This window comes from Engystomops pustulosus, chromosome 2 (genome assembly GCF_040894005.1).
Source record: "Engystomops pustulosus chromosome 2, aEngPut4.maternal, whole genome shotgun sequence".
Lineage (NCBI taxonomy): Eukaryota > Metazoa > Chordata > Amphibia > Anura > Leptodactylidae > Engystomops > Engystomops pustulosus.
The window spans coordinates 207,795,734-207,867,822 of NC_092412.1; the positions used below are offsets into that span (position 1 = coordinate 207,795,734).

Here is a 72,089-nt window from a genome sequence, read left to right on the forward strand (position 1 = left end):
TGACAGAATGAAGCTAGATAGCATGTAAAACATCCAATAATTGACCCTGACACTATAGGGGACGGCATGCAGAGGCAGCGGCAGCAGCGGCAGGCTAGAGAGTGGCATGGCGACATACCCTAAATGGACTCAGGCTTCAAACCAATGGGTGGCAGAGAGGAACCAAAGGAGGTGAGCAAGAAGCGCTCAAATAATATCGGTACATGATAAAAGTTTGCCAGTATATTTTGTGGATTACACAGCAGGGTGGCGACAAAGTTAACATGGAAGCCATGAAAACAACCCAAAATTCTGCCTGACACAGCTCGTTTGATAAGGGGACCATGTATGGAGGCAGTGAACTAGTAGTAGATTAAAGGTGCTGCAGTTAAAACTATGTTAGTTGGATCTTGGCATGGAGCTGGCGCTCTGCTGCCAGGCGAGCTTTCGCCAATCCAAGCCCGTGTCTCTAGGCTACTCCCCAAACAGCACTTCTAAGAACCTTTTGTATAAGATCAAGTGTAGTAGCGTTCTTATAAGTTTGGGATATGGCGGGTGAGGGGAATGTAAACAGATGCGCAAGAAGCGCTGAAATAATATCGGTAAATGATAAAAGTTTGCCAGTATATTTTGTGGATTACACAGCAGGGTGGTGACAAAGTTAACAAGTTTGATGTGGAATGCCCTGTAATAGCTCTTGGGCGGTGTGCCTTTTATCGCCTAGACTCAGCAGTTTGAGCACCGCCTGCTGTCGCTTAGCGACGGCACTGCTGCTGTGCCTAGAGCTACCGACTGATGGCGCCATGCCCACGGATGGTAATTCGGAGGAGGAGGAGGTGGAGGAGGGGTGGGAGGAGGAGGAGGTATTCTAGGCCTTTGAGACCTGGACCGAGGTAGGCCCCGCAATTCTCTGCGTCGGCAGTATATGACCAGCCCCAGGGTCAGACTCGGTCCCAGCCTGCCCCAAGTTAAGTGTAGTAGAATTCTTATAAGTTTGGGATATGGCGGGTGAGGGGAATGTAAACAGATGCGCAAGAAGCGCATGATGCGCATGGAGCTGGCGCTCCGCTGCCAGGCGAGCTTTCGCCAATCCAAGCCCCTGTCTCTAGGCTACTCCCCAAACAGCACTTCTAAGAACCTTTTGTATAAGATCAAGTGTAGTAGCGTTCTTATAAGTTTGGGATATGGCGGGTGAGGGGAATGTAAACAGATGCGCAAGAAGCGCTGAAATAATATCGGTAAATGATAAAAGTTTGCCGGTATATTTTGTGGATTACACAGCAGGGTGGCGACAAAGTTAACAAGTTTGATGTGGAATGCCCTGTAATAGCTCTTGGGCGGTGTGCCTTTGATCGCCTAGGCTCAGCAGTTTGAGCACCGCCTGCTGTCGCTTAGCGACGGCACTGCTGCTGTGCCTAGAGCTACCGACTGATGGCGCCATGGCCACGGATGGTAATTCGGAGGAGGTGGAGGAGGGGTGGGAGGAGGAGGAGGTATACTAGGCCTTTGAGACCTGGACCGAGGTAGGCCCCGCAATTCTCTGCGTCGGCAGTATATGACCAGCCCCAGGGTCAGACTCGGTCCCAGCCTGCACCAAGTTAAGTGTAGTAGCGTTCTTATAAGTTTGGGATATGGCGGGTGAGGGGAATGTAAACAGATGCGCAAGAAGCGCATGATGCGCATGGAGCTGGCGCTCCGCTGCCAGGCGAGCTTTCGCCAATCCAAGCCCCTGTCTCTAGGCTACTCCCCAAACAGCACTTCTAAGAACCTTTTGTATAAGATCAAGTGTAGTAGCGTTCTTATAAGTTTAGGATATGGCGGGTGAGGGGAATGTAAACAGATGCGCAAGAAGCGCTAAAATAATATTGGTAAATGATAAAAGTTTGCCAGTATATTTTGTGGATAACACAGCAGGGTGGCGACAAAGTTAACAACTGTGGAATCCATGAAAACAACCCAAATTTCTGCCTGACACACCTCGTTTGATAAGGGGACGATGTATGGAGGCAGCTATATGGACGACTTTTGGAGGTAGCAATGGAGACAATGTGTGGAGGCTGCTATGGAGACAATTTAATTTGGATAGTGCCTGTATGTGGCAGTCCAAAAAAGTTTTCAAACCAGAGGAGCAGGTAGGTGGCCCTCCAGAAAAATGAAATAGATTGAGTGCCTGTATGTGGCAGTCCAAAAAAGTTTTCAAACCAGAGGAGCAGGTAGGTGGCCCTCCAGAAAAATTGAATAGATTGAGTGCCTGTATGTGGCAGTCCAAAAAAGTTTTCAAACCAGAGGAGCAGGTAGGTGGCCCTCCAGAAAAATGGAATAGATTGAGTGCCTGTATGTGGCAGTCCAAAAAAGTTTTCAAACCAGAGGAGCAGGTAGGTGGCCCTCCAGAAAAATTTAATAGATTGAGTGCCTGTATGTGGCACTCCCAAAAATTGTTTAAAACAGAGGACCGGGTCGGTGGCCCTCCAGAAAAATTAAATGCATAAAGTACTATAGCTAGAGCCAGTGGGTCCTGTCAAAAAATAGCCAGTTTCCTCTGCGTTACTGTACAAAGAGGAGGAGAAGGAGGAAAATGAGGAGGAGGAGGAGTGGATAAATTATTCAGGTTGAGCTTCCTTCACCTGGTGGAGATTGGAAATTATGAGAAATCCAAGCTTTATTCATCTTAATAAGCGTCAGCCTGTCAGCGCTGTCAGTCGACAGGCGTGTACGCTTATCGGTGATGATGCCACCAGCTGCACTGAAAACCCGCTCGGACAAGACGCTAGCGGCAGGGCAGGCAAGAACCTCCAAGGCGTACAGCGCCAGTTCGTGCCACATGTCCAGCTTTGAAACTCAGTAGTTGTAGGGAGCTGTGTGATCATTTAGGATGATGGTATGGTCAGCTACGTACTCCCTCACCATCTTTCTGTAAAGATCAGTCCTACTCTGCCGAGACTGGGGACAGGTGACAGTGTCTTGCTGGGGTGACATAAAGCTGGCAAAAGCCTTGTAAAGCGTACCCTTGCCAGTGCTGGACAAGCTGCCTGCTCGCCTACTCTCCCTCGCTACTTGTCCCGCAGAACTACGCACTCTGCCGCTAGCGCTGTCAGAAGGGAAATACTGTTTCAGCTTGTGCACCAGGGCCTGCTGGTATTCATGCATTCTCACACTCCTTTCCTCTCCAGGGATGAGAGTGGAAAGATTTTGCTTGTACCGTGGGTCCAGGAGAGTGAACACCCAGTAATCGGTGCTGGAATAAATTCTTTGAACGCGAGGGTCACGGGATAGGCAGCCTAGCATGAAATCTGCCATATGCGCCAGAGTACCAACGCGTAAGAATTCACTCCCCTCACTGGCCTGACTGTCCATTTCCTCCTCCTCCAACTCCTCCAACTCCTCTTCTTCTGCCCATACACGCTGAACAGTGAAGGACTCAACAATGGTCCCCTCTTGTGTCTCGCCAACATTCTCCTCCTCTTCCTCCTCATCCTCCTCCACCTCCACCTCCTCCGATATGCGCTGAGAAACAGACCTAAGGGTGCTTTGGCTATCAACAAGGGAATCTTCTTCCCCCGTCTCTTGTGACGAGCGCAAAGCTTCCGACTTCATGCTGATCAGAGAGTTTTTCAACAGGCCAAGCAGCGGGATGGTGAGGCTGATGATGGCGGCATCGCCACTGACCATCTGTGTTGACTCCTCAAAGTTACTCAGCACCTGACAGATATCAGACATCCACGTCCACTCCTCATTGTAGACTTGAGGAAGCTGACTGACCTGACTACCAGTTCTGGTGGAAGTTGACATCTGGCAGTCTACAATCGCTCGGCGCTGCTGGTAAACTCTGGATAACATGGTCAGTGTTGAATTCCACCTCGTGGGCACGTCGCACAACAGTCGGTGAGCGGGCAGTTGGAGGCGGCGCTGCGCTGCCCTGAGAGTGGCAGCATCTGTGCTGGACTTCCTGAAATGCGCACAGATGCGGCGCACCTTCGTGAGCAAATCAGACAGATTGGGGTATGTCTTGAGGAAACGCTGAACTATCAGATTTAACACATGGGCCAGGCATGGCACATGTGTCAGTCTGCCGAGTTGCAGACCAGGTTACGGGCGTTGTCACACACAACCATGCCTGGCTTCAGGTTCAGCGGTGCCAGCCACAGATCAGTCTGCGCCGTGATGCCCTGTAATAGTTCTTGGGCGGTGTGCCTTTTATCGCCTAGGCTCAGCAGTTTGAGCACCGCCTGCTGTCGCTTAGCGACGGCACTGCTGCTGTGCCTAGAGCTACCGACTGATGGCGCCATGCCCATGGATGGTAGTTCGGAGGAGGAGGTGGAGGAGGGGTGGGAGGAGGAGGAGGCATAGTAGGCCTGAAACACCTGGACCGAGGTAGGCCCCGCAATCCTCGGTGTCGGCAGTATATGACCAGCCGCAGGGTCAGACTCGGTCCCAGCCTCCACCAAGTTAACCCAATGTGCCGTCAGCGATATATAGTGGCCCTGCCCGGCAGCACTTGTCCACGTGTCCGTGGTCAGGTGGACCTTGTCAGAAACGGCGTTGGTCAGGGCACGGATGATGTTGTCTGACACGTGCTGGTGCAGGGCTGGGACGGCACATCGGGAAAAGTAGTGGCGGCTGGGGACCGAATACCGAGGCCGAGGCCTCGGTCTCTACTAGCCTATAGGGCAGCATCTCCAGACTAAGCAATCTGGAGATGTGGACATTAAGGGCTTGGGCGTGCGGGTGGGTTGCATTATATTTGCGTTTCCGCTCCAGCGTCTGGGGTATGGAGAGCTGAACGCTGGTGGATGCTGTGGAGGATCGTGGAGGCGACGATGGGGTTTTTGTGGCAGGGTCCTGGGCAGGGGGCTGACTATTAGCTGACACAGGGGAAGGAGCAGTGGTGTGCACGGCCGGAGGTGAACGGGCTTGTTGCCACTGAGTGGGGTGTTTAGCATTCATATGCCTGCGCATACTGGTGGTAGTTAAGCTATTAGTGGTGGAACCCCTGCTGATCCTGGTTTGGCAAATGTTGCACACCACAGTCCGTCGGTCATCCGGTGTTTCCTTAAAGAACCTCCAGACTTCTGAAAATCTAGCCCTCGCCGCAGGAGCCCTCGCCATGGGAGCTTCACTAGTTGACACATTTGGCGCTGATGCACCAGGTCTGGCCTTGCCTCTCCGTCTGGCCCCACCACTGCCTCTTCCAACCTGTTCTGGTCGAGGACTCTCCTCCGTCTCAGAAGCACTGTGTTCACCCGGCCTATCAACCCAGCTTGGGTCTGTCACCTCATCATCCTCCGATCCCTCAGTCTGCTCCCCCCTCGGACTTCCTGCCCTGACAACAACTTCCCCACTGTCTGACAACCGTGTCTCCTCATCGTCGGACACCTCTTTACACACTTCTTCCACTACGTCAAGAAGGTCATCATCACCCACAGACTGCGACTGGTGGAAAACCTGGGCATCGGAAAATTGCTCAGCAGCAACCAGACAAGTGGTTTGTGACTGTGGGAAGGGTCCAGAAAACAGTTCCTCAGAGTATGCTGTTTCAAATGCCAAATTTTCCTGGGAGGGGGCAGACTGGGGGGGAGGAGGCTGAGGTGCAGGAGCTGGAGGAGTGCCGATTTCGGTGACATGGGTGGACTGCGTGGAAGACTGACTGGTGGAAATTGCTCGAAGCATTGTCGGCAATCCACGACATCACCTGTTCGCACTGTTCTGGCCTCAACAGTGCTCTACCACGAGTCCCAGTAACTTCAGACATGAACCTAGGGAGTGTAGCTCTGCGGCGTTCCCCTGCTCCCTCATAAGCAGGTGGTGTCTCACCCCGCCCAGGACCACGGCCTCTGACCCCTGCAGTAGTTGGACGCCCACGTCCCCGCCCTCGTCCTCTACCCCTAGCCCTCGGGTTAAACATTTTGAAAATAAAAGTTATAACTTTAATTTTTTTTTAACTTTTTTTTGTGTTTTTTTGTGTTTTTTAGTTTTTTTTTATGTTTTTTAGTTTTTAAAACCAAACGATGCTATCCTATTGCTATGGCTATTTTCTAGCCAAGTATGAAAGCACACTGCTATGCCAGATGAGATGACGCTGAGTTATTAAAAAAATAAACGTAAAATAAAAAAGGAAATGGCAGACTGTGCCTAATTGAAATCCAACCCCTAATAAATTTTCCCACTTCGGTCTTTGCGATGGATATGTGCGTCACTAAGCGCAAAACACAGCGGTCGCAAGTCTCACTACAAATTGCTCACAATTTGCTAGTAGATGCACTGCAGCAAGGACAGCCACCAGCAGATCAACCAGAAATCAAATATATATAACGCTACTGTAGGCGTAAGTAGGCCGTTTGGATTCTCCTATGGCTATTTTCTAGCCAAGTATGAAAGCACACTGCTATGCCAGATGAGATGACGCTGAGTTATTAAAAAAATAAACGTAAAATAAAAAAGGAAATGGCAGACTGTGCCTAATTGAAATCCAACCCCTAATAAATTTTCCCACTTCGGTCTTTGCGATGGATATGTGCGTCACTAAGCGCAAAACACAGCGGTCGCAAGTCTCACTACAAATTGCTCACAATTTGCTAGTAGATGCACTGCAGCAAGGACAGCCACCAGCAGATCAACCAGAAATCAAATATATATAACGCTACTGTAGGCGTAAGTAGGCCGTTTGGATTCTCCTATGGCTATTTTCTAGCCAAGTATGAAAGCACACTGCTATGCCAGATGAGATGACGCTGAGTTATTAAAACAATAAACGTAAAATAAAAAAGGAAATGGCAGACTGTGCCTAATTGAAATCCAACCCCTAATAAATTTTCCCACTTCGGTCTTTGCGATGGATATGTGCGTCACTAAGCGCAAAACACAGCGGTCGCAAGTCTCACTACAAATTGCTCACAATTTGCTAGTAGATGCACTGCAGCAAGGACAGCCACCAGCAGATCAACCAGAAATCAAATATATATAACGCTACTGTAGGCGTAAGTAAGCCGTTTGGATTCTCCTATGGCTATTTTCTAGCCAAGTATGAAAGCACACTGATGAGATGACGCTGAGTTATGAAAAAATAAACGTAAAATAAAAAGAAACTGCCAGACTGTGCCTAATTGAAATCAAACCCCTAATAAATTTTCCCACTTTGGTGTTTGAGGTGGATATGTGTGTCACTAAGAGCTAAACACAACGGTAGCAAGTCCCCCTGCAAATTCCTCACAATATGGTACTAGCTGCCAGCAAGCCCAGCCACAAGCAAACAAAAAAAAAAAAAGTATAACGTTATTGTAGCCCTAAGAAGGGCTGTTGGGTTCTTGTAGAATCACTCCTGCCTAACACTATTCTAATAGAACACCCTAACGCTTTCCCTGACCAGCAGCAGCTCTCTCCCTAGCGGCATCCAGACACAGAATGATCCGAGCAGCGCGGGCAGCGGCTAGTCTATCCCAGGGTCACCTGATCTGGCCAGCCAACCACTGCTATCGACGTGTAAGGGTACCACGTCATGCTGGGTGGAGTGCAGAGTCTCCTGGCTTGTGATTGGCTCTGTTTCTGGCCGCCAAAAAGCAAAACGGCGGGAGCTGCCATTTTCTCGAGCGGGCGAAGTATTCGTCCGAGCAACGAGCAGTTTCGAGTACGCTAATGCTCGAACGAGCATCAAGCTCGGACGAGTATGTTCGCTCATCTCTAGTACCCTCTTTATCCCCACCAGAGCCAGGGCTTCATCCTTTCTCACCTACTTAATGGTATATTTCAAAGACCTTGGTCCATAAAGTTTTGGACACCCCCAGAATACATGAGATAATGAATCTTCCTCACCACAATCTCTCCAACATCTCCCCGAAATACCCGGGAATATTTTTGCCAATCTGGTGTCTGAATACTTTCCATACCTAAAGTATATGTTCCACAAAAACTTGTTTGATGTATCTACCTGTACTCTGTGCCAAATACTAAATAGATACATATAAAGATAGATTACAGGTAGTATTTGGTTTATAAAACTTATAAAACTGATTTATTTTTTTTTAATTTCAATTCAATTTTGACATAAGTATTTCTATGTTAAGTTCTTTTACATTGTGTGAAGAGGACATATGGCAGAGCAATATTAACAATCATGCTTTGTTCAGTGAGAGGTCTGTCCTTCACATTTATAGCATTATAGGAATAACATATAGTTTTCTATTATATAGTATAGATATGACACCTTTATCACTAAGTCTCACAGGCTGCTGTAAAGCTTTAATACACTATTTAATTTGTTTTACAGTTTGACCTCATTGTACATATTAACAAAATAATACCTTGCTGCTAAAATAATTTGTAATAGTGACTATGACCTTTACCGCATCGGAATTATAGCACACGTAAATAAAACATAAGAAATGCACTTTTGCTAAACATTTTGCAGACCATTTAGAAAGGATATTAAAGACAACTTTATTGCACAGTGTTTTTTCAAGACAGCAACCTAGGAGCCTCAATGTAGCCAGCTTACTTCTAAAGGTCGTTAAACTCAAGAGATTCTCATTACAAAATAATATGGTAAAGTGAATTTCAGTGATTTGTTTTATAAAACATAGTTATATATTAAAATGAATGAAGCTTGAGTGTTTGTGTTCTATTATCTTGTTGAACTTATCTATTATCTATTGAACTTGTTATCAGATGGTCACTGGCTTTAAAAAAAAAAAATAAAAACACATTCTCACATGGATGATTGTTGTGTGCTTTGTATGTTTGGCCCCCAATTAGTAATTTTTGTCATGTACTTACAACACCCCTGCCAACTTATAGGCAAGGTGGTAGTTGCCAACAGTGCCCTCTTCCTGTTAGGATCCATCTGGTGAGCCTGCAATATTATCAGGAGAACTATCAATAATGCCAGGAGAACTTAGGTAACTTGCAGCTCTGCCTGGAAAGGCAATAGTTAAATGGGATTAAGATGTTATCCAATTATTTGGCTGTATTGTAAATTGGAGTGTGATTGGAGAGGTGCTACCCCCTGACCAGGGGGAGGATAAAACCCCTGTGCAGTGGGAGCACATGGTCCAGTCTGCAGAGTCAGAGTGAACAGTAAACACCTTCAGTGCTGTCACAGATATCAAACCCAGGAAGTGAGTTAGGAAACTCTAAACCCAGAGCTGCAGGTTCCACAATTTGGACACAGCTCCATCTCAACTATCCCAGCCTGCATCTACTATCAGGCCGATGCACCATTCATGCGGACTACTCTCCATGACCGCTCCAGTAACCAGAATCAGAATATGCTGTTTGACTGTTTTTGCCCGTTGCTTGCTATATGCTGTTCAATAAAGAACTTTAAGTTGATTTGCAACACTTTGCCTCCGTCTGATCCCTGGATATGGCTGTCTACCACCACGGGCTTCTCCATCCATTGCCCAGGGACTCATCCTGTAGACACTCAGGGGTTGCACCAGAGAGAAAAAAGTACATCAGCCTTTCCCTCCTTATTTCTTGCACACACCGCCTGCTGGAGACCTGCCAGGCTGTAGGTCAGCCCTCCAGTCCCATTACTGAGCACCGTGACCACAACTTGCCCTAGGCCGCAATAGTAAGCCACTCCAGTATTCTTGGCCCCGGCAGCCTCCAGGCCCACAAGAAAAGGCTAGGCCCCGGTGGGGGATATTGTATACTCATGTGTGTTAAATAAATATTTATATGTGTAAATGAGGGGAAAAACTGTATTTCCATACACTATGGGGTCACATTTATTAAGAGTAGTGCAAACTTCACTAAATGCAGTTAGCCTGTATATAGTGCAGGGTGCGCTAAATTCAAGAACAATTGGCACCAGAAATCATGAATCTGTCACTTCCCTGCACTACCCCAACAGAGTGTACCCACTTTTTTGGGTGCACCTTTAACATAGGGCATGCCACAGACTTTGCATGATAAATCTGGTTATATAAGCCTATTTTGTCGACCCGAAGAGGGGACGGGCCGAGGATATAAAACACATAATTCTGATATAGTAAAATAGTACTTTATTAAATTCAACATACAAAAAACATGAAAGAATTTTAATTGATATAAGTTAAAAGTGTACAGCCACAGATGGTGGTACGCAGACAAGGGAGTAACACCAATTAGACACAAAGGGAAAAACCATGCGTGATATGTTATCTAAGACTCGGGAAAATTTGAGAGATGTGCCAATATAGACATATTGGGGCACATTTACTTAACCGGTCCAGTCGCGATCCAGCAGCGGGTTCTCCGACGCTGATTTGGGTTCTGCCGGGATTCACTAAGGTCCGTGCGCCGATATTCACCAGGTCTGTCGTAGTTCACCTGCTTTTTTCTGGTGTATGTGAGTGATTGATCTTGTGACACAAATGGCTTTTTAAATTCCGCGGTTTTTCCGAATCCTTCGGGTTGTTTGGTGGCCACGGCCCCGATTTCTGTTGCGTGAAAGTCGGCGCGATTGCGCCAAAAATCGATCACGTGTGCCACAATCCTGTGAAATACAGCGCAAAGCGGAAATATTCAGGAAAAGCCAGACGGATTCGCGGCTGCGGACCCTTAGTAAATGTGCCCCATTGTAGTGTTAATGCATATATAAAGTCATATTGTACTTGTGCCGAGAATTTTAAAATAGACGGGTTTTCTTACCCATAATCAGATAGCAGGTTCCCAGGTCCAGGGTGACGCCCCGACGCGCGTTTCGGCTCAAATGAGCCTTCGTCTGAGCCTATAAACAGATGGTGGGCCAATCAATTTGCAGCGCTATGGCACGTGGTGCCTGTACGTAATGGTTACATGGGGAATTACAAGTATGCGCAGTGGAGAGAGTAAAACAAAACCTCCACGCGCAGGCGCATCCCGCCGCCGTATCACATGATTGCTAAGGTATTTGGGAGCATGCGTAATGGAAAGAAAAGAATGTAGTTCCCATACGCAGGCGCATCCCAGCGGCTATGTCAATTACAGGCGCATCCCAGCGGCTATGTCAATTGCCGATGCCAAGTCCGTCTAAGGAGGGAAGCGGCTTAAGAAGGTACCAGGTGAATACAATATGGGTTATAGCAATACTGGAAGTATAATTGGGGGGAAGGAGAAAGAAAAATAAATAAACTGCCGGGAGAAATTACTTGCATGATTGTATATATATATAGCCTATTCATATTAACCTCAATACAGGATAAAGAGAAAGGAAAAAGAACATTATGTACATTATATACATTATAATAACATTATATAAAAAGATGTTAAGTGGCATGATAGAGTATAATATTAAAAACATTCATTTAAGTGCAAGATGCGAGGGTTATACAACATATTTATATTCGTGAGTAACCATGATGCTACATAATGCATATGCATCAATAATCTTATAATAACTGCTTATCCATATTAGCATCTGAAGAAAGAACAATTAAATAGTAATAAGTGGCACAGCATTATATAAAAGGTATTATTTTTGGTGCAAAGTACAAAAGTTGCATAATATAATAAACACTATAATAGTGAATGTGGTGGGAAGTGAAGGAGAAGGGGGGGGGGTGTGGGGTGCAAGGTGAAGGAAGTGAGGACTTGTGAGGATGGGGAGCAGTGAATGATGAGATTTCATGAAGAACCATATAATAAGTGCCTGGAAAAGAAAAACAGTGGTTAATATGCTGTTTTATAGTTGTTTACATGCCTGGGTGGCTCCGTTATATATACCAACAAATATGGAGGTTAGGTGAAATGCATAAATCCCTATGGAAGGACACTTACTAGTACATATCCAATATGAACAGATCTAAAGGTCATAACCTCAATCGTAAAACTGCATTACATGAAATGTGCAGGTATGGAATCAAAATAGTGGGCTGTACTATTAAAGAACATAGGGAATCAAGAGGTAAGTAATTATGAACGTTATAGTCATCATATTTATCGTAGAGGCTATGAAGTGGAATGAAGATCAGATGGTCCTTGTGGAGCTATCGATTTTGTCCGGATAAGTGCTATTCCTTCACACTAATGCTGAGGTGGCCGACCAGGGAGAAAGTCAGGTACCTATGACTCAAACACATAAAAACATGTTAAATTAAAAACTTATTTTTTTTAAAAAACGCGTTGTTATCATACATGATGACGCAGGTGGATGGATGTAACATGGACTTCAGAAAGAACCCTCCCCACAAACTAGAGCGATAATTATGGAGCCGGGAAAGGAATCAAAGGAAGGGCGCATACCGTGTTTCCCCGAAAGACAGTGTCTTACATTCTTTTTACCCTCAAAAGTCCCACTATGTCTTACTTTCGGGGTATGTCTTATATTGGAAAAAAATTTCGATATCCCACACATCTCCCTTAGGGTTACAGCCCCATACAGTATCCCACACATCTCCCATAGGGTTACAGCCCCATACAGTATCCCACACATCTCCCTTAGGGTTACAGCCCCATACAGTATCCCACACAGTCTCCCATAGGGTTACAGCCCCAAACAGTATCCCACACAGTCTCCCATAGGGTTACAGCCCCATACAGTATCCCACACACTGTCTCCCATAGGGTTACAGTACCTGGTACCGTAATGGCGATGGGATCAATTCCTCTGTAGTGCTGGGTAGAGGTGTAGCTTCATCTTCCTCGTGAAGGAGCCGCTGGTCCAATCAGAGGCTGCACATGAGGGCACGGAGGCTGCGTGTTTCTGTATGCCCCGGTCCCGCGATCTCCAGCTTCCGCCGGCATCAAGCTCCCGCCCACCCTTTGGCCGGCTCCAACCTGACCCCCACATACAGTACCTCCGCTTTCCACCCCTCCGCTCCCGGAAGCTGCATCGTACTCCCGCCCCTGCCGGCCGACTTCTGACTGCCGCCAGCAGCTACCAATCCCCCCTCCGCTCCCGGCTCCCCCTGCTGTCCATGGTCCTGAAGCAGGTACCATATAATTTGCCTCCGGTACGTCTAACTTTCGGGGTACGTCTTACATTAGACGTCCCCCCTTACACCCCCACTACGTCCTACTTTCGGGGGTGTCTTACAATCGGGGAAGTGATTCATTAAGTCCATTTGGGAAGCTGAGTGATTCATTAAGTCCATTTGGGTAGATGGTGTTAAGCGTCCAAATCCATCTTGATTCCTGTTGTGCTAGCCTTTTCTGTATAGGGCCGCCTCTAATACCTAGGGAAATCTTATCAATACCTCGAACTTTCAAGACACTGGGGCTCGAGTGATGTCTCTCTCTGAAGTGTTGTGCAATTGGTTTGCTCTCTGTATTGAAATTAGCATCTCTTACAGGGGCATGTCGCATAGTAGATCACTGCTTGGGTACTGCATGTAATGCTTTCAGTGATTTTAAAGATTTTTGTGCCAGCAGAGTTACAGAAGGTATCACATGTTTCTACATTCGGGCAAGCTATGCACTTGGCACATGGCTTACATCCCCAACATGGCAGGTTGGCGCCAAAGATCGTTTTGGGATTGTCGGGAGTATAATGACTCCTTACCAGGTGATCACTGAGATTCTTTGCTCGACGTGCGGTTGTGGTGGGATAAGGGGCAATGTATTTCCCTATGATGGGGTCAGAATGCAATATCGGCCAGTATCTCCTAAGGACATTGCGCATTTCATTCCACTGTGAATGATAATTCGTGATGTATCTCACCTGGGGGGAGGCTTTTTCTTTGATCTGTGGTATCAATAGTTGCTGTCGAGGTGTACATTTTGCCCGCCAGTAGGCTTTCTTGATGGCCCTGTTGCCCTTGCTTGAGATTCGAATGCTTGATCAGTAGAGCAAATTCTTTTGATACGAAGGAATTGACCAATGGGTACCGCATCAATTGTCTGTGGGGGATGTGAAGATGTAGCATGAAGTAATGCATTGACCACAGTTTCCTTTCTGTACACATTGGTCTGTAAAAAGCCATTTGTATCTTTAAATAAGAGTATATCCAGGAAAGAAACCATCTGTTTGTCAGCATTATATGTGAGTTTTATATTGAGATGATTGTGGTTCAATCTCTCGACAAATTGTTGTAGTTTACAAAGATCTCCCCTCCAGACTATCAGGATGTCATCTATGTACCGGGCCCAAAATGTGACCCGGTCCATAGTGACATCACGATCGTCTCCCAACAGGTCCCTCTCCCACAGCCCCAGGAACAAATTCACATATGAGGGCGCACAGGACGCCCCCATTGCTGTACCCTGGAGCTGCAGGTAGAAGGACCCGTTGAAGACGAAAAAGTTATGGAATAACACAAATTCCAACAATTGAAGTAGAAAGGAAGTAAATGCATGGTCGAAGTTTTCCATAGACAGGAAGAATTTTACTGCGCTGAGCCCATCCTGGTGTCGAATACTGGTATACAGTGATTCAACATCACAAGTTACCAGGAGCATGTCATCTGTAATATGTAGGCCATCAATTTTGCGTAGTAAGTCGGATGTATCCCGTGTGTAAGAGGGTAGAGTTTCAACTATTTTCTTGAGATAGTGGTCGATGAATCTACTCACATTTTCGGTGAGGCTGAACTTTATTCGTACATGGGTACAGCGATTACAAAGAAGAATAAAATCTGACGCGTTTCTGACCTTCTCGGTCCTTAGTCATAGATAAAAGTGAATGTGGTGTGAGAGACACTTATACTCTAGATACCGGAAATGGTAAGGTGATTAACCAGGTGTGTGTGTCTCAATCGCACCTCCAACACTCTGTGTTTGTACATATATTTACAATAAAAACATCATAATGTATAACAAGACATCGTAATACATAAAATAACGCAAAATAACCTAACCAGAGGTATGGGATTTAATAATTTACCAATAGGTCATTTCTCACGTTGAATCCTTTAGGATATATGCAATCCTTAGTAAGGATCCAAAATCCCTCCCGATTTAGAAGTTTTCTTCTCAGGTCACCACCCCTTTTATTTTGTTTAACCCTTTCCAAGCCACAGAAAGTAAAGCCTGATAGATCTCTATCATGATAGTTGATAAAATGTCTTGCGGCGTTGGACGGATTGTTATAAACAAAATTGGTGACACCATTAAGGTGTTCTCTTATACGTTCTTTTAATGCTCTGCTCGTACAACCTATATAATCTTTGTTGCAAAAAATACATGTAATGCAGTATACAACGTTTTTGGTATTACAATTTATAAAATCTCGTATAGTTATTTCAGTGTTTTTATTTTTGTCTAACGTTGTTTTGCAATTACGTGCATATTTACAACTTTTAAAAATTTTAGCCCCACATTTATAAAATCCTTTCGTGTTCAGCCAAGACCTTGTGTGAATGTTTCTATTGGTGTCACTCGGAGACAATATACTACCTATAGTGGGGGCTTTTCTGGTGGAGAAAGAAAAGCCTCCTTGTAGAAGTTGCCGCAATACATCATCCGGCAAGAGAAGAAAGGCGTTCCTGCAGGTTCACGCACCGGGAGTAGAGCAGGTCTGTTTAAATGTGTGATCATAGATCACCACCACTTGGACTCTCTCTTTATTGGACAAATTGACTGACCTGTTGTTGCATCCGTGAGAATTCCTGGGTTACCTCTTTGACAAACTGGTCCACCGCTGGGCAGATCGACAAATTTTGTGGATTTTTTCTTTATACATTGAGGAATTTGATTGTCCACGGCATGTTCCTCTTGAAGTTCCTCCAAGATCCTCACTGCCTCAATTTCTGCTGTTGTGTCAAATATTTGCTCTGGTTCGATAGTGTGGAACCATTTTTTAAAAACCAAGGACCTGCCAAACATGTGAAGGTCCTTCACTGCTGTGAAGACATCAAATTTAGTACTTGGGGAGAATGTTAAACCTTTCTCCAACACATTAACTTCATCCCTAGTGAGTGATCTATTAGAGAGATTAATTACCTTTAGTCTGCTCCTACCAGGCGTTTCCACTTAAATGTATGTTTAGAAGCAAAATCATTGAGGTCCCGTTGAAATTTCTTTGCTTTTGCATCACAGATCTCTTTCTCCCACTTGCCAAAATCTGCTTCTAGGGACTCTTCAAATACTTTCATGGATTCCTCTGTTGATGCAGATTTCAATGTTGTGCGTATCTGTTCAATTTCTACAGCCATGGTTTCCAAGATTTTTTTATTGTTTTCAATCCGCATTTCCATAAATTTGATGGAACAAGTAGAGCAAATGTCTTCCCATTGGGAAATAAATGTCTCATCCTCTATAGGAAATGCTGGGAATACCTGAATTCGAAGTCCCCGCGGTATTAATTTGTGTTCGACAAATTTTTTTAAAAACGCTCCATTCCACCAGATCTTCATTTGTTTGTGGAGAAGGTTCTTTAAAGTTCTCTGAGCCATGCCTACATCCCTACCACCTTCTGCGCCACCACCTGTCGCCGCATCATTAAAAACAAGGTTTAATTGTGTCCGCCAGGTATGTTCCCTGGACAGATAGTTCATGGTGTCAGTAGTGCCAATATCTGTGAAACAAACCACAGCAAAGTTAAAGTCTATACCTATAGTTGACCACTGGATAGAGGTGGAGCCGGTTGCAAAATGTATACCTTAGTTAGTACAACATAATAACCTCTAAAGTCATGTCCACCATCAAAGCCTAGGGCTAAGAATAATACATATAAGCCTATTTTGTCGACCCAAAGAGGGGACCGGCCCAGGAGATAAACCATGCATTATATATTATCTAAGACTCGGGTAAATTTGAGAGATGTGCCGATATAGACATATTGTAGTGTTAATGCATATATAAAGTCATATTGCACTTGTGCCGAGAATTTTAAAATAAACGGGTTTTCTTACCCATAATCAGATATGGGACAAAATCGATAGCTCCGCGAGGACCATCTGATCTTCATTATTAGTGTTTATTATATTATGCAACTTTTGTACTTTGCACCAAAAATAATACCTTTTATATAATGCTGTGCCACTTATTACTATTTAATTGTTCTTTCTTCAGATGCTAATATGGATAAACAGTTATTATAAGATTATTGATGCATATGCATTATGTAGCATCATGGTTACTCACGAATATAAATATGTTGTATAACCCTCGCATCTTGCACTTAAATGAATGTTTTTAATATTATACTCTATCATGCCACTTAACATCTTTTTATATAATGTTATTATAATGTATATAATGTACATAATGTTCTTTTTCCTTTCTCTTTATCCTGTATTGAGGTTAATATGAATAGGCTATATATATATACAATCATGCAAGTAATTTCTCCCTGCGGTTTATTTATTTTTCTTTCTCCTTCCCCCCAATTATACTTCCAGTATTGCTATAACCCATATTGTATTCACCTGGTACCTTCTTAAGCCGCTTCCCTCCTTAGACGGACTTGGCATCGGCAATTGACATAGCCGCTGGGATGCGCCTGTAATTGACATAGCCGCTGGGATGCGCCTGCGTATGGGAACTACTTTATTTTCCTTCCATTACGCATGCTCCCAAATACCTTAGCAATCATGTGATACGGCGGCGGGGATGCGCCTGTGCGTGGAGGTTTTGTTTTACTCTCTCCACTGCGCATACTCGCAATTCCCCATGTAACCATTACATACAGGCACCACGTGCCATAGCGCTACAAATTGATTGGCCCACCTTCTGTTTATAGGGTTGCCTTGACATGGATGACGCCACCTCCAGACGAAGGCTCATTTGAGCCGAAACGCGCGTGGGGGCTGGAGTCGCCCTGGACCTGGGAACCTGCTATCTGATTATGGGTAAGAAAACTTGTTTATTTTAAAATTCTCGGCACAAGTGCAATATGACTTTATATATGCATTAACACTACAATATGTCTATATCGGCACATCTCTCAAATTTACTCGAGTCTTAGATAATATATAATGCATGGTTTTTCCCTTTGTGTCTAAGTGGTGTTACTCCTTTGTCTGCGTACCACCATCTGTGGCTGTACACTTTTAACTTATATCAATTAAAATTCTTTCATGTTTTTTGTATGTTGAATTTAATAAAGTACGATTTTACTATATCAGAATTATGTGTTTTATATCCTGGGCCCGTCCCCTCTTCGGGTCGACAAAATAGGCTTACATGTATTATTCTTAGCCCTAGGCTTTGGTGGTGTACATGACTTTAGAGGTTATTATGTTGTACTAACTAAGGTATACATTTTGCAACCGGCTCCACCTCTATCCAGTGGTCAACTATAGGTATAGATGATAAATCTGGTGCACGTCCGACTGAGCTCTGGAACACACCTAATTTTTGTTGAGTGATGCCTAGTGCAGCCAATTGTGTGTCACAATTGTGGCACGGACACTTCTTCAATACCTGTGCAAGCAGTTTGCACTAGAAATGACGTGCAAAGTCCAACTTAAAACTGGTGCACAGCCCTTAGTAAATGTGCCCCTATGTGATTTGTACAATTTTTTGATTAAAATAAAATATAAAGGCCTCACGGAGACAACCGTATATGGTGAAAGTGAACTGGTCAGATAAACTGCAGCCAGTTAGTGGTTGTCATTGACTGTGTCATTATGCAGAGTCACAGTACAGTGAGCACATGAGCCTCACTGCACCGTGACCGAGAAGGGTACCTGCACTGCAAATTATAGAGCAGTTCCTATACCTGCCCCAACATACGGTACAACCGCCAGGCCCCTATAGAGATGGGAAGTATGAAGAGTTGAGATGAGCGTAACTTTCTAAAAGTTTTAAGTAAAAACAAGTGTTGGAAAAGTCCTTTTATTCCATTCCTCTTCAAGCCATTGGAAAATTCAACTCAAATGTCTACGTCACAAGAAAAATTTTAAAAGGTAATTTCTTGGCAGTTCATGATGGAAAAAAATGCTTTTTCCTGAAAAGTCAAACAAGCCTGCAGCCTCAATGGGGCTCATTTACTAAGGGCTCAGTGTTTCCTGAATTTTTCAGTTTTTCAACGAATTCTGCCAGGATTTTGGCGCACACGATCGGATTTTGGCTCAATCGCGCCGGCTTTCACATGTCAGAAATTTGGGGGGCATGGCCGTCTGACAACCCGACGGATTCAGAAAAACCACAGATTTTAAAAAACGTAATGTGTCGCAAGATCAAGCACTCACATGCACCTGGAAGAACCAAGTGAACTCCGGCGGACCTAGGCGCAGCAGCGACACCTGGTGGATATCGGGCGTACAACCTTAGTGAATCCCGGCAGAACCCGAATCCTCATCAGACAACGCGCTGCAGGATCGCAACTGGACTGGGTAAGTGTAAGGGTAAATGAGCCCCAATGTGTTAAATATTCTGGCTTATTATTAAGCATTAAAGGGGTTTTCCCACAAAGGCAAGTGAAATCCTATCCACAGGATAGGGCCTAACTTGCTGATCAGTGGTGGGTTTCAGTCCTGAGACCCCCGCAGATCCCGAGACCGAGGGGTCTGACAGACCCTTTGCCGCTCCTCAGACTTCAAATCAATCGAGAATCCATATATTTATGTGAAATAGATGCGTAAAACCAACATGCATGCATACACACGTATGTGATAAGGAGAAGCTAAAATGAAAGTACCACGTCTGTATATCTGCTGGGTTTAACAGTATGATGAAAGGAAACCTACCTATTAAGGCAGATCTGATGGTAGGTCTCTAGAAACGTTCTTAACCCTAATCTATTTTTACCTTCAAAGCCAACAGGAGCGCTGCTATGCACATCCATTCTGAAGCTGGAGCCACGGCTATAGAAGCCGGAGCCAGACCACTACAGAAGTGTGAGGGGGGGCACTTATGATGTGCAGGTAGGTGTGATTGCAGAAGCTACTGGGGCATGGAGTAGGCTTTGCTCCCACTGCGCAGAAAGTCTACTCTACTATATAGAAGCCTCTGCCAAAAATAGTCATATTAGCAATAAAGTGTTGTTTAGTTTAGAAAGTATTCTATGATTAAGTAAAAATAGATTAGGGTTTAGCATGTTACTAGCTACCCACCATCAGACCTAGCTAAATAGGTAGATATCTAATCGATGGTTTCCTTTATGGATAAAATGATCCGAGTTTAGCAGGACTTTTTGTCTCAGTTAAGATGACTTCAGGCTGATACACATACAAGTTAGCAATTTTTTTTGTTTTGTTTTTCAGCCTTTGTAAGCTATGTTTATCACCTAAATTTATGCACGCCATGTAATGACATGTCGCTAGTGGAAAAGTGTTAAAACTCTTGATAAACCTTTGTTATTTCCCCATATTCTTTCAGTTGATCTCCATTCCTCTACTTATTACCATAATAATGAAACTAAAAAGTTGGCATATCGGCAAATTTTTACACACTGACCTAGACATATCACTGTGTCTGTGCCAATTTTTTATCTTAGTGTCAGCACCTGCCCAGCAACTGCCTAACCACCACCACTAGATAAACGGTTAAGACTGAACTAGATATCACAGGGGACTAAAGATCCAGAGATCACAGGAGACAAAAAAATAAACCAGCAAGGAGACCAGGCTACACTGGGAACTAGGCACTGTTTCAGGTGGAAGGAGCAAGCAATTACAGGTCCAGAGTATTAACTCTTGCAAGACAGAATCTGATGGGTGTGGCAGACATAAACACAAACATTAAGGCACAGTTCACACAGATATTAACGCCACCTACGGATGGTGCAGCGTTTTGGCACGGACGTAACACTTAGTTTGCACCAAAAATAGGGTGCTATGAACTTGCACTATTTATGAAGTGTTTGTACCACTTTTGTTTCGTTGTTGCACTATGACAGACATGATAGAAAACTCTGCACCTAACGGGGTATGGTAGTGCTTAGATACGGCACATTTATTACTTTGCTTCGCCACAATTGCGTCACAAAGCATGAAGCAAAGTGCACCAAGAAAAGGGTGCAACTGTGTGCACATCCTGAAAACAGATCAGATTTACTAAGAGTGTGCAACAAACTGCACATTAGTGAAGCAAACTGCACGAAGGCAGATTGATCCAGTTTTCATATATTTGAGCCAATGTATTCTTTTAGCATGCACAGTGAGATTGACTCATTTGACAGCTATAAACAGATTGAAATGTCATTCGGCTTCCAAGAAGTTACAAGATCATACTTCTGTAACCAGCTGATTTGGGGAAGTAAATGAAGTTTAATTTGTCAGGTTGCATTTATTATGTCCTGGTGTAATTACAATTTTTAAGTAATGCAAAGATACAGAGCTGGAAAAGGTATTTCAAACTCTAGTTTGAAAGTCGATGATAATATAATACTATATATATTTAATGAATGAACAAACCAACTTTTTTTATAAATAATAAAATGAACTAAATTATTTTCATCGACTCAAATAAAGGTGGTCTATTTTTTTAGATAATCTACTGTGGTGATCCCCCTCAACTCTCAACTGTAAGCTTCAGCAGAGATGCTACAAGGGTTAGGACAGGTTTATCAATCTACAAAACTGTCTAAAATGCCTTTATCAATCTACAAAACTGTCTAAAATACCTTGGACTAACATTTATGGGGTATAAACAGTTTTAGACACTTTTATGACTACTATGCTGTAATAATAGGGCATGCGATTAAAAGTCTTAACCTCCCTCCTCCGAAGCACCGCACACCTGATGTAGAAACAGGATCTGTCCTCTAAGTATATCCGGAGGCTTGCACCACCACCAGAATGCATTCTTAGCGAGATCAAACCTGGTAGAGATTTCAACTATAGTCTCTCCCAGTTTTCCAGCAGAGACTATTGTAAATATGGCAGGCCGGGCAATTCTTACCCCTTACCGCCTATGCCTGTCCATCTCCCCACTCCGGGATGGCTATTTATATCCCTAGTGAAGCCACATTAAATCCTCCCATTAATTCTGACAACCTGCAGCTACATGTAGATGTGGCTATATCATTTAACTATGTATCAGTGATGGTCGTATCTAACTAGGTGGTAACATTCTGACTAACTGTCAGAAATTGTCTTATAGAAATATTATTAACTAAGAAAAGATATTGGGCCTCATTTATCAAAACCAATTAGCTTTCATTTTATAAACAGCAGTGGAAAAAAGAAAGCTGAGCTCTGAATGGTTGCCATTGGCAGCTAGAAACATTTGTCATAAATCTCCACCAAAATCCTTCAAGATCCCCTCAGATCACACTAGGTCCCTTAATAAGAGTGCCTCCCTTCCTATAGTTCTCCCATACAGGGGAATTTCCCATTGTACCCTTAACACAGTATATTGCCACATTAGTGGCCACTCTCCACAGTACTCCTACATGATAAAATTTTCATTTTTGACCCCACATGTGTAATGCCCAAGTATCCCCTTGTTGCCACATTGGATCCCTGCAAAGTATATCATCCAATAGTTAAATTTTGTCCATGATAGAATATCTTGCTTACACAGTATAAGCCCATTCAGGCCCTTATGCACTTTATTTAGTAGAATGACCTATGGCCCTTACATCCCCAATGCAATATACTACCCACACCCCCTATACAGTATAATGCCTCCCATCCTCTTAAAGTTTTAAACCCTCCATGTCCCACTACAATAGAAAAGCTCCCCTGCTCCATATGCAGTATAGTGCCCCCATTACACGTATGCATTGTAATCCCCCCTTTGTACAATATAATGTTACTGGGCCCAGTATAGCAACTCAACTCCAGATTCCCCCTATTGAGTAGTACAAGGTCACTTTCCTAAACATAGAGAATATAAAATAATACTCAATTTTCCAGTTTCTTTAGACTAGACAAAGGTCAAAATAGTTTAACAGCTTTGACTTTAAATCTTATGTATTGTAATAATTAGGCAATTTTTACATTTGTAGTTCAAAGACTCATATTAGCTAGAAAGTGCATTACTTACCAATCCATAGTCAATGATGTACAGAACACTCTTAAGTACATTTTGTACAGCATTGTTTATAAACAACAATCATCTCATTGTAGTGTAAGGTTTAGATAAGATACATTTTGTTTTAAATATTTTGAAGGACATTGAGTCAAAAATATTAGAATCATATATTCTGTATAAGACAATTTGTATAGACCAACACTCATGCTGTTAGATTGAATACACTAATATGACAATAGCACCGATGTGACTTTTATCACTGTCGATCAGGCAGACGCACTGTCAGTGATTTCATTTATTGTAAGTCCCCATGGTTCCATCAATACAGAACACCTTGGGGCTGACCTTTTCTTTCATTCACTAACTAAGAACTAAGCTGCTATGTTTATACTTTCATTAAATTCACATAACACATTAGAAAGAAACAAAATGATCTAATTGGAAATCCAATAAAAGGGTCATACATTGGGGTAAGTTTGTGCCTTAAAATTTGATCTGCTAGAGAAAAAATAATGCCGAAAAATTGTTGATTTGGACATTTGGGCGCTATTTTCCGTTATGTTGTTCACGGACGGGAATAATTTTGTTCATATTTTGATAGAATGGGCATTTTGGGAAGTGGGGATACCGAACATGTTTGTGATTTTTATTTTTTATTTTTATATATGTTCTATGGAAAGAGGGGTGAATTAAATTTTTACTTTTTTAACCCTGTAGGCTCTGATCAATGATACAATGTACTGCAATATACAGATATATACTGTACATACACATGTGAGACTTCATTTAAAAAAAAGGTAATTTCATATCCTACTTGAAATTACAAGCAGTTTATTGGAGGTAGTCAGTTTATTAGTCATGGCTGAGGAGATGATTCTCTGAAACGCGTAGGCTGCTACCCGTCCCCTCACTACCCGATGCCAGTGTTTACCATACCTATAGGCTGTTTGCCTTAATTATATTTTTTGCTTTTACACTTTTTGAATAAAGACAACAGTGTTTTAACCGCACGTGGACACCGTTTGTAGCTGGAATTTTTTCTCTTCAATCCCTATGCTATGTCTGCAGTCCTAACAGACATCGCAATTGCACTCCTGGTGTGCTGGATTCACACGGCTGATTTTACTTCATTTGCCTGGTTTTATTAAGACCTGCGAAAGGGTGAGCTGCACGTAACTTTTTCTTGTATTATCGCTACGTTTGCAAATGGACTTAGTGCGAGCTCCCCAGCTATGAAAATTTGTTTGGTCTAGGGCACGAATCGGAGGATCTAAGACTTCTCCTGTTGTCTTGACTTTAGTTAATTGACTGCAAGGCTCAACATGGAGCCAGGTGGAAGCCACGAAGTGTGAATCACCAATTCAGTACTGGATGAACGAAACCGCAAGCTAGCGGAAGTCTTTAGTGTCAATTCAGACACCCTGGCCAAAGATGTGGATTTAAAAAATAAATTTCATTTATTAGAAGGACTGTTGCTGCAAGCATTGAAGACCTGGTGGGATCAAAACTCATTGTATTCCTACCTTGCAAAACAAATGATACCTAGGGGTCTTCGTATCAACAAAAGACCCACCACAGTCTATAATGAGGATTTCCTGTCCAAATGGGACAAAATATTATCAGAGTGCTCATTTGCACTGATGAAACTTATCATTCAGGAGGAAGCGTCCAGACCGATTATTTCCGGAATCGGATCTGTTAATGAGAGACTTTGTGAATAGGTAGATAATTTGCTACAACCTTTGTTTATGACACTTCCGGGTTATCTGGGAGACAGCAAGGAGGTACTAAGAACATTAGAAAAATTCATTTGGAAAGATAACTATATTTGGGTATCATGCGATGTCAATGCCTTGTACAGCTCAATACCACATGATCTGGCTATCATTGCGTTTGCACATTATCTGTACAAATATAGCTCGTACTCTGTTGAGCTGTGTGAATTCATTATTGATGCCACAAAGTTTTTGCTTTCCCACAATTATTTTACCTTTGATGGAACCTTTTTCTTCCAAACGAGGGGGTCGCCAACGGGGACACGTTTTTCACCCTCATTGGCAAATCTCTTCATGTCATGGTGGGAAGAGTAATTTATCTACTCAGACCGGAACATTTTTGGGTGCAGCATCGTCTGGTATGGTTGTTACATCGATGACCTACTAATTGTGTGGTCAGGTGATGTGCCGTCGATACCAGACTTTGTTGCATACCTCAATCTTTTGTTGAAAGGTTGCCCGTCACAAGGCAAGGTATTGTCTAGTTTGATAAAGTAGAAAAGCATGTGCAGCTCACCCCTTCCAAGGTCTTGGATGTTTCACAAGTTTGATGGAGACATGAAGCAAAGAATTCTGCGAATCCAGCGCGGTGGGAGTGCAGTCGCGTTGCCTGCCAGACTTGCAGGTGTGGTATGTGGGAATCGAAGAGAACTTGTAACGCAGCACATCCGTAAAAACTTGAAGCTTTATTAGGGATACATTAAAACATAGCAGTATGGGACGGATTACCGCCTACGCGTTTCGAGCAGTCTCCTGCTCTTAGTCATGGCATGGTAATAATGAAATCAAGTAAAACTTTAAAGGAAACATCCACCAATGTGCTCTTAATAGGGCGTGTACCTGCATCGACTGGTGTGAGCGTGTTGCCTTGGGGAGGCGTCCTCGGACCGGAAATGTCAAAAAAAGCCGGTTACAAAATAAAGAAATGAAAAAATAGTAATGAAAAAAAATTATATACAGAACGAAAGGACACCTCTAGAGGGGCACGCGAACACCTGGAAAATGCATGTAACACTAGATTTAATACAAATCAAAAATCCCCTTGTTTCGAAACATACTTCTTAGTTAACAAAAATACATAACGGGGCTGTAAACCAATATTGTAAACATGGAGCTGAGATTTAAAACCACTCTGCTTGTGGGAAGCGCATGTTATAACAATTATCGTGGAGTAGTAAAAACATGATAAACATTAGAAAACATGATTTACGACAAGAGTTAGCAAACATAATCTGCGATGCAATGGTAAGTGCATGTTGAGGAAAACAGCTGGGTCTAATCTTGATAGAGATGAATGACCATGCACAAAAAGAAAGATTGACATATGTATAAGAAAAAGAGAATAATAACAGAAGAAAAAACAGCATCGATTAACGAGAAAAATATTTTTCTTAATTTTAGTAAAAATAGGAAAGATCTGTTTTAGCATTTAGACCAATCGGTATCCGTGTGCCCAAACGAAAAATCCACAGGGCTTCTCTTTGTAAGAGGATTTTTCTTATATCGCCCCCCCTTTTGGGTGGAAAAATTTTCTCTATGCCGTAGAATTTAAAAGAAGACAGGTCCCCTGAGTGTACACTAGAAAAATGTCTAGATGCACCTGACATGTTGTGTAGGGGATCTTTTGTACTATCTCTTAAATGTTCGGCAATCCTAGTTTTCAATTTTCTAGTTGTGCATCCTACATATAGAACATTGCAGCTAATGCATTCTATGACATAAACTATGAATACGGAATCACAGTTGATGAAAGATTTGATGCTAAATTTTCTGGAGGCATCTGCTGTGTGTACAGAATCTGTGTGTTTAGTATATACACATACATTGCATCGGGACGAACCACAACAATGAAAGCCTTTTGTACTTAGCCAAGTTTTATTATTGTAGTTGTTAACTTTTCCTCTCCTAAAAAGGCTGGGTGAAAGTATGGAGCCCAGGGATTTGCCTTTCTTAGATATAAAATTGCATCCCTTTTTTAGGATAGCATAGAGTTTTTCGTCCTGATAAAGTATAGGCAAATTTTTCTTTAGAATTTTTACAACCTGATCATAATCTGTACTGTAACGTGTCGAGAAGGTAACCTTATTTTCCCTTGGGGATCTACTATTGGAACTACTTGAAGATATTTTGTTAGACGAAAGAAGGTCACGTCGATCCTTCTTTTCGTTAATTTTCAAAGCTCTGGTTAACATCCAATTGGGATAATTACGGACAGAAAGTCTAGAATTCAAAGTTTTGGTTTGTTGTAAATAAGTATCCTCTTTGGAGCACGCTCTCTTAAGTCGGGTGTGTTCACCCACAGGGATTGATTTGATTGTGTGTAGGGGATGACTACTTCGGGCATCCAAAATGGTGTTCCCTGCTGTGGGCTTCCTATATAAATCCGTGAAAACCCTTTTGTCAGTAGGGCAGGCTTCTAGTGTTATATCAAGAAATGAAATTTTAATTTTTTCCACACTGTAAGTAAAGCCTAAATTAAGGTTATTATCATTAAGGTAGGTGACAAAGTCTGGCACGGACGGCACATCTCCCGACCACACAATCAGTATGTCGTCGATGTACCGCCCGTACCAGACGATGCCATCCCCAAAACGATTCCGATCTGAATAAATGTATTCTTCCTCCCACCAAGACATAAAAAGGTTCGCCAATGAGGGCGAGAAACGGGCCCCCATTGGCGAACCCCTTGTCTGTAAGAAAAACATGTCATCAAACGAGAAATAATTGTGTGAGAGTAAAAATTTAACTGTATCAATGATAAACTCACACAATTCTTCTGTATAATTGCTGGATTTGTACAGGTGATGTGCTAGGGCTACTATGGCCAAATCATGGGGGATGGAACTATAGAGGGCATTGACATCACACGTGATCCACGTGTAGTGACTGTGCCAAACAAATGATTCGAAAAATCGGAGTACTTCCTTACTGTCCTTAAGATAACCTGGTATGGTTGTAACTAAAGGTTGAAGTAAGCCATCAACCCATTCGCATAATTTTTCATTTAACGATCCTATACCCGATATAATGGGTCTCAATGGGGGAGGAAAGCTATCCTTATGGATTTTGGGTAATCCATGAAATATGGGTATGATGGGATTGGAGGGACATAAGTAATCCCGATGTTTTTCCAATATAATGCCCAAATCAATGCCTTCCTGTATTATGGACCTGATTTGTTTTTCAAAAATCGTGGTAGGGTCAGATTTTAACATTCTGTAAGTGTTATTGTCAGATAGGATGTTCATGGCCATGGTCCTATAAAGATCTCTGTCAAGAGCAACAACCTTGCCCCCTTTGTCCGCCATCCTTATGATAATATTGTCATTGTTTTTCAGGCTATATAAAGCGGATCGAAGATTGGGGGGGAGGTTGTTGCCCCGACAGGATGACTGTAAGTCAAAGAGTTTAATCAGGTCACGCTCCACCGAGGACTGGAACTGGTCCATGGCCGGTACTCTAGAATTAAATGGATAGAAACCTTTGTTAGAGGTGTGCACTGGGACCGTATGTATGTATTTCTCTATATCTGACCTGTCCCTCATGCTTTTTAGATTGAGCAAAACGCACTGGTCCCTGAAGTTTAAATCTTTAAATTCATTTTCATCATGTAAATCAAATTTATAAACATTTTCTGTATCATTGCTGCATTCAAAGAAATGACGTTTCAGAGTTAGAGACCTAATAAAACGATTAACGTCGAGTATAGTATTAAATAAATCAAAACGTTCAGTGGGTACAAAATTAAGTCCTTTTTCCAAGACTTCGATTTGATCAGAAGAGAACACACATGCAGACAGATTTAGAAAACTACTGTCTTCATTATCATTAGAGATTTCATTCAGTGGGGATGTTTCTTCTTGCTGCGAGTTGTATAATTCTTGTCTGCTGAAGCGGTACCGCCTGTGTCTCCTGCCCCCCCTCCGTCTTCGTTTTTTGAGGGTTCAGATACATTGTCAATTTTCTTATTGGAATTATAGTTTCGATTTTTGTTTTTGATGTTGTTGGGACCTGTTGTACTAGGTGTTTTCCCAGAATTGGATGAATCAGAGTCCGTCACGATCAGATCAGAGTCTGGTTCAGATGAACTGAAAGACACTTTTCTTACATATGATTTGTTTCTATATCTTCTCTTATTTCTTTTTCTCAAAATAGAGCGAGGGGTTTCTGATTCTATCGGTCTTTTAGTATAGATATGACCTGTGGAATAGTCTTCTGAATCCCTTAGGAATTTTTTCTTTTTTACCTCCATTATAGATTCCTCAGTTTTGGAGACACCAGTGTGAATAGCGTCCAACTGTGTTTGACGTTCTGCTGTAATGGTGAATTCTCCCAAGGACTGCTCCACATTGTCAATTTCTTGTCTGAGGGTAACCAGCTTCTTGGCTTCCTCCTCCACAATTAATTTCATTAAAGCTAGTGAGCAATCAGAGAGGGTTTTGTCCCATTTTTGTAGGAAATCATCATTGTAGACTGTAGTGGGTCTTTTTCTAATGCGGAGTCCTCTAGGGATCATGTTTTTTGTTATATATGAGCTCAGGGAATTATGGTCCCACCACGTTTTCAGTTCCTGCAAGAGGAGTTTATCCAATTTGTGAAAAATGTCTTTTAGCTCTACATCCTTAGACATAGTAACCATATTGACGCTGAATATTTCTGCAAGTTTGCGGTTTCTTTCATCAAGCACCTGGTGTGTAACACGGGTGGTGTAATTCACAGCTGATTCCATGGTTAACAATAGGTTTGACACCGGTACGCCAGATTCAATGGTATTTTTGTCTCGTTTTACTTGTTATCCTGTGACCCCGTGGGAAGATGATGTATATAAGACATAAATATTCTTGGGGAGCACGCACACAAAAAGTTCTGGTACAGTAACAGTTTGATAAAGTAGAAAAGCATGTGCAGCTCACCCCTTCCAAGGTCTTGGATGTTTCACAAGTTTGATGGAGACATGAAGCAAAGAATTCTGCGAATCCAGCGCGGTGGGAGTGCAGTCGCGTTGCCTGCCAGACTTGCAGGTGTGGTATGTGGGAATCGAAGAGAACTTGTAACGCAGCACATCCGTAAAAACTTGAAGCTTTATTAGGGATACATTAAAACATAGCAGTATGGGACGGATTACCGCCTACGCGTTTCGAGCAGTCTCCTGCTCTTAGTCATGGCATGGTAATAATGAAATCAAGTAAAACTTTAAAGGAAACATCCACCAATGTGCTCTTAATAGGGCGTGTACCTGCATCGACTGGTGTGAGCGTGTTGCCTTGGGGAGGCGTCCTCGGACCGGAAATGTCAAAAAAAGCCGGTTACTTTCCTTTAAAGTTTTACTTGATTTCATTATTACCATGCCATGACTAAGAGCAGGAGACTGCTCGAAACGCGTAGGCGGTAATCCGTCCCATACTGCTATGTTTTAATGTATCCCTAATAAAGCTTCAAGGTATTGTCTACTCTCTATTGGAAAACATCAGCAGGGAACACTATCCATAATGCGTTTATTAACCATCCGGCACATACAGTCAAAACCATCCCTTTAGGGGCGTTCACCAGACTGTTCAGATCAGAAGGACTTCTTGCACCAAGCAAATTCATTAAAGGAAACCTACCACTTGTACAACTTTATAGCCGGCGCAGGCAGGTACGCGCTCGGCGCTTAGCGTGCACGCGGCTACATAGGAAGTGAATGAGAGCCGCGTGCACGATAAGCGCCGAGCGCGTACCTGCCTGCGCCGGCTATAACGTTTAAAAAGTGTTTTAAACCGCGATACCGCGGTTTAAAACACTAACTAAAATAAGCTCCGGCACCAGCTCACCCTGAGCTAGTGCCCGGTATTTCCATCGGAAACCTGCCACTACAAGTGGTAGGTTTCCTTTAAGTAATAGATTATTTACCCGGAATTATTCTAGATGAAAGGTGAAAAGAGGCTTTGAGATAGGGAACCGTAAAAATCGCTCTGCCCTGCTGCCCTGCTGATAAAAAAAAAAACTAAAACTAAACCAAATAGTCTTAACAATTTTATGGTAACTTTTGCGACCCAATACAGTATTGATTTTGATCAAGAGGTAAATATACTCAAGAAAAATCTTCCGATACTCTATCAAGATGACAAACTCAATGTCATCTTGAAAGGTGGTTGCAACTTTGTGTCAAGGAGGGGACAAACTTTGGGATCCATACTTTCCCCGAGTTTGTTCACTAGTGAGAATTTAGGTGGACAGACTTGGTTGGATACTAAGGGATTTTTTCGCTGTGGCACGTCACGATGCAATGTTTGCACTTATTCTAAACGTTCAGATCATTTCTATACAACTGATGGCACAAACAGATATCCAATAAAAACTTTTATTAATTGCGATACAACCTTTGTGGTGTACATTATAGAGTGCACCAAATGTAAAGTTTTCTATGTGGGTTCCACTACTCGCAAACTGAAAACCAGAATAGCTGAGCACCTGAGAGACAGCACGAAAAATCTATTGTGTAATATGTCAGGTGCATCCATACACTTTGCTAGTGCACCCCTTGGGAAAACGTCCACTTTTAGTTTTTTTGGGATCGAAAAAATTCTCCCCCCCAAAAGGAGGAGGTAACAAAAGGAAGATCTTATTACAAAGAGAAGTTTTTTGGATCTTTAGGCAAGACACACGATATCCCTCTGGTTTAAATTTTAGAACCAACTTGTCATATTTTTATTAACTGGTTCATATCCAAGCTGACAGAATTTTGTTTCAACTAGATTGTACTTTAATAGTTGATAGTAATATCTTACCTGAGTTTTGTGCTTTGCCATTAGTAGAGAGATAACATGTTGCTTCCACGAATTCTCTGTAATTGAAGTCTCTTTTCTACTATTGTATCAATATACCTGGAATTTTTTATACTCAGTTTTATTCCTATATGAATTTTGTATGATATTTATATTCACAACGATTGGAGCACATTTACTTACCCGATTAATCAAGTTCACTGAAAGTGCATTGTTCATCTATAATGCAGCGTGCGGCTTTTCACTAAGATCGTGCGGCAGAAATCATGAATGTGTTTCTTCAAAGGTCCGACAGAGTTCACCAAACTTTTTTTGTGGTGCATCTTAGGGCTAGTGCTTGCGACACAATTTAAAAGTTAAATACAGCTCTCAGTTCGAATCAGTCAGACCATCCGACAGTACGCCCCCTAATTTGTGTTGCAGGGTAGCCAGCACAGCTGCACAACAAAAGGATCATGTGCAACACAATCCCAGCACAGACACATCTAAAATACATGTGCAAGCCGTTTTAGCCGTAAAGAATGTGCACAGTCCGACAAAAGTGCACAGTGCGACCATTAATAAATGAGCCCCATTATTATTATACAAACACCACCAAGGTACAATAACACTAATAATAACTATGTACAAGGCCCAAATACACTAAACCATGACCTTTACCATTTCATAATAACTTAATGTTAACCTATACACACAGACCAGTATTTACCATCATATAGGGACCATAAAGTAGTAGATACCAGTCCTGCACAGAGGCTTCAGTGCAATCTAATCACTTACAGGTGATGTCCCTGATGTTGTCTCTCCCTTTTGGTCTGATATTTATGGTGACTTCTTCCAGCCACCACGCATTTCTGAGGGTTTATAAAACAAACAAGGTAATATACTCCTCACTCCTGACTTCTACATATATCCTACCCCTCACACCACAACTAACCACTTGATGACATTGCATGTATCATATGTACCACTCACACCACAACTGACCACACTGTATCCTCATTTATCATATTTACCCCTCACACTGTAACTGATCACATGGTGCCCCATTTATATCATATATACTCTTCACCCCCCAACTGACTCCACTGTGCACCAATTTATTTCATATATAAACCACATACCAATAACTTACCACACTATATATATATAAGTAACTATACACATATGTTACTATATACGGTGATGTTACAGCACAGGCCGTTAAAACACACAGTGATGTCACAGTACAGGAGGTTTATACACAGTGATGTCACAGAACAGGGGTCGATTACAGACTGATGTCAGGTCACAGAGGCCCAGTGATTGGCTATGTTTTGGTTGGAAGCCAGCTCAGTCAATCAGTGCTAGGTATTCAGGTCAGTCTGCATGCAGCAGAATGCTGACCTGTAAAGTATGGGAACAAGCTCGTAGATTGGGGGCCCTGCGTGCCTAATGTAATCATCGGCACCATTGAGGGCCCCTCACAAAATAATCCAGATTGCAGGGCCTGGCAGTGGTGCTCCAATAGCGCCTATGATAATCTGGCCTTGGGTCCAGTAAGTAGGTGCCCATCATTGCCACTAAATGATGTGCTACACACATCTCCATAAGAAAACTCATCTGAGCATTCTGTTTTAATACATGTATTTTGGGAAAGCATACTGTAAAATCAGTGTTAAAGTCATACTCGATTCATAACTTGTGGCTGAGGAGGTGTTGATTTTATCTCTTTGTCTTGCTAGTTTCCTGTAGTGTGACAAGTGTTTGCTTGTTGTGCTGCTTTGATAGATTCAGCACCTCACTTTTTTTTGTCCTGCTGCTTGACTTGTTTCGGCAGTAGGGATCCATTGATGATTGACAGCAACACACTCCTCTGTGCTCTCTCACATATCACCTGGCACCTTTTAACGGTTAAGGAGGTTAAGGAGGTCAAGGAGGTCAAATCATCATTTTACTAGCTGTGAACTATCTTATTTGGTGTTTGTCTTTCCTGTTTCATGTTCCCCTTTGGCTTAGGCACTATCACCTAGGATACGCTGAGTGAAACAGGTTGGGCCTTTGGGCGGCTTGAGTTTATGGCTCACAGTCTTGTTTGTCCTTCTTAAAGCCACTTCCCTCATTATGCATAAAAGATGGCACTTACAAAGTTCCTCCTTGATGTGTTTTCCACTAGCATTTCTGATTAATTCTGTCTTGCTACGAAGATGGACAACAGCTTGACAACATAGCTTGATAAAACATAGACACTTTGGAGGTTATTTATCATTGGTTTTCCTGGGCTTTTTGGCGTAAAAAAGTCTCAAAGTAGTCACATTGAGGCTTTTTGAGACTTTTCACTGCTAAAAAGTGTCACAGTACTATATACACATCTTCATTAATCTGGCGTAAATATAGAACTACTGCTAGTGCAACACCGTGCAAAGCCAGATTCATGACTTTTTATGCATTTTGAGACTTTTTGGGACTTTTTTAAGACAATCCCAGACAGAAAATAGACCATGAAAACATTTATTAAAGTGCCAAAGCCGCTGTAATGAAGCTGATGGGCAGAAGAGCTCCAAAATTACACATAGAACTGTCCAAAGGAGCCTGCCTAATGATAAATAATCCCCTTTGTGTAACAATGAGAAGGTTATAGCAGTGTTATTCTTCATGTAAAAACATGGGATGCTGATGTATTAAAATTTTCTTGAAAAGTTAAGTATGCTTTAATTATACCTTTAAACTACCATGGTGATTCTAGTAGACAAACATTAAAGAACAAAGGGTAAGATATAGGGTAGCTACATATTTTGAGTAAAGGAACAATTCTGGATAATCAATATGCAAAAGTTTTGATCCATAATTGAGGGTATTATGCTGTATCCCAAACATGGATATTGTAAGTCTAAGAAATGTAAACTGAAACATACAAAGAATAGTTCTTCACTTAACACAGAACAGCCTCTCCCCTCTTGTATGGGTCAGTGCTTTAGCAGGTTTTGTTTGATTACTACAGCAGTGACTCAGGGAGAGGGGCTGTACTGTGTTTGGTAAAGAGATCTCAGACAAAAGCACCAAATCCAGCTGCAATCCTGGAGTCTAATTGTGGTCCTGCTACATACACAAAGGTATGATTCAACAGTACTGCTGCCTAACACTGTATGAAATGTTGCATGGCCAAAATTGCTGACAGATTCTCCTTAAACTTGGTCTTCTTGAAATACACTTACAATAGTTCATTTATAATTAATGGGTAACAGGTCAATTTTTATTTTATAAAATTTTCAGTGTATTCTGCTTTTGGTTCTTTTGGGGGGTAATGGGTATTTGGATTCTCTATTTAGTAAATCTATTATAGGAAACCTTGCTTTCTAGAGTGCTATTGTTTGTTTGGATGGCTTTTCTGCCACAAAAACTTGCATCATACAGCACTACCTCTGGCACAGTGTTAGATCTGTAAAATTCAGCCACCACATGATCTTTGATTCACAAACTGATAAAGGTTGTGTATTTTTGCCTTTAAAACTTTTATTAACAATACCTATGGAGGATCTATAATAGAGGTCAGCTCACTTGAGTTCACGTTTCAAGTTGTCTTCGAATTCCACGGATGCAAAGGAGAAGGGGAGGAAAATCCCAGAAAGTCATGTAGTTTCCAGTGAAGATATACCGTATTTTTCGGACTACAAGGCGCACAAAAAATCCTTTCATCCTTATAATCCGGTGCGCCTTATAATCCGGTGCGCCTTATATATGAACCTAGATGTTTTAGCAGGCATTTATTGATGGTGCGCATTATAATCCAGTGCGCCTTAGAGTCCAAAAAGTACAGTAATCCAAAAACCAAAGTGGTTTCTCTAGCACTCCAGAGTAGGTTACAATTTCTCCAATTTTGTTAATCCATTAAAACTAGATTACAAAGACACACTTAATAAAACTTAATAGAACTTAATAAAACGTTTAGTTCTTTCTGACAGTAGTTAGACTGTCGTGTTCAGATAAGTGCGGTTCAGAATCAGGTTCAACCAAGCTCAGCCTAACCTGCACCGCAAAATTCTAGCACTAATCAAACATGTTTTTCTTTTCCTGACATTTTCCCACCATTTTACTGAAGGTTGTCGCTCTCTGTGACCTCGGGGAGCAATGATCCTAGAGTAAATGGCGGCGGCCAACTGCTTTGAAGGGAAAAATGAAAGGATATGAAGCAGAAGAAAGTGCTTCAAACTTTTGATCAGCAAGGTTGACAGGTTTTGAAAATATTGATCAGCAATCTTAAAGAGTTGTGATCAATAAAAAAGTAACAGAATATTACATTTACAGTTTAGAACATAAAATGGATTTTCAGGACTTTTCAACATATTTTGTACATGTAAAGTTAAAGAAAAAAGAAAGCACATATTTTCATTGAGCAAAATCTGATTCTTGAACTCTACTATTTTTTGCTGAGGTCACTTCCACTAAAATGTCAATCAAATACTAAGTCTAAAAAAAAAAGTCTGAAGCATAAGATAAGTTTTGGCTTCTGTGTTTTTAAGGGATATTTTTGTCAAGCCAACTGCACTGTCAATACACGTGTTTAGTTTCGTACTCTCTTGGTAGAAGGAGACAGTCTGTATATATATCCTTCATAATTATATACATAGTTAGGTCTTTACATTTCTAAATTTAGTTTTTCGGGTAGCTATCAGTTTAATTCTATCAGTTAGAGAAAGCTAGAATCTGTTCCCCAAGTACATTTTTGTAATAACAGTTATGAACATGTTAGGCATTGCCTTTTGCATTCTATTTCAACAAGGATTCTTTTCGGCTTTATTGCATTCAATTATTTCTAATTGCCCAACTGGCAGCCCTTTGCCTCTGGCTGAGAATGCAGATGAGTACTTCCTGTCAAAACAGATGAGAGTATTATTTTGATAATGAGCAGAGCAGGGTGCTGGTTAAAGTACACCCCGGTAACATCCCTGAAGAGAGATTATTTTAAACAGGCATAAGCAAAAGCTATCCAGGGAATTTCTATTTTCCACAAAAATGCTGAAGGTGTAGCTTACAGTGTTTCACAAAACAACTACAATTTATATCCTAAAGGAATTATTGATTTTTAGAAAAGAAATATTGTGTTGATTTTTGCACTTGTGGAAAATGGTGCTCAACTTAAGTCTATAGTAGGACAAGACAAGTAATGAAGAAATGATCATATTATGAATATATAGAGAATAATTACTACTTGTTATTCAGGATGCCATTTACAGTACCTAATTATAATTCCTAAATTCATCTAAAAGTTAAATATAAACAATTCTAAAGGTAAAACCACTTGGAGTGTGCATGTGGTGGCTGTGAAATGGATAATTCTATGTTAGTGGGATTTTATATTATTTATTAATGTGGTTCTGCAGATAAAACTGCATTGTACCTGCAAACATATTAACACATTACCAATTAAAATGAAACCACCCAACAATTAAAACTCCACGGGAACTTACATTCTAACCACTCCATGTGGTATTACTCTAATGGTCACTGATATCAGTCAAGTTTTCTTGCTATGTACTTTAGCCTCCTCCTGCTCAGTGATAAAAATTCAAATATCTATACATCTATACATCTCATCTAGTGCCACAAACCTTACACCTGATTGCAGTTGTTACAAACACTAGTTACAGACTAACAAAGACCCTAAGCCTGTATTTCCCATTAGGACCTATCTAAGGTAGACCCTACAAGCTTCCTTTGCATTTAATAGTTAATTCACAGGAAGTAATTAATCGGAATATAATATTCCCCCCATTTTAATGGGGAATTAAGGAAACAAGAATGTACAGATACATGTAGGAGATAACAGGGAGTATTCTCTGCAAAACACCTAGAGCTATTGTGAAACAGGTTTGTTTCCAGTGTCATGGTGTTGAGCCATCAGCACTTCTACTCCTACACTCCTATTGCATCAGTTTACTACTAGCACACAATAAGAGCTACTCTCTATCAGGTGAGATTTTCACCTATATCTAGTGGAGTGTATTTCACTGGTATCTCTTACAAGCCGGGAGCATAGTCAGTGTTACAATTGGCATTTTAATAACTAGTATTTTGAAGGCAATTGCTGTTTGGTAAGCACTAAAACCTTTTTAAACCTGAGCTGGAGGTGCTCTTACCTATGATGCCAATGAAACACCAAAACTGCTAATGGTTCTGGCTTTCTGCGATGTGCAGGTGGAGAAGGTGGTAGAAGAAGGGAGTGGTGATGATGAGCTCCTGACCTGGGTAGAAGGCAGCTTATATTTTGAACAAAAAGGTGGTGGCCAGAAAGCAAAAAGCAGCCGGCAGAGGTAGCAAAAGGGGGGAAAGGCACAGTGGTCAGCCAATAGCCACATAACATGAGCACCTCATCTATGACCAGGTAGCTTCAGAGTAAATATGAGCTGAAGTGACTGAGACACCAAAAGAGCCTGAAAGCACCTTATGCTTCTCCTGCTGCTTCAGTTGGCCCAACCTGTTCCACCACCTCCCAAGGACAGCTGTCACTCTACAAAGTTAGTATGTAACACTACCACCACATTTACTACTGCCAGCACCCACCCATTACCAAGTCTGTCCACACCATCCATTAAGCTCTCCATCCCCCAAATCATGGAGAGAAAGCTCAAGTTTTGCCCATCACATGCACAAGTTCTAGTCCTGACTAGGTGCTGGGTTTTGAAATGCTCCCAATCAGCCTAGTGGAGATGGACAGCTTTAATGGCCACATAAATTAAATATTTTTAAATTCCTCATTCGAGGAGCTTCAACTCAAAATTTTTCAAATTACACATTCCCTAAACTTCCAGAGCACATTTTACCACAGTGAGAGAAAGTATTTGAGTTTCTTCTTATTGCTTATTTTACCACAGAGAAAATAACTGGGCCTAAACACCCAGACCATATTCAACCACAGTGCTAAGTGTTTGTGGGTTTCCCAATGCTTCTTTTACTGCAGAGAGCCATTAACCAGTGAGAGGAAGGGTGTGTTTTTTTTCAATTGATTCTTTAATCCTCTATGTAAATAACTGGGTTTGAACACCTAGAGCACCTATAACCACTATGACATGTTTTTTTTAGAATTATTTTTTGATTTTTATTTCTTTGTTTATTTTTGTTTTAAGGTAATGTTATTATTTCAAGTACTTTCCATAACCATTTTTTTTTAAAAAACCAAATGCCTTGTTATTTTCACCATTTTTCAGCTCTCTAGTCCTTACTACCCCCATTTTACAGCCATTTTTAGATCCAGGTCCCCATTGACTTTAATTGGTTTCAGGTTTGGATCAAAGTTCTGCCCGAACTCTGTACCCCGTACCAATTAAAGCAAAATTTGTACAAACATATCGAATCTGAATTTCAACCGACCAGCTCATCTCACTAACTAACTAATATGTTGTTTTTTAGGTAGACTGTTAGGAGATGATTCACCCACTGATAAGATATTTCCACAGTTCAAAATGTAAGTAAAAAAATACAATACACCAGAGTTGTTGAAATAATAAGAAAAATGTCTACCACTTTGACCCTGGAGTGTTTGATTCTAAGTAAGAGATTCTTGCTCTACATCACAGCACTGCATTTGGTAACATATACCTGTGAGCCTTTTAACCCCTTAACGACTTGGCCTTTTTTAGTTTTTTCACTTCCATTTTTCACACCCCACCTTCAAAAATCTATAACTTTTTTATTTTTCCACATAAAGAGCTCTGTCATGGCTTATTTTCTGCGTAACAAATTGCACTTCGTAGTGACGGTATTTAATATTCCATGGCGCGTACTGGGAAGCGGGAAAAAAATTCCAAATGCAGTGAAAATGGTGAAAAAACACATTTGCGACGTTTTCTTGTGGGCTTGGATTTTACAGCTTTCACTGTGTGCCCCAAATGACATGTCTACTTTATTCTTTGGGTTGCTACGATCACAGGGATACCACATTTGTACAGGTTTTATAATGTTTTCATACATTTGAAAAAATTAAAACCTCCTGTACAAATTTTTTTTTGATTTTGCCATCTTCTGGCGCTAATAACTTTTTCATACTTTGGTGTACGGAGCTGTGGGTGGTGTCATTTTTTGCGAATTTTGATGGTGTTTTCATTGCTATCATTGTTAGAACTCTGCAACCTTTTGATCACTTTTGATGAATTTTTTTATATTTTCCAAAATGGCAAAAAAATGTAATTTTTGACTTCGGGCGCTATTTTCCGTTACGGGGTTAAACGCAGTGAAAAAACGTTATTATATTTTGATAGATCGGACATTTTCGGACGTGGTGATACCTAATGTGTTTATGATTTTTACTGTTTATTAATATTAATATCAGTTCTAGGGAAAGGGGGGTGATTTGAATTTTTAGGTTTTTTTAATATAATTTTTTTTTTAAAACTTTTTTTACTTTAACTATTTTTCAGACTCCCTAGGGTACTTTAACCCTAGGTTGTCTGATCGATCCTAACATATACTGCCATACTGAAATATGGCAGTATATGGGGATTTTACTCCTCATTCATTACAATGTGCTGATAGCACCTTGTAATGAATGGGTTAAAACGAGACAGCTTCGGGCCTTCGTGAGACCCGATGCTGTCATGGCAACGGATCACCGCTCCCCGTGGCGCCATCTTTTTGAAGCCTCTGGCAGCATTGCCGGCGGCGATCACGGTGAAAGCCTTTGCTGCAATATGTCATACTGCAGTTCTCTGTCTACTAGTTCTGAGAATGCAAACTGATAGTTTAACATCAAGTTAAAAGCAAACAGCTGAGAAGCACACGGTGGCAGGAATGAAGGGTTATATATTAGTGGATGCACAGTGCATGCTTATTTATGTGCAAGAATTCAGCTGTCTTCCTCTAACACTGCATGTTTAATGGTGATTTCTGCTTTTGTAACATTCAATGCAGAAGTTATATGGCCACAATGTATAATAGCTGCATAACAAAATGCTCCTCTTATAGATTTTTATCTTGGGGCTCAAACCCCTAATCATTGTAAGGTGACTTTCAAATTAAATGAGTCTGTGTCCAGCGCTGGAATTTGACTAACTTGAAAGAAAAGACAAAACCTGTCCTTGCAGGAAGTTAGCAAACAACAAGACTGATAAGTTTATTGAGGGACCGACATTTATAGAAAACCATAAGGCACTTTACATAAGGCGTGTAATTAGGAAAGCAGCAACTATAGTTGGGTGTTCTCACCCAGGAAATGTAACACTATTGGATGTAAGCACACAAAGGAATGTAGAACCATTGGCTGTCTTCACATAAACCAAATGTCCAGATGTTCACCTGGATACCTTCCACTAGGTGGTGCTAGCGAGCGCTAAGTCTTTGTGTGCTGAGGGGCACACCCAAACTTTAGTTATCACTACACAAAGTTATATGAAATGAATGCTGAGTCTTTAAAATGTCCGACAATATGTAAAATGGCGTCTGAGTCCAGTGTAATATCTTTAACATTTCCCCCCTTTTGAGCTTTGCATGGCCTGTAACTTTTGTCCAGAGTGACCTCCTCAAACTCCAGGTACCCACAGGTAGGCTAAGCCCTTACCTGCTGGACTTGTTAACTCTTCACCAGATCCCCTGGAGGCCAGTCACTCGGGGGTTACAGGCCTGAATACTCAAATTACATAATTGTGTTTCCATAGATTATGGGTTTATTAACAGGCTGGTTCTTCAACAAGACGGTATCCTCCACACCGGGACTTCTCCTGTCATGGTTCCTACCACCTGGACGGCCATCTGGGACATGGTGAACTTGATGAGGGGGATCACACAACGCGCAACAAGTGATGAGAGCAAAATCACAATCCCCAATATCACCCCCACTTAAAGGAAACCCTTTCAATCCCCCAACTACAAAGTGAAGGACAAAATGTCCACCCCAGAGTTTCTCTTGAGTTCCCTGGACAGTCCTTCAATCTTTTCACGAGCATGGGTAATGGATCCATAGGGGACGATGCCATCCGGGATGTATATGCGACAAGCCACTCCCACCATCTTACAGACTCCTCCCTTCTCAGCAAGGATCATGTCCAAAGCCATGCGATTCTGGGAAGCATCTCGGATATAATTCATAAATCTCTGTTGATTACAATACAACCAGTTAACCCAACCAACATCTTTACTCATAGCTCTCTGGGGAATAATGGACTCTAGACCTGCCCATATCTGATTGTGGGCCTTGTACTCATCTGGGACCCCCCCTTGGTGCTCCCACTGTATCTATATAAACGTTGTCATCTAGGTGCTTCTCTCAGACCTCCAGAATCCTTTAGGATTCTCTACCTTTACTTTATGTGTCCTATCAAACTTATCCCTGGGGATCACAAGGAAGGAATGCACAAGTGTTATCGCAGTACACTCACCTTCCCAGTCTCTAGGCCTGACCTGACTCTCCTATCCCCACAAATCCAGTACACATCAGACACTGCTAATACAGGGTTACCTGTGCTGTCAATGTTAAAGAAGGTATTGTCTTGTTGCACCAACCGTAGGTAAAGTCTCCTACCCTGGGGGCATCCTGGTCACCCCTATAGATACAGTGATAGTCATGGTTGGGGTGTCCCTGAGCATACAGTCAGTCAGAAGAGACCAGCTAACAAGAAGAATAAGTAAGTTTGCAACAGTAAGTGTGGGAAGCGTGCTGACTTCCCTCTAGCTTCACAGACGTGGCACTGGTCAGCAGGACTTGGAAAGGACCATCTTAGCGAGGCTCCAGACTCTCTCTCTGGTGTCTCTTTACCACCATGTAGTCTCCAGGCTTCAGGTATGCGTCCTGAGGTCTCTGTCTGGATCTGAAAAAGGAATCAGAAACACTTTGTGGACCTTTTCCAAGACCTGGCTCAACTGTGTGGCATGTTCCACCTGGTTTCCTGCCATCAACTATAGGGTCTGTGGGAAGTAGGGGCCTAGTCTGGGTGCATAGCCAAAAAAAACTTCAAAAGGGGACAATCCCATCTTTCTGTTAAGGGTGGTCCTAACTGAATGGTGGGCAGCAGGAAAGCACTCGTGCCATGCTTTCCCTATGACTCTCGGGCCACCAGGGACTGGAACACCTGTGGATCAAACTTTTAGCTCAGAACTCACCGCTGAGACTTCAGGACAGTCTCTGGGCTCCATCTGTGCAGCCGCCTTCACATCCCGTCAGCCGCATACTTGCCCTTGGCTTGTTACCAAATTGTGTGTGCTTTTACTTTTACTATCCCCACCTCTTGTGGAAGTAAGAGAGCATCCATGAGCTCTTTAACCAGCGTGCCATGCTTAAAGGGGGTTCCCTGCAGAGGTGAGGAAATCTGTAGCCTTCCATATGGGTTCATAGTCGTGTTTAGACCCTAGAATTATACCTTGAGTATAGATGTTTGCCCTTTTACCTTCCACCAGCTGTAGCGCTTCCCTGAGTGCCGTCACTTCACCTCCTGCGCTGACCTGTGTGGAGGGAGTGGTTCTGCTTGTACTACCTAATGTGCACCAGTGACGACTGTATATCCAGTGTAGAACCGTCTGTCTTCTCTTGCAGACCTGGAGCCACCTATGAGAAAAAACTCAACATCTGCGTTAATCACCCTTCTCTCCCCCCTCTCTGAATCCTGGAAGACTGGCGACAGAATGAAGGATTCAGAGCTGTGCACCTTATCAGTGTCTCCTGGGGCATCAGGAGTGCACACTGGAGTCTGAGCTGTCTGGCTTTTGCTCAGATGCTTGGGCTGTACTTGGGTGAGGACACTATGCAAGGTATGTGGGGTTTGCACAGTAACTGAGTGATCTAGGGTCTCTTAGGATAACTCACTGGCCTTGCTGAGCAGATTGCTGGCTGCAGCTACTGACACATGAGGGGCTCCCCTCATGACTGAGGCTAACCTGGCCTAATAGTGGGCCACTGGGGAGGCCACCACGTTCCTGGACTCGACACCTGTGGCGTGGCCTAGATACTCAGTGCAAAATAAAACAAAAGTTTTATCCCGTGGGATGTGCCTAGGGCCAGGGTAGACAGGATTTGCCAGCTTAAGGCTATAGAATGCATCAATTGCCTCCTGACTAAGGGCAAATGGGGAAGAGGCAATGCAGTCAGAAAGGGGCAACATCAGGCTGGAGGCAGCAGACCTTATCCCAGGCTGCAGGAGCTGGCCAGTCCTAGAAACATGTAAAGAGGCTTAGGACCTCGGGGGGAGGGGCACATTCTGGACTGCCAGCTTTCTTCCCTCTGCCAGGTATCTGCCTGTGGCTGAGAAGCAGTGGCCTAGGAAGACCACCTTCTCCTGGCAGTACTGGAGCTTGTCTCAGGAAATTTTGCAACCCTTCTGGAACAGAAAACACATAAGGTCAATAAATGCATCCTGGCAAACAAAAACAGTAGGTCCTCCGCATACTGAAAAGGAGAACATCCAGTAAGGGGCTAGTCTGCCAGTCTACTCCCCATAGGGCCGTGTAGTACTGGCTGGGGGAGTTTTACCCCCCTTGTGGGAAACTGCATCAGATATACTGGAATACTGAACTGGTAAAGGCAAATAGGTACTGGTAATCCTCATGTAGGGGCACAGAGAGGGAAACATTTGCCAACAGGGAAGAGTCCTACAATGAAAGGCACTAACTCTATTTGGGGGGGGGCTTTCAGAAGAGGGGGACTGTTCTTGCTGAAATCCTTGTCCATTACCACCCCCCTTGTCCCGCCCTGTTGGGACCGTCTACGTTTCCTAGAGTGTGGGAAGTCACTTCAGTAATGTAATTCACAAGCAAATTCCTTTAAGGCTTTTAGATTGTCAGCTCTGTCTCCCCCACACAACACAGATGCTTTCTGTGTGCTTCAAGGCCACTTCTCACAGACACAGATAAGGCAAAGCCCAGCTGCACAGCTGCCCACAGATCTGACCCTGATTAACTCTTTCAACTCCAGAAAGCAGGTACCAGAGACATTGCAACACTTTTTCTAGTAATTTTTCTGCAATTGTCAGGATCAAATAAGTTTTAAAGTAAAAAAAAATAAACAAACAGCGTTGCACACTCAAGACCCTTAGCAAATGTTTGAAATTGGTGAAAATATTCACCTGCCGGCATTTTATCTCAAACACCCACCAGGACGCTTTAAGGGTGAAGCTGCTTTCCTACAACCAACACAGTAGAGTCATAGGCAATTAACTTTCAGGGACTTGAAAAGAATATACTGTCTTAAGATGGTCGCCACTGAAAAAAAATGGTAGGGCATGTCATCTTCTCTAACCCCCAGATACCGGGGTGGAGTCTAAGAGGGTGCTGGTCTGCATTCCAAAAGATTTTCTTTTCTTTTTTTTTTTTTTTAATGAGCACTCTCTAGGATTCCTGTCCCTCTGTCCTGGTCCGTCCATAGTCACTAAGTCTCCAGTAATCAACCCCATCCACTTTCCTTTGTCGTTAACTCTCTACTTACATCAAAACAACCTTCTGCCTGGGTGTGCCACTTTTTGTCTTTGAGCCAGCCACCATTTTCATCAAGTGCTGTCTCCCACCTTTGCACACTCAGGGGATCATCTAACATACCCTAAAACTTCAATGCCTCATAACTTCCTTTTACCCACTCTTTACCTTTCCTGGGTGACACTATGTCAGTTGCCTTTTTAGGTCTGCAGTGTCCAGTTACAGTCTTACTTTGCTCACTACCCATTTTGTGGAATCTGTGAACCTGATTTTGTTCAAGGGCTATAGATATCCTCCGTGAATACAGATCCAGACTACCCCGCTAACTATCACTAAGTACAAATTAGAGACCTTCACACAATATTTCAGAAATCAAGGAGAACACTCAACTGTAAAATTCCCGTCAGTGTCCCTCTTGTCTCTACTGTCCTTAATGCATCACGGGGCTGATCCCAATCCCGAAGGAAAGATACGTAAATTTGGCCAGAATTTGTCTCTGCACACTTCCAGATTCTATCCGCGCTTACATGAACAAAAATCTCAACACCATCACAAACTTTCTGAACTACATCAACAATTCACAAGACGGCACTGCAGACCTTTTTCTACAACATACAGTCTCTGTCTACGTCCAGTCTCTGTCAGTCACCTTACAAGAGATCCTTGCTACAATTAAAGTGAACATACTATTATATATGGACATGTAAGGCAAAGTACATAATATCACACAAGGGGATGACCTTACCCAGTCCCTTTCAGCCAAGTAAACAGAACTACAGTCAAGGTAGACAAAAATAGACTTGACTTACCCCGACGAGCGCTCATTGTCAGTTCTGGTCACTGGCCGCCTGGACTCTTGCGGAGGTCACCTCGATGGTCAGATGTCCATAAAAGTATGGCCACCCACAGGACGCCAATTCTTATAGATTTTTATCTTGGGGCTCAAACCCCTAATCATTGTAAGGTGACTTTTAAATTAAATGAGTCTGTGTCCAGCGCTGGAATTTGACTAACTTGAAAGAAAAGACGAAACCTGTCCTTGCAGGAAGTCAGCAAACAACAAGACTGATAAGTTTATTGAGGGACCGACATTTATAGAAAACCATAAGGCACTTTACATAAGGCGTGTAATTAGGAAAGCAGCAACTATAATTGGGTGTTCTCACCCAGGAAATGTAACACTATTGGATGTAAGCACACAAAGGAATGTAGAACCATTGGCTGTCTTCACATAAACCAAATGTCCAGATGTTCACCTGGATACCTTCCACTAGGTGGTGCTAGCGAGCGCTAAGTCTTTGTGTGCTGAGGGGCACACCCAAACTTTAGTTATCACTACACAAAGTTATATGAAATGAATGCTGAGTCTTTAAAATGTCCGACAATATGTAAAATGGCGTCTGAGTCCAGTGTAATATGTTTAACACTCCTCAAAATGAAAGTTTGCTGTGTATGTATGCTTATATATTTAGTTTAATCCTTGTTTTTACTGAAATTGCATAGGTTGAAGGGAATCTGTCTTCAGGAATTTCCATTTTAATCTTATAACCATAGATACTAATTGTCAATCTTAGTTTATCTTAGTTTAAAATAGTAAGTTTTTTTTCACTTTTAAAAGTATGGAAGCGTGTACCTGGCTCCCTATCAGCAAGTCAGGGGGGCGCCCATACAAGTTTGTAGTCCCTGTGTCATCCCTGCTTTCCTAGCTGTACTTGCTCTTTCTCTCCCTCCTGCTCCCTCCTCCCTTATAAGACATGAGTTGATCTTGTACTGCAAGAAAATCTCATTCAGCTCACATCACAGGAGTTGAAAGCATGGTGGGAGAGCTAGGAGAGCAGTGATGACACAGGGACTGCAGCCTTACACAGACATATCCACATCTTAATCCTCTTCGCTGGCAGGGAGCCAATTATACTTTTATATACTTGTGATCCTGAATGGCATTAAGAATGTTTATTATAAGAGAAGATTTGTAATTAATATTAAACAGCCCATGAGAACCTGTTAATGGGTCAAAATGTGAAATTCTAATGACAGGTTCCCTTTAAAGGAAATCTACCATCAAAATTAGGCATGTATAAACCAGGACACTTACTCATAGATCCAGGCACTGTGACTGTTGCAATCTTTTTATATTTGTTATCTGTGAGCTCTTTCAAGCTCATTTGCATGATTTAAGATTCTTGGAAGGAAGGGGACACTGATAACAACTATAAAAAGATTACCACAGTCACAGCCTTCAAGGGTGGCGACACAAGCAGTTTTTATGCAAAGAAAGATCATTTTTGTTTTAGAGAATTTTTTTAATGTTATTTAGGTTGACGATAAAGGCAGAAAAACTTTAGTAGAAAAAACAACGGCAGATTGTGTTCTATTTTTAAGAAAGGGTTATTAAAAGTTCGCTTGTAGGATATGTGAGCCCTACAATTGTGCTATTAAAAACTACATTTTTCTTGAAAAAAAACATTTAACTATACTGCCATAAAAATAAAAATTTATAGCTTGTAAAAGGCATTGACGTAAAATACTGAAAAATGGCCTGGAAATTAACATGGAAAACAGGTGCGGAGATAAGGGTTCAATGAATTTCTTGTGTTGCAGATGGCAACAAAATGATACAGGCACTAGCATGGAAATGCTAAGCTATGACAATATTCTGCTACTTTTGCTGACAACTTTGTTGAAAATCTCTGGAATAAAATCCTTTTGACGTTTTACTGATAATGAGCAACGAGAAGATTCCGACATGAAAGCAACCTCTGTCTTCCTATGGTCTTTTACATTCTCCATTGGCTTTGATTCAATTTCTTCAATTTCTCAGAGAATAGAGAATGTCTTTGCAATATAAACGTAATTAAAAATAAAAAAAAACTGATACATTCCTAGATGCTCCTGTGATTGAATTATTACTTTGATGTCACAATTGTATGTTCACTCACTCACAAAATCTGAAGACTGTCAGGAATTTGTGCATAAAACAAAATCATGATATGTAAATGACTGTACATGATGTGATGGCATCCAGCCACCTGTTCTATCACATTTACTCATGTAGAAGGTACATCTGTTGAATTATGAATGACTGCCACATGATTAAAACATGCTGCCAAATGATGGGCTGGATTTAAAGGACAACCGCTAGATTATATCAAACCAACCAACTGGCTGTTATCAAAGATTTGTGCTTAAAATAAGGAGAGTTGCATTACATTGGAAGACATTTTGGAAACTTTTTTTCAAATGTTTGAAGCATTTGTAATGCAATTCAAGCATCAGACTATCATATACTCATAATAATTGGTACTGTATACAGCTAATATAGATAATCCTAGAGCACTTTTCCCTCCATGCCTTCATCTAATATAAAAATGACCCTCAATGCTTTTGGTAGTTCACCTACAAAACTGCAGAGGCTACACTAGCTGTTTAATTTTCTCACTGGATATACGTAAAACAGTGATATCATTAGACGGTAGGACCCCCCCATCCTCCCCCCGGCCTCACAGTAAGCACTCCCTACACAGTATTGATAAAACAAAGGGCTGGAATGAGGGACAGGCAAGGGTAGGCACCTTCCTAGGGCTGTGGGCTGTGGTCATTTCCTGTGGCTGTAGGTTCTATGATGATATCATAATAAGACTTTCAGGCCTGGTTAAACTATTATTTCTACATGTAGAAATAAATTACTCCTGGATCTGCAGGACGTGCGATGCCAGCACCATGTGGTCGTTGTCATCTTCAGATGTCCTGTAGGTATAAGAGTCAATTACATCAACATGTTGCTGACCTGAAAAAAAGCGTAGCTGAGGAGCAGGGGGTTAGAGCACAAACAGGGCTGGATGCTGGGGTGGCAGGAAACCGCCAGATAACATAAAATATGACCATTAACAAATTACTATAATAAAATTTGCATTGTACTTTAAAGGTAATCAGAATCACTAATGGTAGAATCACTAATGCTATTTTCACTTACCAGTTCATTTCATCTTCTTCTTTGAGAAACTGTATCTATTATCTCCTAAAAAGCCCTATTTTTAGGAGAAATAATTAGCACAACGTGTTTCATGGGGCAGAGAACTCTGGGAAGAAGACAGGAACACCCTTGATCACATGTGCAGACATGTAGACCAATCAGTGACCAGCAGGCTTATTCGATGTCAAAGCCCTATAAAAACAGATGGCCATTTTCAATCCTGTCATTTCAAACTGCATGTGCTGTCTCTAGCGTCTAGCTGCTTGTCCAGGGTGTCCATTTTGGGGGATCTGAATACCCCAAATTTCAATTCTTTTTTGTTGCTAAAGTAGATATCAAGAAATCCATGTCAAATCAACATAGTTGATGGAGTGATTTTTGCTGAGCCGAACCGGCATCGACATACACGGGATGCCCGCTGTAACTAATAGCCAACACCCCAGTGTAACACCCGCGGTTGGAGTGGGCTCTGATCGCGGGTGTTTAACCCTTTAAATGCCGGGGTCAGCGTGACCGCAGCATTTAACCTGCCTTTGGGGGGGGTCTTTCCCCCACGATCGCCCCCCCCCCCCCGCACCATTTTCGGGGGGCGCCAATCATTGCTATGGCAGCCCTGGGGTCAGATCAGGACCCAAAGCTGCCTGTAGGCACTGCCTGAAAGATGGCATGTGCATAGGCTGACACTGCTAATACCCTGCCATAAATCAGTATTGCAAAGTATTATCATGAACAAGCAAACAGATGACTGCTTGTTCATGTCCCATGGTGAAAATTGTGAAAAAAGTAAAAATAAAATGTTTTTCAATAGAAAATAAAGCAATAAATCAATAAAAATGCCCATAAGCCCTATAACATTTAAAGAGACATATAACAAAAAAGTCTAAATCATAACACAAACTCCACATATATAGTATCACCGTGTCCGTAACAACCCGTAGAGTAAAAGTACCTGCACGATGAGCGCCGTAAAAAAAACTGTTAAAAACCTGTCAAAAATAATGATTTTTCTTTTTTTTACTATTGAATCCCACAAAAATGCAATAAATAGTGATAAAAAAAAACATATGTATCCCACAATAATACTGTTGCAAAGTACAAACATGTCCCACAAAAAACAAATGGTATTTCTATTTTTATCTTTTGGAAATGTGTAAATTTTAGGCCTAAATGAACATATAACCCACACAATTTGACCATTCTAAATTTCACCTCCATTTTGATTTAATTACTAAGATCTCAAGGGGTTAACAATCATCCTAAAATATGTTTCTGATAGTTTGAGGGGTGAAGATTTGAAAATGGGTTGATTACATAGGGGGTTCCAATGTAAAATATGTAAAATTTAAACAAAACAGTATTTATCCCCAAAATAGTCAATTCTGAAAATACAGAAAATCAATATTCGATTTCTAAGCCACGCAACATCAAAACAAATTATCCAGACATTTAAAAAATTATGAAATTGTAAAGTAGACATTTGAGAAATATTAGGCTACTTATTTAGGTTGTAAATCTATCTGCCTGAAAACAAGATAATTTTGAATTTTGAAAATGGTAGATTTTTCAAAAATTCATCATTTTTTCTTTTTTTTTTGTAAAGTACAACATGTGAGGAAAAAACAATCTAAGAATCAATTTGATGAGTAACAGTGTTCAAAAGTTTTAACCATATAAAGCAACATATGTCAGAATCCAAAAAATGGGGCTGAGCCTTAAAGGAAACCTACCATTTTAAAATGACATTTATAAGCCAAAAATACCTTGCAACAGCTCCGGGTGAGCGGATACCGGAGTATATCTTGACTATTTGCATAAACCGCCGTAGTCCGTGTAAAACATTTATATTTAAAGCACCCTTCAGCGCACCACTATATAGCTGTCCGCACCATGCGTGCGACCGTTCATGCGCCTTATTATGAGGTGCCGGAGAGCTGGTGACATCACCGAGCTCTCAGGCACACTCGCGCCTATGCAAAATCAAATTTTTATTGTGGCTGGCTTTGAGCATGATGCGCCCAGCTATATAGTGGTGCGCCGAAGGGGGGTTTAAATATAAAATATATTAAAAATGTTTTACACGGACTACAGCGGTTTATGCAAATAGTCAAGATATGCTCCGGCATCAGCTCAGCCAGAGCTGTTGCAAGGTATTTTTAAGCTATGAACTGGCTGCCTCCTTAAGGATTTAACCAATATGTCAGACAGAGAGGTGGCAGGTGGAGCAGGCACAGGTCGTAGCACAGTAAGGGGGCGTCGTAGCAGGGGTGACTCAATGAGGCCAGAACTGCCGGTGTCATCTAGTGGCAGTGTGTTGATTAACAACCAAAAGATTCTCGATTCTTACTTCCTCCCAAATGACGTCTGATAACCCCAGCCAAGAGTCCATGGGTTCGTCAGAAACAACCCTTAGTTGGCATGACCCAGGAGCAGGTCAGCGGCCCTCACCTGTCCTCAACCAGCCTGTGTCCTGTTCATTTCCCTCAGCCAGAGATCTACTAGGTCTGGGCTTAGCGGACACTTTACAATGCCATTTTACTGTGGCCACATTATTGCCACGGCTGCTGTGGGGAGATGGGGGGGGGGGTAGGAGCAGCAGCAGCTCCATCAGCAGCAGCTTAAGTCTGGAGTCATGGAGCAGACCCTGTGGTAGTGGCCTACTTGGACAGCACCCTATCACCCCAGGTAGAGTAGACTACTGGGCAGCCAAACTTGATGTGTGGCCACAACTTGAAGAGTTTGCAACAGAGAAGCTGTCCTGCCCAGCCAGTAGTGTGGCATCAGAGCAGGTGTTCAGTGCAGCGGGTGCCATAATTATTCCAAGGAGAACCCACTTGTCCACCCATAATGTGGAGAGACTGACCTTTGTCAAGATGAATCAGGAGTGGATCGGCCAGGATTTCAACACACCTATGCCTTATGCATCAGATTAAATCAGCCTTTCCTCAAACGTTGAGAAATGAGTCTGGATTTTAACTACCTGCCTCAGCCACTATTCTGATACTTCCACCCGCCTGATGCCACACATCTGCTGCCAGTTGCTATATCTACCTCCCACAATCTTTACCAGGGACTGGAATTGTCACCCACCTCCACACTTGTGCCACTTTCTGGCCTCCTCCTGCTGGCACCTCTACACTCTGTCATTGTGCCACACTGTGGCCTACCATGTTGCTGCCACCACCAGAATTTATCACTGTGCTACTTTCTGGCCTCATGCTACTGCTACTGCTGCCACCCACCTACACACACTGTGATTGTGCCACTCTCTGACCTCCTGCTTCTGCTGCCACCTCCATACTTTGTCATTGTGTCACTCTGTGGCATAATATGTTGCTGCCACCTCCATAATTTGTCATTGTGCCACTCTGCTGCCTACTCATGCTGCTGCCAACTGCCCACTGTCTCCCTGGATAACCCTGTGATTTCCATACTGCTGTTTTCACCATCCACCACTCTATGATGTTGCCACTATGTTTGGTTTACCCCTTCATTTCATCTTTCAGAAGGAATGAAAAGCTTCTGGATTGATAACCAAAAGCAGGAGTGGGCACAGAACACAGAGGACATGCAAATATCCCATTTACTGGTCATCTGGTTTTGGATCTTGTTTGTTTTTGGCTTTAGCAAAAATGATGGATTATTGACCGATTGAAAGCGGACACTGATGGATGAAAAGAAGGGCAAAATGATCATTGACGTCAATGCAAAATTACTGCCGACACCCTCTTTCTACATGTATCAGTGTATAACAGAACAGGTTCTGGTAATCTATGGAATCATCTGATGTCAGTGTAAAAAGAGGGCACTCTTTAATGTTATAGTGAGATCTTGGCCCTCAGCTCAGTCCTTTCGAGCTGGCTCAGACGTTATCTTGTAAGGCTGTGTTCCCTCTTCACTTATTTGATCAAGTTGGCCCCTGTAGGTGCCCATGGAATTGAAGAGTGAAGCGATTCTAAGAGCGACGGCTGTCATGTGCATGTCATACTAAAACACAGCATTGCTTGAAGACCATCCACTTTCCCAATGCATATTTAAGCAGCCAAGAAATACCTGTTTTTTTAACATGAATCAAATTTTTAAATAAAATTCTTGAAAACCCGCCCATATACAATTATAATGGCAGATTTCTTTTAACTTGTTCCATTGGGAAACAAAGAGTGTTAGCTGTTTCTTATAGAAGATAACCCCCCCCCCCATTATCAGGGCTCCGATCATGGGTGTAAATCCGTTAAATGCATGCAGGGGGATTTTCCCCACTATTGGTGCCCTCTGCAGCGGTCTCAGCGGGAAGGGGGTTCTGACCGTTGCTATGGCAGCAGCGGAATCTGATCTAAGACCCAAGAGGTGTCCATAGTAAATGCCTGTAAGATCCTGTCACAGACATGACCTTACCGGAAGTGTGTCAGCCTATGTGATTGGATAGGCAGACAGTGATAGTACCCTGTAATCAGTATTTTAGGGTATTATAACAAACAAACATTCAAATGATTGCTTGTTTATGTCCCATAGTGAGACAAATAAAAAAGTTTTAAAAAATTTACAAACCTTACATATATGGTATTGCTGCTTCTGTAATGACCTGTAAGTCAAAGGATTAGTTGCCATTTTGGTTCTCTATGATTTCCCCTATGATGAGACATATTGGGGCAAATTTACTTACCCGGTCCATTCGCGTTCCAGCGGCGGCTTCTCCGCTCTGGATTCGGGTCCGGCCGGGATTTAATAAGGTAGTTCTTCCGCCGTCCACCAGGTGGCGCTGCTGCGCTGAAAGTAAACTCATCGCGCCGGAATGCACCGAGCTGGACCAGGTGAAGGTAAGCGGTCCTTATGCGACACATTTTCGGTTTTTAAATGCGGCGGTTTTTCCGAATACGTCGGGTTTTCGTTCGGCCACGCCCCCCGATTTCCGTCGCGCGCATGCCAGCGCCGATGCGCCACAATCCGATCGCGTGCGCCAAAATCCCGGGGCAATTTAAGTACAAGCGGCGCAAAACGGAAATATTCGGGTAACACGTCGGGAAAACGCGAATCGGGCCCTTAATAAATGACCCCCACTGTGTATAGTCACCTTGTCATGACAGATGATCTCTTGCATTTTGATGAGACTTTTTCATTTGCTGTTTCATACATAGATAGATACAAACACTGGAGGTACACACAGCAAAACCTTGATCCAGTATCATTTGTACAGATGTAGAGAATTGTCACAACATTCCAAAGAAATTATCTCAATAAATGATCTAAATGTAAGAGACATTGGGCCAGATGTATCACTTTTCTGTGCTTAAGCGCCTATATTCTGGCGCATTTTTGTACCAGAATAATCACAAGCTACAACCATCTGTGATGAATTGAATTCCTGCCTTTTATTATTCACTTTACTTTAGGCACAATTTAGGTGCAGTTTAGGCGCAAGGTAGGCACAATGTTAGATTGGGACAGTTACATGTGATCCTCCTACCTGAGTAAGGCTCTTGCTAATCTAAGGGAGGAAGATGACCAGATGAATCGGTTGGTCAAAGTTGAGAGTTTGTTAAAGAACATTTTTGGAAGGGAGATGGGGATTGTTTGAAATAGGTACAGCAGTTTTGGTAGAACTGTCATTTATATACAGTTTATTCTCCTGATCCAAGATATCTTTTTTGTTGTTTCCTCATTTCGTGAGATCATTTTCGAGAGATATGAGAAAGTTCTTGTAGTTATGAGCATAGATGGAGTCTATGGTTGAGGTGATCTGTATTCCCAAGTATGGGACGGCATCTTTCTTCCAAGTGAATGGGTATGTGTTTTTTAGTGAGTTTGTCAATGTTTCACTTAGACCGAATCCCATAGCTGTGCATTTAGTTAAGTTCATTTTATGATTGCTAAAGTAACCAAAGGTTTGTAGAACTTTCCATTAAGTATGGAAGCGATTTCTCCGGATTGGAGAGATAGATTAGAACGTCATTCGCAAATGCTGAGCAAGCATAAGAGGTGTTTCCTATTTGAATTCCTTTGATCTCTGGGTGTTTTCTTATGGCTATTAGGAGATGCTCAATGGTTGAGCAGTGGGGAAAGGGGGCATCCTTGTCTAGTGCCATTGCTTATTGTAAACGGAGAGGAGTAATTTGGGCTTTGTTAGGGTGTTAAGGTAAATTCCAGGAATCCCCAGTCCACCCAATCAAATGCCCTCTCTATTTGACTATAGGTATTGTGGACTGTTGAGTAGAAAGTGAAATCCTTAATATCTGGATTTTGAAGTCTCCAGGAATCGCGGAGCTGCATATTGTGACGTGACTTTCTGATTCTATTAACTTTATTAAATGGGAAGGGCGATTTCCCAGTAGAGGTGTCTATAACTGGGTTAAGGGCTACATTGAAGTCTCCTGCGAGAATGAGTGAGCATTCAGCAAATACACAGAGATCATCTAAAATTTGTGTAAGAAGTTGGTTTGGTCTGTGTTTGGTGCGTAAATATTAGCAATTGTGAAGAGCGAGCCTTGTGAGTCACATTTACAAAAAAGATATCTCGCATGGTTGTCCATTTTGGTTTCTTGTATTTTACATTGTATACTTTTGTGAATGCATATTGAGACTCCCTTAGTTTTCCCTTCCGATTTGGTGCAATGAATGGCTGTTGGGAAGTACTTATTTTTGATGTCTGGAGTGTGATTCGATTTGAAATGTGTTTCCTGCATGCACAGGATATGAACTTTTTGCCTATGCATAGTGTAGAGGATTTTGGATCTTTTTTCGGGTTGGTTAAGGCCCTTCACATTTAGGGAGGCCAATTACAATGACAAAGCCATTTTGTTTTGAGGTAAGAAATCAGTTAGTTTGTAAATATGAATAGGATTATTGGAGCGCGGGGAGAGGTTATTAGGTAAGAAAACCGGCCTTAGATAGACTATGTTGGTCAAAACTTATTAAAAATTGCAATTACGCAAAAAAGAACAACCGTAATGTCTTATTACAGTTTAACGTATTGGGGGTGTTTTGTGTTCGATAGTATGTAATTATCGGTTATTAGAATATTGGGTTACCACTTTTTGGAGCAGCACGTATGTAAGAACCATTTCTAAGTGGTCACATTGTCATGACAGACGGTCTCTTACATTTTGATCAGACTTTTTCATTCATGTTTCACTGCCTGTTGCAAAGTCAAGTTATCAGTTTTTAAAATCTTAGATCGTCAGATGTAAATTCACTTTAATTAGTCAATGGGGCTTGGAGAAGATTCATATAGTTATGCAGTCATCAGGTTAAATCAGATGGAATTTGTTTAGCAGTTCGGGAAGCGTCAAGCTGATGTAAGCGAGGGACGTGTCAGTCACATCTCACAGGGTGATATTTAGCATGGTGGCTACATGACTAAAAAAAGCTACTCACACGTTCCCTTTAAATACATCCATTACTCACAATTTAAGAAAAACAAAACAAAGAACATCTAAATACAATTCTTCAGCGTTAATTACTTGGAGCTCGGAACACACAATGTATTTTCTTTTCAATTCCATGTCATTTTGTGTGTAGCTGTAAGTTTATATATTTCCTCACACTACCCTTCTGTTTTTGTCGCCCACTGCATCTGTCATCCTTGGGAAACGCTAATAACTATGTGCCAACCATCAATGAGACAAGATTCACACTCAAGCTGAGAGGATTATCCTTGTATCCTACACAGGAGCACTTTGAGGGTCATGTAATTACTAGGAAGTTGCCAAAAATTATCACTGCTGCCTTTAATGAGGGTGGGAGAAAGCTTGTACCTCAATGCAGGGCAGAGCAAAGATGCACTCAGTGACATGAAAATTAGCCTCCATGAATACATTAGTGCTGTGCATATCAATTTCTGAGCAGTAGAACATTCATTCAGAAATCTGGCATTTCCGGAGAACTGACATTTGTAGGACATTGGTGGAAATTTATAGGCAACCATCTTTCTGATGCCTCATTGTCTTTTATAAATCAATTCAATCCTCACTTGCTGAAGCATTATGATGTTTAGATTAGCACATATTATTCCAGGCCATGCATTTTATTACCATTCTTTTTATCGGTGATTAATTGCTTCACCGATGTCTTATTTTGCAAATGCTGAAAATGTAACATTAATACAGAAATGGAATCTACCTCTGGAAGATATAAGAGGAGGGATCTGTATGCTGCACATATGCAAATGACAAATTAGAAAAGCACGAGGAACATATGTCAAGCAGCCAAAAAAAGATATGATTAACAATATTTTATTATATTGAAGTACAAATATACACGGAAAACTCAAAAGGACAAAAATATAAAAACATTTAAAACACGAAAATGCAGGTCAACTGCCTTCGTGACTGCACATAGCAGGTGATGCCATGCAATAGTGGCAAACCACCTGCAACAGGGCCCCCCAGAACACACCAAAGGATGAAACAACCTAATACCACATGCTGCACTCAAGCTATAACAAGGAATGTACTACACAGTGTAGAGGTCTAAGCGGGAGAGGACCAGGTGTGAGTCAACTCCATATAACGCCACCAGGGCAAAAAAACGGTCGGCCCTGACGGTGTAATGTATGGTCCGCAGAGTGAAAAATCACTCAAAATAACCAAATCCAATAAAAGAATGAACAAAACCAATAAAAGACCCAGATGGCTATGGATAAAGCTGAGGCAGAATATTACCAAGTGTGTGGAGGTGGTCCAAGGGAGCCCAGGCAATGCCCCACGCGTATCGCCGCGAATCGCGGCTTCCTCAGGGGTGCCCAAATGAGGTGGCGTCTGTGTTTAAATACCTGGTGTAGCGATGACATCCCACACTGCCGGTGTGTGGCCCGAGCGTCATGGCGGCGCCCATGCGGTCACGTGATCGACAAAATCACGTGACCTAGTGACGTCACTTCCGGTGACGCAAGTCTCCGTGTCCGCGCATGCGCACTCGCATTACGCGACCGGACACGGGGGGTGAAAGGAACATAAAGTGCAATATGTATGTTTTCAAAGGGATCTCCATCCATGGGGTACATGACTACATAGTTATGCACTTTACATTACTTATGCACTTTATTACATAACCATTTATGCACTTTATGTGTATAAAAATAGCTAAGCATTAAAAACATAAACAAAAAATATAATATGCATTGACAGTTCTGTCTACTTGCTTATTTGGAGTAGGGCAATATCAAGTGTGACTACGGATATTGTGAGTACTTCAGTGGGGACTCCAAAAGCTGATGGAATTGTATCAATGTTTTAGTTCATGTTATAAGACAGTCTACATGTTAAATAAGGAAAAGACATGTGCCAATGGAGTACAAAAATCAATTAAAAACACAGCTGTATACAGGCAGCCTCCAGGTTCGGATTTGTATGTAAGTCGAAACTGTATATTTTATAATAGTAATCCCTATGACAATTGGATTTAAACATTTTAGATTATTACAAGAACCAGAATTAACAATAAATCTTAATTGCAGACACCTTTGATAACTGTTACAGCTGATCATTGTAGCCTAGGGCTAAAATATACTAAATTACCAACATCCAAAGGTCCTTTGTAACTAGGGGTCATCTGTAAGTTGTTATTAAGTAGGGGACCACCTGTATCATGCCTCAGAACCGAAACAATATCAGGATGTGGAAAGAAACTTTATATATATATATTAAAATATAAAAATTATACTAATATACTAAATATAAACCACAACATTTAAATGTATAAATTTTTGGCATTTATACATTGGGGCACATTATCTAAGGGCTGTGCACCAGTTTTCTGTCAGAATTTGCACATTATTTTAGGTGCAAACTGCTTGCACAGGTATTTATGTAGGCAATTCTTTTGTGGCGCAACTACACTAGTCTTCATTGGATACAAATTTCTGCACTGAAGGGGGCATACCGGTGCTCAGTCAGACCGTGCACCACATTAAACATGCAAAGTCCGACAGAAATGTGTTGCACACCCTATGTTAAAGGTGCACCAAAAAATAGTGCTGGTGCACTCTGTGCAGTGCAGGGAGCACCAGATTCATACAGAAAGTGTGCAACAAATCCTGAATCTGCGCACTCTGCACTATACACTAAATGTGCTTCAGTACCTGATGGAAATATCATCCAATAAAGTAAACATATATCAATACACAAATATGAAATAAGAATCAAATAGAGTTACCGTTAAAGGGGTATTCCAGGAATCAGCATAATTCATATGCAAATGCATACTCAAAATATAAGCTAATGTGTAATTAGTTGTTATTTAAAATTTTGCTCCCCTTAGCAGAAAATGCTGCTGACATACAGTGTAATGAAGAATTAAAATGCTACTGGCCCTTTAATCAGTCCGTTAATTTCCTCTGCACGGTCCGTCACAGAACAGAAGATGGCTGCTGGTCACATGTCCACATCACATGTCCTGTACCTGCCTGGGCAGGTCATGTGATCACCACTATGTTTGGCTGTAGTCAGTTGGTTGCAGTGCATCCAGTATGAAAAGTGTTTTGGTGATGGCTGTTACACATCATTACTATGTTAACAGAGCAAGAAAACCTGTTACATCATCACTGGGAGCAGAGCATAAGAGGGAGGAGGAGTTACTGAGAACTAAAGGATCATGGGACTTGTATTTTCCAGTGGCGGCCATCTTGGTGATAACTCCACCTACTTTAGAGAGGACATAAAATGTTGTGAATCATAAAATCAAACTATTTAAGCTCCGTTTTGTGACAAATGACATTGAGTATTGTTGTATTCATGTTTTTATATCATCATGGGTTTTTGTGTCAGACATTCATATTCCTGGAATACCCCTTTAACACTTATCCCTTGAGTAAGCTGTGGTGATAAGATCTAAATTATGAGAGAAGGACTCTAAAACTAAAATTTGTGACTTTAAAAAAAAAGTTGCAATATTTTCTTTTTCTGGTGCATAAATTGTGGCAGGGCTTTAAATATTGCCTTTGTGTCTTTGCCACTTTTGAGGAAGAATAAAATTGGGATCTGTATTCTTTAAGGCTTTACATTGATGATATTACATTATTTTACTTGACTGGAATAAATATTCTTAACATTTGAACATAAAACACATTGAGGCACATAAGATACATTTTTAATGTCAAAAAACATGATAATTATTAATTATTAAGAGCTTTTGCTTTCTAGCATAGTTTTCAGTATACTGCTGAATATGGTTATAGTAAATGAAATCAATATTTTAGACGATTTGAAGGCTATATGACAAACTCTAAAACAGTGTGATCAGCCTTTTTACTTCACAGCTTATTACCAGAAAGACATTTATAGCATTGACAGTGTGACATTTATTAGTTACTATTATGGCTTTGGCAAGCAGTCATTCTAGTTTTTGTCAGGTTCCGGTAACGAAAAAAATGTCAGTGTTTATCTGAAAAGAGGTTACTAATCAACCACGTTAATGACCCGTAATACATTTGTAGAACAGGTGGTTATTGTTTACTGAATTTGTTAAAATGTTATTCGAATTTCTAGATTTTCTCCATATCCTATTCAGCTATCAAATTTTATAATTAAACTATTATGTTTTCCATCCAAAACTCACTGCTAAAGGTAAAGCTCCACTTGCTATACAAAAGGCAAATTATCATTTGTCAGTTTCTTTATGTGAATACAAAATAATAATACATTTATTTTCACTCTATTGTTAAACATTTTTTCTGTTTTATTGAATTTTGGTGTGCAAATTCTGTCACATCATCCATCAATCGCAGATAGTTAAAGGGGTGGGCCACCCTCAAGATAAAAATTAAAAAATAATGGCCACTTGACCAAAATCTAAATTTTAATCCCCCAGTCCTACTGTCAATGAATTAAGGATAATTACTTATATTCTTGCTGTTGTCCCTGTTCTCTCCATTTTCCCCTGCCTGGGTCCCTGACTGGATGGGGTCGGTGTGCTCCATCTTCTTCTCTGTCCATGTGCAGTGTTACAAAGCTGTGCCTCTACTCAATGAGTGGACACACAGCTGTGAACACTCACAGCACAGGATCGACTTCGACGCATGAGGCTGCCCTGGACAGAAGGAATGTTACGTTTCCCTGCAGAAATGCAGTGAAAAGAAAATAGAAAGAAGAGTCTGCCGGACCACCCAGATGGATCGGGACAATGCTGGTGAATTCTATTGAAAGGTAAGTTACAATATTATTTGTTTTCCTGCCCCAGACAATAACTTATTTAAAGCGGCCAAGCCCTTCAAAAAATTGCAAGAATATGAAAAGTGTATTAATGGTCACTGATTTACGCCATTAATATGGATAATCATTTCTGTTAAACTCAAGATTTAGAAGTGGTAATTGTTCTTCATGTCCGTACTTGTGCTCTTGTGCTCCGTAGTTGTGCTCTGTTCTTGTACTACAACAAAGTATCCAAGAAGAAATAGAACAAAACTTACTGAAGGATGTCACCTGAGCAGGGTTCTTCTTTATTGTACATAACATTATAATTATAATATTCGGAAGGAGGAATGTGCAGGACAACAAACCGTTTTCCGTCGTAGCGGTTCTTCCAGTTACGAGGTTTAGAAATTGTTTTGGATAAATGAATTTATTTTCCAAGAAAAGTACACCTTCACAATAGATTACATGACAGAATAGCAAAGATACAAAACAATCCTTGCTATGTATGTTAATATCCCATATATGGAGGTAAACTGCTAAATATTATTCAGTTAACACAGCCGGTTGAGGATATACTTTTTCTTGAGAAGAACTATTCTTTATTCTTTATGGAGGTAGTACACAGTGAGGATAGAGCTCTTGGCACCATCAGCCTCTTCTCAAAACAGCACAAATGGTGGTGCTCAGCAGTAGCATATAGTCCATAAAGTCATAGTAAGATGAAAGAAGTAAGCGGCACTCAACAAAACATGCAAAGATCCTTTATTGAGGTAATGTATGGTGAAAGAGAGGGACCTGGCGACGGGCCGTTTTGTGCTTCCTAGCGCATTCTCAAGCAGTTGATCTTTATTGAAGTATTTCCTTTTTTGGGGACATTCCTTTTTTGATCAATTTTTTAAAAAATTTTTTGTTCATTGTGCATGTCCAATACATTCTTCATTGTGCAAGTCCAATAATGCTTTAGATGTATTGTAGAGATTGGTTTAGGTGCAGCGACACCAAGTATGTGGGGGAGTGATTGTGATTTTGACAGATGAGCAGACCTAACTTCACATTCATGTTTAGGCCACGGCCGTGCAACCCCTGACCAATCATAGCCATGGCTAGCTGTTGGGCAAGTCAATTTGCCATATTGGCTGTTCAGCCAATGGGGCAGATTTATCAAGCTGTCTGAATTTCAGAATATTTCTAGTTGCCCATGGCAACCAATCACAGCTCAGCTTTCATTTTACCAGTGCTCATGAATATTTTAAAGGGGAGCTTTGATTGGTTGCCATGGGCAACTAGAAATATTCTGAAATTCAGACAGCTTGATAAATCTGCCCCAATAAGTCCTCTCTAAACAAGAGTAATACACTAGAATTACAAAGTATGGCCAATTAACCATTATCCTCATCCCCTGAGTAACCTATGCATGTGTAGGGTTTGCAACCCTTAATACTAGTTCTCCTAAAGGGTTACATTTGAAGACCATTCTATTATATTTTTACTAATTATCTTTTGCTTTTCATTCCCTTTGTATACTATGCAGTTTTGTGAATTTTCTTATGCTTTTGTATGTATCTTACCTTGCTTGATTGTGGGATGTGCTGTGAAGCCACACTTGTGTAATATAAGCGTTTGTCTTTGTCATTGTTGAAATGTTACAATATACATGTGAAACGCATCAACAATGTCCCCTTTGTTATTTTCTGATTTTAATTGCATGGAATAAAAATGTATTATGGCTTAACTAGTCACATTAGTAGACTCTTTCATATGCTACTTTCCTTACCTGAAGCGGCTTAGTGCCCTCTACCTGCTGAGTGTCTGACCTTACTGTGGCTGATGTTCATCTAACTAATTACTATGGTGCGCTGAATTCGTCCTTCTTCTTTCTGCCAAATAACCAATGAGTAAAACTAACTGGCAAGTAAGGGACATAGATTTCTATAAAGGATTGGAAATATTTATACATAACTTGAGGGATGCGGACCATATTTAATTTCTTATTTATTGGTGCTGTAGAAAAATGTAATACCTTCTTTACGTTTTCTATGCACTTATTGTAATTACCACTTAACCCATGAAATGACAAGACAAGAAAACAAACAACTATGGTGATAGAAGACAGAGTGTGAGTCTTGAGTAGCCATACCTGCTCTTAAACGCCGGTAATACCAACCTTTACCTTAGCCTAAACTACAATCTGCTGCATATAATGAAGCACTGTCTCATCAGATAGATTCCTTCCCAAATAAAAGTAAATAGGTGACAACAGAATCTTATTGGCAGTATTATATATTCATGTTGACATCTTCTGCACAACTACTAGGCCTAGCAGTGTCAAAATGCATGTTTTATCAATTAGCTTGAACTGTATGGTAACTTGGCGAAGACTGTAGGTCGGCTACTACAGAGTACACTTTGTGTTCAGAAACAATAAAATCTGACCATCACTCAAGTGAATGAAAAATAGTCAGCGCTAATTCTATGCAACAAACACGTGCTTTGGAATGGGGGTGTATGGGGCTCTTTTGAGTGCTGGGATCTCTGAAGACTTCTGATCATGGAAGTGCAAAGTGTATTGTGCTCCCCACCGTTTTGCATGGTGGCCTGACGTAGGAATGATGGATAGATCTCAGACTACCATGTCATTGGTATACTAAGTAGATGCTTTTAAATGTTTTTAGAATTTATACAGATGTAAACATGGCTGGTAGAATTGGGTAATTTTCCTATTTTCCTGCTGATATTTCCAACTTTTTATTTATAAGCTCTATATTTACGTTATCATTTTGACATGCATATACATTTTTTAAGTCTTAATGTCTCGTGATATTTTTCAAATTTGTTCTTTTCTTTTTATGCTGGTTTATTCTGTCATCATGGTTTTGCAATGGCTGCACTGCTGTTTCATTTATTCCAGGCCAGTGTTTTAGCATGAAGTAATGGAGTATCCTCCACCATACAGCAATGAGTTCATATATGAGAAGAGAAGCTAGTGGTCTACTTCACCTTCATGTTTTCTTTCATAGGATATTTTCATGGTAATTTAATTGGAAATGTGTGTTTCAAAAACTTTGTCAGTGTACGTATTTTACCACTGGACCGGAAAAAATATAAAATTAAAAAATGAAATGAAATAATAGCACAGCAGCGTAGGTTCACAGAAATGTCAAAAACATTGTCAATACATTTTCCTGTAGATCTTTTTTTAATGCTGGATTAATAAAGACTGACTGTATATAGTACTGCTCCCCATTATTGGAACCCTTAATTTTTTCATAGACATTGGCCCACATTTATTAAAGCCCCTGTATCCATTTTCTGCATGACTTTGTATGTTCTTTTCAGTGCAAATTGATTGTACATGTATTTATAAAGTGTCTGCGACACATATTCACTAAAGGAGGCGTTTTGCTGCACAGTCGGACCATGATCCACATTTATTATGTGGTGTCTGACAGAATTGTGTTGCATGGCCTATGTTAAAGATGCACCAAAGTTGGTGCACTCTGTCGGAGCAGTCTAGGGGGCGCCAGAATCATGAAGAACGTGCAACACAAGTCATGACTCTGCCACACCCTGCACATTTTACAGGCATTGTATTGTTTTTGATAAATGTGGTCCAATATACTTAGAAATAAATATAAATGCACCAAAGATATATCATCAGGATTTTCTAATTTGTGCTCCAAAGTAACACAACAATTAAGCATTGTTTTCCAACATACATGTATTAATTTCAACAGAATAAACATTGGGCCACATTTATAAAGCTTTCTTCCCAGTATTCTAGGGTAGATTTCACATAAATACAAGTGTAAACTGCTGACACATATTAAATAAGTGTTTCCGCCAGTAGTGTGTCGCAGATGCACTATGCATGCCTCGACACAATACTGTGCACATAAAGGGACATTTTGGTCCACATTCGCAATGGCCACCACATTTATGTCGGAAGTCTGACATAATTGTGGCGCACGCACGTTAAACTGAGAGCAATAGAAAGAAAACTGGTGCAGGGTGTGGCAGATTAATGAAATCTGGTGCAGTCAGAACAATAGTGAGGTAAACTGCATGTAAACTGCATTTAACAATAAATGTGGCCCAGAATGTACAGCAATAGAGGCCCCAAATTAATTTTGTTCAAGCTGTTGAATGTTTGCTGGTTTCTTTTTCCCCAATGGCAGATTTCACCTTTACACAAAATTTCAATGGGACTGAGGTCAGGAGTCATTGTCGGCCACTTTAATACAGTCCATTTTTCTCTTTTTCAACCTTTCCTGTGTACTTTTGGATGTGTGATTTGGGTCACTGTCTTGGTGGATCACCCATGATCTTACACTCAAGCCAAATTTTCTTACACTGGACATTTTATCTAAAATCTCTTGATAATTCTCTGATTTCGTTATTTCTGTAATACGTTAAAGCACTCTAGTACCAGGTGCTGCAAAGCAACCCCATAGCATAATGGATCCTCCACCATGCTTTACTATTGGTAGGTTGTTCTTTTCTTTATAAGCTTCATTGTGTTGTCTTTAAACAACCTGTTGCTTTTCATTACCAAAAAGCTCCATTCTTGTTTCATCTGTCCACAGAACATCTTTTCAGAAGGATTGTGGTTTGTCCAGGTTTTCTTTGGCAAAGATTAGTCATACCATTTGATGTCTTTTCTTCAGCACTGGTTTCTTTTTTGGCCTTCAAACTTAAAGTTCTGCTTGGTTTAGTGTGTGGCATATGGTACTTGTTGACCCATACAGTTCCAGGTTGGCCTTCAGGTCTTAAGATATTTGACATGGTGTTTTTGTACCAACCTTCAAAGACATCTCTTGTCGATTTTCCTCTTTGCCCATATCAAGCGAGGTTCTTGACAATTCCATGCTTGGCAAACTTCTTAATAACAATGGGCACTGTTAATAATGGGATACCAAGCTATTTGGAAGTGTTCCTTTACCCTGTAAAAGTTTTGGTTTTGCTAATAATAGCAGTTCTGATATCCTCAGACAGCTCCATCATGCTACTCCATGTCTCATGGGAGAATTAATCGCAGATGATTTTCATTAGTGAAGTACCACAAGTTGAACCAGTAGATTAGTTTGTAGAAATCAGCTGGTTTATCTACTCACTCGTGGGAATTCAATCTATTCCATAATCTAAATATCCATAATTTAGATCCATAATTTAATGTTATTATACTGGATTGAGTTGGAAAAACATGAATGCTTACATGCCGAAACAGTGTCACACTTCAAATGGTTGTGTCCGGTAGTAACTAAAGCGTATAGTGCTGAAGTTTAATGAAACGCATAAACTTTAGACAGATGTAGCTATGTTCTTGGAAATTTCCTTTATTGTGGACAAATGGGGACTTGAATGCTATTTTTTGGTTTAGGAAATTCTGTTTTCTTTTTTGAGAATTGATTAATTTATATGCTGATATAGAACATTTTTTTCAAAGTTCTACAGCAAAGAAATTCTATATTAGACAAATCCAGCAACTTTCCCATGTTTCTAACTGCTACTGTTTTGTCATTTTCAATAGTTTATGTTCAACAAATGCAGATTTGTTACACACAGCGGTCATATAAAATATGTTATGCTAAAAAGGAACATGACAGTATTAATGTGCACAAAAGTTATAAACTTAATTAACTATCTCAAAGACTCACTTAATATGTTTGCAACAGATGCTAAACATTCACACATCTAAAACCATATTAGCATAATTTAGATCCAGATGGTAATAACACTCTTAAACTAAATGCACTAAATTAAAACCATGTCATAACCACTAAAATTAAACAGTAGTGATGAAAGTTTCACAATGCACAAAGGCTAAAAGATAAACATATATCCAATTAATTTTGTGCTAAAATTTGGGCTAAATATTATAATATATACTTGAGTTTTCCCTTAAACCATTCCTTTGCCTTCCTTGGTTGAACTTAATGCACATATGTCTTATTTGAACCATACTTTGCATCTATATAGACAACAATAAGAATAGCAATAGACATGTCCATACTTGGGTTTATCATTGCATACTTATATTGGTGTTGTGACTGCAATATGATATAATAGAATGTCAAGTGAGAGGAGTCCATGCATCAGTAGTGGGTTCTGGCTGTAATATACAGCCTTCATCCCACTGCAACAACAAAGTTATTTTTATCCCCTAGCAGCTAAGTAATTTGACAAATGGATGGGACTCATGGCAGACTTCTGGTCTCTAAAAACACTATGGCAATGTGATGACTTGTAGGTCAAATCAACCTAATATTTTGCCGGTCAATTTAGGGCTTCAAGCACACAACTGTGTACAGATTATAAGCCACAAACAATGGGCCATGTGTTGCTGAACCCACCTATGGCCATTAATAATGCTCAGCCATGGTGCACAATAGAAGTCAATGGGACTGTCGCTAAACTGCTGTATTTGCAGCTAGCTCACAGACCAAAAATTATGTGCCCAAGGTCTTATATTTTGCAAGGTACTTTGGCACCAAGAGTATAACACAGACGGTAGTCTTGTTACCCTGTGGTACGAGACCACGGTTACATATGTACTAATCGGTAGCCACCTGTAGGCTAGAAGCTTGGCACAATACCCCTGGACAAAAGTGTAAATATATACGTTTCCAGAAACACGTTAGTGTGGTCTTCTAAGATCTGTAGGGCATACTATCCTGCCAAATAGAGACAGTGCTGATACTGCTCTTGGCAAATCGGGAGTTTTTAGAGTCTGAAAGAGCATTTCAGTACAGTTCTTATCCTTATTGTGTAAAATTGACTTGAAGTGGTCCAGTTTATCTGTGTATTTTGTAAAAGTTCTGTTTTATTCGTACAACTGCACACCATGATCTGGAGCATTGGGACTGGTTCCCTATAATTTTGTTGTCTTATATTGGCAAGTGATAATTATTTGAAATGTTGCAGAAGTGTTATGTATTTGATCATTCATTCACTGCTTTTTCTCACAAAAAATTATTATATTCATCAAACACTAACCCGAGACCATACTTAACTATTGTGTTCAGCAGAGAGTTAACAAGCTGAGCTGAGCCTTCAGCCGAACATCAACCACAGGCATTCCCTGTATGATCATGGCTGTAATTGGCCAGGCAGGGCATGTGACCCTGCTATATAAGAGGCAGAAATGTCCTGGTACCATTACAGAGAGGAGACAGAGAGGGAGAGACTGGAGCTGCACAGACAGTGGGGGAAGAATTGAGTTTCCCAATTTTGAGGCCAAACGGGAAGAGAAGGCTGTGAGTGAGAGATAGAAATAATTGCCATTTTCAGGGCAGTGTGAAGAAGTCTGTTAGTGGGATAAAAAGCAGCACTCTTACTGCAACAGTACATCCCCTAAATTGTAAAGTCTGTACTCACTGCATTCATTTTTTCCGAAATAACAATGACAGTGTTTTCTAAATCTGTGCATTCCTAAATTGCATATTGCATAAATTGCATTTTCACTGCATCAGTTTTTTTTTAAATACTTAAGATATGGTTTACTAAATCTCTATATTAATAAATTTCAGAGTCTGTATTCACTGCATCGTTTTTTTTTTTTTGGTTTTTTTTCAAAATAGCAGTGGTACTGTTTGCTAAATCTGTACATTCCTTAATTGCAGAATCTTCACTGCATCCATTTGTTTCAAAATAGTAATGGTGCTATTTGTTAAATCTGAATATTCTTAAATTGCAGTGTCTGTACTCACTGCATTAATTCTTTTCAAAATAGCAGTGCTGCAGTTTTCTAAATCTGTATATTCCAGATTATTATTAAAATAATAACCTAAACAATAAAGAAATAAAAAAAAACTAAAGTAAATAAAACAAAATAATAATATCAAACAAGTGTCAGAGGGAGAAGGAGTTGGAGGCGGATCTGGTTTAAGTGGAATAGATGGAGGAGTAAGTAGCCAACAGTTTAACCACTTACTCTTCTGGTACTATGGGCGATATCCAATGGTGACACTGGAAGATGTTGTGGAGAAATAAACATATGGCCATGGTAACCCTCCTCACCAGATGATACTGTTGCCCCTGCTGCCATGGCAACTTCCTCCTCTTCTGCCTCAAGCTGCCACTAAGCCCTCAAATTTGGATAGGAACTTGGCCAGTAGTTACCTGCCGTCACTAGGGTGAGCTAGTATACCATGTTATCCGGCAGGGTGGCCATCCTGTAATTCTACACTGATGACTATACAGGCAACTTGGCGTTCATTGCTAACCGGAGCTTATGTGACCCAGTGTGCCCGTTGGCAGAACAATTTATCCTTGGTTGGAGCTGTCTCCTCCTCTTTTGCCTCTTCCCTTGCCACTCTCTAGTGACACCTGTGATCTGCGCTGAATGTCACTTTGCTGTGAGAAAAAAAAACCTACTCCTCCTCTTCCTCCAAAATTTTCCCCTCATTTGGCAATGGTGAACCAAGCTGATGTTGGGCTAGGATTCCACCCTGTGAGTCATGTGTAGGCTGCCCAGACACCTCATCCTCCTCTGTATGGGAACAAAACCTTTTGCAAATAGTTTCTGTTTTTCTGTAAAGTTTGTGGTGAATGTGGTATTGTCACATCCTCCCTCTGCCGAGAGACAGGTGGCTTTGACACTTGGATGGCGTTAGCAGAGGCTTAGTCTATCAAAGAAGCAAAGGGAGCCACAGGTGAATCCATGTTTTTTTGGTGTGTCATTCACTGCAGACCATGCTTTGCTTGCCAGAGGCCTGGTCATACATGTTGCTCCCTCCAGGGACTGGCAGCACAGCATGTAAATGACCCGTATTTTGTCTTTTGCACATTGCTTTAAAATATACCCTGTCATGGAGATCATCTGGATCCTCTATTGTGCAATCAGTTCCAGGGCACAGTGGGCAGTGGAAGGTGATGTTGTTGCTATGGGCTGCCTAAAGTGCCTTTTATTGGTCCCTCATCTTCTTCTGGCTACCGGGGGCTTTGTGACTACCATATTTTCCCCTAAAGCTATCATTGCCTTTCATCCATGTTTGGTCTACAATATTTTCATCTGCTGTCAGATCTCTCCTGTCCTCCATGTCATACTTTACATTTCAGAAAGCTGAAGCAGTTGACACTTTGGTTTCATCCTCATCATGGTTTATGTCTGTGATGGTCCACTGTCCACATCCTCATTCTTCAACACAAGTTGTTGGGCATTTGTAAACTCTATGGGGCTCATTTACTAAGGGTCCAAATGCCGCACTTTCATCGGGTTTCCAGCATATTTCCGTTTTGTGGCAAATTGCCCCTCGGATTTTGGCGCATCAGCGGCAGCTTGCACACGGCATAAATCGGGGAGGGGGGGGTGGGCCGTCGGACAACCCGACGGATTCTGACAAACCGCCTAATTTAAAAATCTGTGTCGCAAGATCAAGCACTCACATTCACCAGGAAGAAGAAGGTGAACTCCGGTGCACCCTGGCGCAGCAGTGACACATGCAGGAACTCGGATGCATGATGTTAGTGAATCGCGCCGGACCTGAATCCTCATCGGACAACGCACCGTGGGATTGCGACGGGACCGGGTAAGTAAATCTGCCCCTATGTCTGCAACTCGGGCAGGTGCCAACTCGGGTAGGGACAGGTGGATGACCTGTAGAATAGGGGAGTTATCTTAGAGCATTATCAACTGCTCCTTGACCTTTGGCTTAAGCGTCCTTGCTGTTTTGAATGGGATGAGGTGGAAAGCTGTGCACTGTCACCAGAGATGGAGTAGGTTTCAGACAATCCAATGGAGCTTGAGGTACTCTTTGAAATGTAATTAATCAATGCCTCAACTTAATGTGGCTTTTCCATTCTATGTGCTATGTGGCCTTCAAAAATACACTACTCTGGTGCCAGAATGCACCAGAGGATATTTTTCCTGCTTCGAATTTAACATGTCCTCTCCCTGCAGTACCAGCTCTATAACCAGCAGCAGCACCATGGTCACATACCATACGCTTATTTGCTGCTTTCTTCATTGTACCACACTTGCAGTTCTTGTCACTGTGATATAAGACAGTAAGAATATACAGTACACACAAAGTATTTGTCACTGCACTGTAATAATCAGAGACGAATTATAGGCGGGGCTCCCGGGGCTCAAGCCTTTGGGGCCCCCAACAGATCACACCCCCTGCGCGCCCGATCCCCTTCTTCTGAGATGCCCGCTGCATCGCGCTGCATGGAGGAGCCGCCGGCCCCCCTTGGCACGGGTGACACTAACTCCGCCACAACCCATGCCACCCCCCCACCCTCCTGGCACGGTTGACGCCGCCTCCCCGCCCGCCCTGGCACAGGTCCCACCGCCTCCCGCCCTGACACAGGTGACACTGCGCTCGCCTCTCCGCCCGCCCTCCCAGTACTGGTGACCGCCTCCCAAACAAGAAACCCTGCTCGACACATCCCCCCCCCCGCTAGAACAAGCACCCGCCGCGCCCCTCCCTGGCCGGACATGCAACCCCCCCTCCGCTCCCCGCTAGAACAAGCACCCGCCGCCCCCCTTCCCCTCCCACTCCCCGGCCGGACATGCGACCCCCCCCTCCGCCAAACAAGCACCCACCGACACCCCGACCGACTCCCTCCCCGGCTGAACAAGAAACCGAAAGACCCACCCCCCGCACGAACAAGCACCTGCCTGAACGCCCGCCTGAAGCCACTTTGTATATATGTATATACTGTGTATATATGCATCAAGTGTGTATATATATGTATATACTGTGTATATATGCGTCTACTGTGTATGGGTATATATGTATATACTGTGGATATTTGTATCTACTGTGTATGTGTATATATGTATATACTGTCTATATATGTATGTACAGTGTATATATGCATCTACTGTGTATAAGTGTATATACTGCGTAAATGGGTATATATGCATCTACCGTGTATAGATGTATATACTGTGTATATGGGTATATATGCATCTACCATGTATAGGTGTATATACTGTGTAAATGGGTATATATTAGAGATGAGCGAACACTAAAATGCTCGGGTACTCGTTATTCGAGACGAACTTTTCCCGATGCTCGAGTGCTCGTCTCGAATAACGAACCCCATTGAAGTCAATGGGAGACTCGAGCATTTTTCAAGGGGACCAAGGCTCTGCACAGGGAAGCTTGGCCAAACACCTGGGAACCTCAGAAAAGGATGGAAACACCACGGAAATGGACAGGAAACAGCAGGGGCAGCATGCATGGATGCCTCTGAGGCTGCATAATCGCACCATTATGCCAAAATTATGGGCAACAGCATGGCCATGACAGAGTGACAGAATGAAGCTAGATAGCATCTAAAACATCCAATAATTGACCCTGACACTATAGGGGACTTCATGCAGAGGCAGCGGCAGCAG

General features: G+C 41.6%; 1 long non-coding RNA gene across 1 annotated transcript; it reads left to right on the forward strand.

Annotated features, from left to right (window-relative positions):
• The first annotated feature begins 20,340 nt into the window (after positions 1–20,340).
• On the forward strand, positions 20,341–47,511 carry LOC140116719 (uncharacterized). Its single transcript, XR_011852936.1, has 3 exons — positions 20,341–20,436; positions 38,666–38,720; positions 47,249–47,511. It is a non-coding gene; the product is annotated as an uncharacterized lncRNA (long non-coding RNA).
• Positions 47,512–72,089: the final 24,578 nt, after the last annotated feature.